We start from the raw sequence: 72,089 nt of genomic DNA on the forward strand, positions 1-72,089 counted from the left end.
TATCTTTATATGACTGGTACACTGACTGGGCTAAGTTTGATGGGAAACAGATAGGAAATGGCTTTATTTTCTCCTTCCATTGTCTAAACATGATTTGTCTTTCCCTTCTCTGCTGCTCCAAGACATTTCCTGCAAATTCTATTGTTTTCCTGTCACTTGATTATAAAAATAAATCACACTTCGGTCATTGTGATCCACTTCCAAGCATTTGTCTCTCCCCTGTAGTGGGGAAAAGGAGAGAAGAGGGGGGCCTCCTCCTCTTCTCACTGTTTCTGGTTTCCTTCCTTCTCCAGGATGCTGGGGAGGAAGGGAGGGGGCCAGACTTTTTACAGTACTAGTGCTGCTGTGATCCCCCCATGGGCACGCTCTGGATGCAGTATTCACAGGTGTGCTCTCTTTCTCAGCGTATATTCGTTGGTTGTTTGGAAGTCCTTTAAGGATGTCTATACTGCACAGTTCTCTGACATAGGTGACCGATTTAGCTTTTGCTTAGCACACTATCTTGCATTTTCTTTATGCTGCGGTCCCCAGTTGTCTCTTGTAGCATCTGTTGGGCCCAGAGGAAATTCACAATCGAAAATAATGCCTTCACTGTCACCCTTTTCTCTTGCTCATTCATCATGGGCTTCTCTAGCCAGTCTCCTGCTTTCCAGATTCTCAAGGTGGGAATAAGCCTCAGTCTCTGTCTTCACATGCATCCCTAAACATCAAGGGACACATTTTAGACTTACCGAAGAGCTCTTACCTTTCTACCGCCCCTACTCTGATGCACAGCCTGAGTTTCCGCAGCTCCATATGTCTTTAGCAGGGGAGTAACACACCAGTGTCTCCTTGGAAGTCACACCCAATCTCTGTGACCAGTTTTCTTGGAGCACCTCTCACTTGGCTTTGGGACAGAGTTGTCCCCTCATCAGGAGGAAGGGAAACATCGCTACTATGTTTGAAAATTCATAACTTCGGGGCCCCTGGGCGGCTCAGTCATTAAGCCTCTGCCTTCGGCTCAGGTCATGATCCCAGGGTCCTGGGATCGAGCCTCACATCGGGCTCCCTGCTCAGTGGGAAGCCTGCTTCTCCCTCTCCCACTCCCCCTACTTGTGTTCCTTCTCTCGCTGTGTCTCTCTCTGTCAAACAAATAAAATATTAAAAAAAAAAGAAAATTCATAACTTCCCTCCCTCCCAAAAATCTTTCTTTCTTTTATGTAGACTGGGTGGGGTGAAGGTCAGAAGACTACTCTGGCCTTTGGAAACTTTTGAGTTTAGATGGCATCTGTGTGGTCTTTTGCCATACTCTTTAGAACTTAGAGGTGTTTATTGCCTATTGTCCTCAATTTTGAGGCTTAATCAAAAATTCTGAGACTGCAGGAAAAGACATCATCCACTTCTTGATACACCTACAACAACCCAGTGAGAGAGTGGCATTATCTCTTTATTTGTCCAAGATAGAAAGTAATGGACTTTGAAATCAAACCTAGGTCTAGCTGACTCCAAAGCCTGTGCTCTTTTTTTCTTTCTTAAAGATTTTATTTATTTTATCAGAGAGACAGAGACAGAGCACAAGCAGGGGGAGCTGCAGGCAGAGGGGGAAGCAGGCTCCCCATGAGCAAGGAGCCCGATGATGCAGGACTCGATCCCAGGACCCTGGGATCATGACCTGAGCTGAAGGCAGATGCTTAACTGACTGAGCCACCCAGGCGTCCCAGCCTGTGCTCTTAACTGGTATACCAAACTGTCTCCTGATTGCATTCGGCTTCCAGGCATGTGAACGAGTGCTGAATTGGCTAAATGTTCTTTTTTTTTTTTTTTTTTTTTTGCTCAATATGAAGTCCTTTTGGTCTTCAGATAACTTCAAATACCTTATACTTCAGATGAAGAGAATGTCAAAGGCAGGGTTGTTGATTGATTATTTTAAAGCATGAGCCAATTACAGTTCTTCTTGCTTTACACTAGAAATTCCTAGCTAAGAATTTCCATGGCAAAAAAGTAAATTACATAAACAGAACTGAATACAGTGGTATGCTTCTGTTTTCCAGTGAAACGTGGGAAGAATGTGCTCAAAGGGAAACCTGGGAAGAAGCAGCTCTTCACCTGAAAAATGTTCGCTTTGCCTCAGTTGTGAATTCCTTTGTTGAGAAAGAAAATTACCATTATGTGACCATACTAATGAAAGGCGAAGTGGATATGACTCATGACCCAGAACCCAAGAACACAGAGCCTGAAAAAAATGAAAGTAAGAGAATTATAATATACTCATGCATCTTCTGAGAGAAGCATATCATCTGAGTATTACAGTATGTTGCCATGGGAAGAGACTTAGAGTCTCTTCGTACAGAAATGTAAATATACTTAAATCCTGAGACCATAAGGACACAGCAGGAAAGAGAACTGGCTCCCGAGCTATTTGACTTGCATCCCGGTTTTTCCACTTAGAGGTTTGCAGCCTTGGGCAAGTTATTTAAAGTCTCTGGGCCTCTTTTTTCCTCTATGATAAGAGTAACCACCTCAGATGGGTTGTAAGGATAAAATGAGTTAATACGCATAAAGAACCAAGTGAACACCCTAAGTACTCAGTAAATCTTAGTTTTATTGTTAGTGTTTTATTTTACTTCAGACTGATTTTAAGGAAAACATTTAAGGTGCCATGCTCAGTGTTCTCACCTGTAGAAAGGTATAAATTTCCTTGTATAGAGAGGGACTAACCAGACAAAACAGTTATCCTCTGTGTCGTGTCGGGTGCTCTGAAAGCTGTAACAACAATTGATATTATTTACTGTGTGCTAAGCGTTGTTTTAAGGGCTTTGCATGTATCACCTCTCTTCAAGTTTCATAAAAGTCCATGACAAAGAGTAAAATATTGAATTATCAAATATATTATTTGCCATATGAAACCTGATCCAAGTGGTCTTGTGTCCTGAACCTCCCCTGTAAACATTTAATTTATTCTCTAATATGGAAGAATCTTTTCATTCAATAAATAGTTCCTGAGTACTGTGTGCCCGTTACTGTTCTGGGCACTAAAGAAGCGGCGGTGGGCAGAACAAAGTCCCTGCCCTCTCAGACGTGACATTTCACTGGGGGGTGGGGGGGAAGGCAACAAATTGGCAGGTATTTTACAGTGTAATTATAAGGAATAAGAAGGATAGGGACACATGGGTGCTGCATCAGATAGGGTGGTCAGGGAGGGCTCTGAGAAGGGGACATATATGCAGAGGCCTGGAGGAAGTGATATTTCCAGAATGAATAAATCATCACTGAAGTGTTTTGCAGATTGAATTGATTGAATGAACAGAAGGGCATGTCCCACCCAAAGGCCTGTTGAGTCATATATGATTTTTTTTTTTTTAATGAAACAGATAACTACTGGAAATCATCTCAAGTGAATTAGCAAAGTCTGAGCCATTTTTACTCACTATACCCTAACACCAAATGTGTGGCTTTTCTCCTCACACCAAATAATTCTCCAGACATCAGTTGGGTGTCTTACAATTCCGTTGAAATTCTTACACTGTCTGGAGTTAGTATCAGATCCCAAAAGTTAAGGAGCTCAGTTCCACAAGACTGTCCCCAGTCACTTCAAATGCCAGTCGCAAGTCCTGGCCTCCTGTATTTCTGACTGCCTGGCTACATTGGGCTTCCCACAACCTCCTCCTCGGGTTCAGTAATTTGCTAGAATGGCCTGCAGAACTCAGGAAAACACTTTCCTTACATTACCAGTTTATGACAAAGGAAACAACTCAGAACAGCCAAATGGAAGAGAGGCACTGGGCCAGGTAGGTGGGGAGAGGGAGGCTGAGCTTCCATACTCTCAAGGAGCATGACACCCTCCTGGCACCTTGATGTGTTCACCAACTGGGAAGCTCTCTGAATTCTGTTGTGTAGGGTTTTCATGGAGGTTTCTATGTAATGGGACTATTGCATATTATTATTGCTACAACTGATTAAATCATTGTCTGCTGGTGATTAACTCAAACTCCAGCTCCTCTCCCCTCACCTTAGGTGGGATGTGGGTGGTGGGAAGTCTTTCTGGTCACCAGCCCCCATCCTGAAGCTATCTAGGGACCTCCAGTGACCCATCAGCTTATTAGCATAAACTCAGATATGGTTGAAAGGGGTTTATTATGGATAACAAAAGTTGTTCCTCTCATCCCTATCACTTAGGAAATGACAAAGGTTTCAGGAACTCTGTGCCAGGAAACAGGGAGGAAGGCCAGATATGTATTTCTTATATCACAGTAACACACACAAAAACACCCAAAAAGTATCCAAAGGCCTCCGGTTGGCCTAGGGCACAACTAAAATCATTCATGCCTTAAGAAGGGAAAGCAGGACAGGTAGGTGAGAAATGTACCAGGTTCCCTGGGGGAGCTCTCTACAAGTTCTGCTCTCTCTCCCATCCTAATTATCCTGGATAAATTGAGGACTAGGAGAGAGGACAGTCCAGGACAGTAACAGTGGGAACAAAACTCAATAGTCTAGATATCCTGAAGCTGTGGGGAGGAGCAGTTGATTACTTGGCTTTTTAACATCAAATTGAAGTGTAAATATGGATATTTCCACGTTAACACTTTTTGTAGGACTCCATTTCCTACAAAGCAGGATGTATTTCATATACCTGAAGCAAAATATACTTCATATAACTGAATTTTTAAAAATGAGTTTGAGGCATCATTGATTCAGGTAATAAATAAGCACAGATCATTGTTATCTAAAAACAGAAACTTCAACTTGGAAGAAATGACCATTTCCTTATTTTTATCTCTGTTACAGGCAAAAAAAAAAACAACCCTGAGACAAAACGATGAAATAGTTTGGTTTTGCATACTTAGTGTCCTTCATAAGAAGCAGACATAGAAAGTATTCATTTGTAGATAAGGGCCGAGGAGAAAACACCGGAGTGACTGACTGTCCAACTGGCTCTGACCAGTCGGCAGTCAGCTGCCTGTGTCTCTCAGGCCCCCACCCTGCCCGGCCACCCTGCCCGGCCACCCTGCCTGGTCCCTGCAGGGATTGATCGGGAGCAGCTGAGCCCCCTGGTGCAGAGTGCTGGCTGCCTCTATTTCTAGTTACCTTCCCCTGACATTCAGAAGGTATCTCAGGTTCAGTTCAAGTGTTCAGCTTCAGATCGTACTTAATGTTTTTCCTTTATTGAACTGTGCATACATAAAGGGCAGAATTTGGGCTCATTCACCTTTGCCTGGCTCCTATTCAGAGTACGTTGTTCAGAATATGTTGAAGGAAGAAGGGAACGAGGGAATGAGGTTCCCAATTACAGTACCTAGACTGGCCTACTTTTTAACAACTTCTAAAAGACTATTCTACTTTATGAAGTTCGTTATTAGGGTTTTTGTTACTCTACTATTGTATGTATTGTTTTTCTCCTCCTAGAATATGGTAGTTTTGAGTCCTTTTTACATGCTTTGTGATTTTTTAAAATTCATTTATATAACTTTTTTTTGAGTTTGTCTCCCTTCATTTGGTTGACCCTCTCACATGCTAGTAATCTGAAATCAAACAGCATGATTTTATAAGGCCCAAGGTTACTAGCACCAAGTCAGATTTGACCAGAAACACTCATTCCACTCTATCCCTTAGTAACAATATAGCGGGCATTATTTTCACTTTTTTCCCAGTTGAGAGCCCTTGCTGAGGACCAGCTGCAGCACAGCCAAGATGCAGTGGCTCGGTGGTGGTGGTGGTGGTGGTGGTGGTTTTATTTATAGTATAAACATGCGGTCTCTCTCCCATGTTCATCAGATCCTGGATCTGGATCGCCCGCTTCAGGTTACAAGTTAGAGCATCTTTCCTCCAGCCAGCCAGTTATAATTAGGAGCATCAGCCAGATGCTTCATTTTCTCCAAGACAAGAGAAACTTTACAGACAGCTCTCTTGAGACTGTTAATTCGGCATCTTGCAGACCATTGCTGGGTGACACCTCTCTGTCTCTCTCTCTCTCCCTCCCTCCCTCTCTCCCTTTCCTTCCTTCCTTTCCTCTTTCTTTTAGTCTGTGGTCATAGCGGCTGATCACTCCTTCCTGAACTTGTTCTAACTTTATGGATTCTCTGTCCCCTGCTTTCTCAGAGTGAAAGTACATACCTGTATTCCATAGGCAGAGAAATACTTAGTGGAAGTAACTGCACTTAAACATAAGTATACACATGTGATCATGAGGAAATGTAGTTTGAACATGGAGTGTATATCTTAATAATATAATATTTATATATTCATCTGTTAGGAGCATCTGTGCTTTCATGTTATTTACATCTAAAGATTTAATTAATTAATTTATTTGGGAGAGAGAGCACTTGTGTGTGATAGTGGGAGGAAGAGGGAGGGAAAGAATCTCAAGGAGTCTCTACACTGGGCTCATGGAGCCCATTCTGGGGGCTTGATCTCACAACCCTGAGATCATAACCTGAGCCAAAACCAAAAGTAGGTTGTTCAGCCCAGCCACCCAGGCGCCCCTCATGTTATTGACATTTAAATCATCAAAGAAGGGGTGCCTGGGTGGTGCAGTCTGTTGAGCAGCCAACTCTTGGTTTGGGCTCGGGTCGTGATCCCCCGTCCTGAGATGGAGACCCTGTCGGGCTCTGCGCTCAGCATTGGAATCCGCTTCAGATCCTCTGTCTCTCTCCCTCTCTCCCCTCTCTCTCTCTCTGCCCCTCCCGCTCATGCTCTCTCTCTCAAATAAAATAAATAAATAAATAAAAATAAAAAATAACTCATCAAGGAAAACACTGTTCCCTAGAATGTTCCTCTAGAATTTTATGGATTTCACAACTAATAGACACTGTTAAATCTTTCTTCTTTCAATGGATTTTTTTAAAATTGGTCCCATCCCTACTGTCTTTCTACCTAAAGTGTACCGCAACACAGAGAATACTTCTTATTCTCTGCACAGCTTCCATTACCTTTTAAAAAGATGGAGGATAGGGGCGCCTGGGTGGCTCAGTCGTTAAGCGTCTGCCTTCGGCTCAGGTCATGATCCCAGGGTCCTGGGATCGAGCCCCGCGTCGGGCTCCCTGCTCAGCGGGAAGCCTGCCTCTCCCTCTCCCACTCCCTCTGCTTGTGTTCTCTCTCTCGCTGTGTCTCTCTCTGTCAAATAAATAAAATCTTTAAAAAAAAAAAAAGATGGAGGATAGCTTAGAAATGCAATTTACCGGGGCGCCTGGGTGGCTCAGTCGGTTAAGCGGCTGCCTTCGGCTCAGGTCATGATCCCAGGGTCCTGGGATCGAGTCCCACATCGGGTTCCCTGCTCAGCGGGAAGCCTGCTTCTCCCTCTCCCACTCCCCCAGCTTGTGTTCCCTCTCTCTCGCTGTCTCTCTCTCTCTGTCAAATAAATAAATAAAAATCTTTAAAATAAAAAAAAAAAAGAAATGTAATTTACCTTATTCTATAGGTGAGGTAACTAGTTTATTTTAACGTAGTATTGTAACCTGTCATATATAAAGTTCTGTGCGTTTCATTTAAGCCAAATATTTAAGCAAAAATTGAATGGTCCTAAATCTGGGTTTTACCATAATGGGGCTCTTATAAACTTGGCTTCATGTTGAAATAACAGCATGTTTTAAATGATCACCATTCTGTTACGCTCATTCTAAATGCAAATTATGTTGGTACAGCAGAGCTAATGCATAGCATCACTGTGATTAGTAGCATACTGTTATTAGTGGTGAGTCATTTTTGAATTTAATCAATTTTTTCTCAGGATAGGTTACCAAACTTGCCAAAATAAATATTCTTTGTTTGCTTCTAGCTAAATTAATTGATTTGGTATCTTTCTTTTCTAGGTTGGGAGTGGGTTCCCTGGGAAGAATTTCCTCCACTGAACCAGCTTTTCTGGGCACTGCGTTGTTTAAAGGAACAAGGCTACAATCCATTTAAAGAAGATTTGGCTCATCTGGTAGAATACAAAGGACATCATCCTTGGGGGTACAAGAAGAAAACCTGATTTATTTTAAAAAGACAAAAGAAGGTCCTGTTAGAAAATGAAAAATATCTACATTTCAGAACAACTCCATTTTATTTAGAAAGTTCCATATGATTGTCAATTTATTTGATCTCTCTTAATATACCCAACACCCTTTCAGCCAGTACTTGTGAATATTTTTCGGGCATTATGTCATGAATTGCACTTCAGACTCAGTGTGACAAATGGTGATATTGTGGCACTTCTGCTCTCTGTATTTCTTTGTGATTTTTACTGTGCAGTTTGTCATGACCAGCTTGCAGGGGGTGGAGGGCAGTAGGATTTGCCTTAGTGTTTCCGTTCAAATAGAGATCCTAGTTCAGACGCTAACACAGTGTGCCTGTTGCAGACTTTATCCTGTCTGTTGATTTTCCTCTTCTGTTTTATTTAGAGCAAAATTTTTAGTACTGAATTATGACAGTCCTTGCACCTGGAGCAACAGGACAGGTCATTAGGGTGTATGTCCCAGAGTTCTGATTCAGAACCTACCTCAAGAGAAGTGAGACAAACCGCCTGAGATATTACCCTGTCATTAACAGGCCATGTAATTTTGGATTTCTCACCTAATCTCTGTGAGATCCAGCTTCCTTATATCTAAAAGAAGATTAGACTAGGGCACTGGTTCTCAAGGTGTGGTCTGGGGAGGTCTGTGAGACCCTTTCAAGGGCACTCAAGGTGAAAGCTGCTTTCATAATACCAGGACATTATTTGCCTTTTCCACTGTCATTCTTTAATGAGTGTACAGAGGAGCTGTCCAGAGGCTAAGGAACATGTGATATTGTAACAGACTGAATGCAAGAAGAAACCAGGCAAGCCTCATGGATGATACTCTTCATAGGTTTATCTCAAATATAGTTGATTGGGAATTCATTGATTCTTTTTTTTTTAATTTAAATTCAATTAACATATAATGTATTATTGGTTTCAGAGGTAGAGGTCAGTGATTCATCAGTTATATATAACACCCAGTGCTCATTACATCATGTGCCCTCCTTAATGCCCATCACCCAGTTACCCCATCCCCCCACCCCACTCCCCTCCAGCAACTCAATTTGTTTCCTATGACTAAGAGTCTCTTATGGTTTGTCTCCCTCTCTGATTTTATCTTGTTTTATTTTTTTTCCTCTCTTCCCCTATGATCCTGTTTTGTTTCTTAAATTCCACATATCAGCGAGATCATATCATAATTGTCTTTCTATGATTGGCTTATTTCACTTAGCATAATACCCTCTAGTTCCATCCACATCATTGCAAATGGCAAGGTTTCATTTTTTTGATGGCTGAGTAGTATTCCATCGTATATATATACATCTTCTATGTCCATTCATCTGTCAATGGACATCTGGGCTCCTTCCATAGTCTGGCTATTGTGGGGAATTCACTGATTCTTTAGGCTAGTACTTATCACCAAGCAGATGTGTTACAGCTTCAGAGACTTACCACAAACCTGTAGAGTTTTTCCACATCAGCTACTTTAAATTTTTGATAGACTCATTAGGAGCTTGTGAGATTGTTTGTTTTAAATTCACCCAATTAGACATGAAGGTTTATTGCAATGGAAATTAAAAACTAACCTGGGCTCTTATTTATAGGGAAAGGTGAAAGGATAAGTTTCATATTAGAAGGGGATTGCATTTATCCCAGTACCTAATATGCTCAGTTGGCATCCCATAATCACTCAGTAAATACTTCTCTAAATAAGCAGATGAACGGAGGAGGATTTAGAACTCTTATGTAAGCAGTTAATTCTTAGGTGGTTTGAGAATTGCCTTTAATGGAAAAAAACGAATGTTGACTACTAGCAATATTCTCTTAAGATTAAATGTCGGCTAGAGTTCCTGAGGTATACCTCACCCTGCCAGGACGCTGGGGAACCTGAAATATCTCTTCATCTGTTTGCTAGATCAAGCCCGGAGGTGTCCTGTATCCCCAGATAAGCAAGTGCAGTATCCTAGCAAAAGCATTCCCAGGAGAGCATGATGTGAATTCAGCCTCCCTTACCTCCACTTGGAAGAGACAGTTCCCTGATAGCTTAACTGCTAGCTTTCCAAATAAGGCAAATGCTTTCAGATGAAACATTCTCTTTGGGGCAGCAAGGATCATATTAACTGGGAACTGTGGAGAAGGAAAGCTCAGGGAGTCACCTCTGTGGGAGAACACAAAGTCTTGTTCCAACATAAAATCAATCACATGTCAATGCTGCCTTTTAAAAAAAATAATAATTATTTATGTTGTACTGAATTTGAACCCATCACACTTAATCCCAAATTCCCATTCTAGACTTCCTCCCATTTTTATGTTTAAAATGTTTAAGTATTTGGCTTTTTGCATAATAATATTGCTCAGTGTTCAGTATAAATATCATTAAACACCTATCACAGTACTTGGCACACCCCTCTGGTTGGCTAACTAACTGAGGTAAAATACACATGACAAAATTTGCCCTCTGACTTATTTTTGACAGTATACCTAGAATGACTTTTCATTTGGCTTCTTTTCAATTGAGGCTGTTACAAATAAAGCTGCTGTGAGCACTTGAACATGCTTTCTTTGGGGTTCACATGTGTATTTATTTCTGTTGGATGTAAACAGATGAGTGGAAAGGCTGGGTGACGGAGTACATATCTTTCTAAAGAAATCTTTTTTTTTTTTTTTTTAAAGATTTTATTTATTTATTTGACAGAGAAAGACACAGCAAGAGAGGGAACACAAACAGGGGGAGTAGGAGAGGGAGGAGCAGGCTTCCTGCAGATCAGGGAGCCGGATGAGGGGCTCGATCCCAGGACCCTGGGACCATGACCTGAGCCGCAGGCAGACGCTTAGCGACTGAGCCGCCCAGGGGCCCCTTGCTAAAGAAATCTTAATGTGCTTAATTTATAAGTTGCCTCTTCAGAACTTGCTGGGGGTATTATATAATATATGAGAGAGAGAGATCCTGGATATATATATAGTTACCAGGATATATATATATCCTATTAACTTTCTAGAATATTTTAAGAAATCTAAATTCTGAAATACATTTAGACACCAGGGTTTTGGATGAGAGATTGTAGAGCTGTATATATAAATGCAAAGTGAGTGTGTACATCGCATTTTGATTTCTTTGAGGTACACGTGAAATTCCCTTTTCTTTTTTAATCCCCTGCCCCATCAACCCTCATAAGGAATCTACATCCCTTCATCCTCTCTCTTTTTCTGTTTGGGTTTATTTGTTGTCATGTGCTTTGTCCATGTTGATTTGTGAGTGAAACCACAAGCTTCCCTGAGGGAAGAGGTGCTAAGACCCTTGAATTATGAATGCCATGCCTGAGAAGGGTCCTGAAGGGCTTTAGGGCCTGATGCTCAAACTTGGATGGAAGGCCTCACACAGATTTCCAGTCAGCAGGTAATGAGCAGATTCCCCGATCTGCCTTCTAACAGCCATCCCGTGACTCTGAAACACTTGGGATATGGCCACACTTTGAGAAAAATAACCACTTTCCAGATAGTTTTCAGTGTAACCAATATGGCCATTGTGCTTTGCACAAACCTAACATCCTTAATATGGGAAAGGCAGCTGTAGAATAATAATTTTAAACCTTGGACACTTTGAATGGAATCTTATTGTAATAAATCTGACCAAATACCAACATTACTGTTTACACTTAATCAAAATGAAACCCTATTGTTACACAATAGAGACTAGTACAGGATGTTCTTTGTGTGCAGTTTAGAAAAAAAATTGAGCAGAGGGAATTTTGAAAAAGCCCATTCTTAGAGCACTAAGCAGTGATTCTGGAGGATGTTTTCATACCAAACCTGTAGCAAATTGTGTTTTCAATGACAGAGAAATGAGTGATGTTGGGTGAATGGGAATATGCTACCCCTTAATATGCCATTTTGGCATGATTAACTTTAATTAAAGTTACTTAAGAAAGAGCCAGTGCAGGGACATTCTGACCCTCCTTTGTCTGCCTGAAAGCAGGAAATAAATCTCCCATGTGAAAGGTACCCTTCTTATATACCAGGAGTTAGAGAGACATGCTTATCACCAGAGATAGGGAATTTAGCAATGAGAAGACTGTATAAACAAATACTGTTACTTCTTCACTAATTTATTACCCCAAGCCCAAAACCCTTTGTCTTGTCAGTTCTGCACAAACTTATTGTTTGTCTAAAAGGTATAAAAGATGCCTGCATTGGGCACTTCTTTGATTTTCATATTTTTATGGGCTCCATATATACAAAATTAAATGTTTTTCTCCGGTTAATCTATGTCAATTTAGTTGTTAGATCAGCCAAAGAACCTAGAAGAAGGGAAAAATTTTCTGCCCCGACATGGGGCATGCTCATTTTAATAAAGGTACAATGTACGTGAGTCTCAGACTTACAACAGGATCAAAGAGTTAAATTTTCAGTGTGGGAAAAACAGCAATCCAAAAAGCATGACATTTCTTGTTTTTTGTTTAAAAATTAATGCTAACTTTTGGGGCACCTGGGTGGCACAGTTGGTTGAGCATCTGACTCTTGGTTTCCACTCAGGTCGTGATCTCAGGCTCGTGAGATTGAGCCCCGTGTTGAGCTCTGTATGTCGGGCTCTGTGCTCAGCATGGAGTCCGCTTGAGACTCTCTGTCCCTCTCCTTCTGCCCTGCCCCCTTGCTTTCAAATAAATGAATCTTAAAAAAAATTAGTGTAAGTAAATAATAAAAATTTAGGCAAACTTTGATGAGACCCAAGTGTTTGAATATAACATTTTTGGTCATAGTATCTTTAACTGATCATAATATCTTTAAATAACACCCATATATGTATTTATTGATTTTTGAAGACCATTCTGGTCTGTGCTACAACTCTTGGGAGTTTCTTTTACCTTCCTTTGAGAAGTCAGGGTGTTGCAATAAGTGTTGAATTTTGAACTGTGTCCTTATGTTTTATTGTACTTGCCACTATTCGGATTTATCTTACTGATTTGTTTATGGGTGTATTAACTGTCCCCTCCCTTGCCCCTCAGCTTCGTCAAGTGCAGGAAGGCAGGCTCTCACTGTCTTATTCATTGCTGTACACTCAGCACTTGGAAGATGCTCAAACACATGAGGAAGGAAAGGAAAGCAAAGGACAGGATGCAGGGGAGGGGGAGTTAGCCATGGGGGCTCTAGACTACATTGCGAATAGCAAATATTCCTTCACACTGACCCCATGTCAGTCTAGGAGGCTTTTCAACACAGCCAGAAGCACCAGTCAATGGGAGACGAACATGGTTGAAAACTATTCCATATGATCACTAATGCTAATATTCTTTGACTTTATATATCAGAAGGTAAAGTAGCTAAGACATTTAAAATGGAAGTTTCAGCAAAAGATTTAAAAGACAGTATGCCTCATTTAAGGAATGTAAGTACCCACTATGTGGCAACAGATTTCATTCAAATGGCCATAAAATCTGTTGTTACAAAGAAAATCATTTTCCCATACAAACATTGTAATTAGGGAGATACATCCTGGCCAAAGATTTGGTCTCATAAAAACTGCTGAAAAAACTATTTGTTAAAATGATGATACAACAAAATTGTTAATTGAAAATATTGATTAACCAAATACAGTAAAATGGTCTTAAGTGTATAGGTGGCCTAAATAAATATCACGGCCTAAGGAACTGTAACAGAACCCACAAATGTTTGCTAATGTGGGTTCCCACACTTTCTGTGCCTGCCATCCTTGAATCAGACCTTCAGCTGCATCAAAGCCATCTTGCAGAACAGAGTCCAAACTTTTCCATTCCTTGGCATTTTAAAATGGTGTAAAGTTAACTTCTGATGCAGAAAACAAAAGAATGTTAACATACTTAAGCATACTTTAAAAAAACATACTAAAGCAGAAACAGTACAATGAACTTCCATATACCCTACACTCAGATTCCATTAAGTACCAAGACTTTGCCTTATTTGCTTTAGCTCTCTACTTTCCACTCCCTTTTCCTTGGCTGTGTATCATCTATCTATATATTTTTTTTAAATTAGGCAACCAATATTTTACTATACCACGTAATAGACACTGTTATGACTAATTTATGCATATTGGCATACGTTGAATTCACATTAATACAAAATAAACTGAACTGTCAGATAATTTATACTTTATTAGAATTCCAAACTAGGCTACTCATTTCATTCCTTGTATTATTCAAGATACCAATCTAAAAACATAATTTTGTTCCCAGCAAACTGCTGAAATTGGAAGACAAATGTTTTTCTACAGAGGCCATTTTATTAAATACTAAATACTAAATTTTATTAAATACTAAAAAGGAAAAGAAGTTGGAAAAATTGAATTCTCAGTTCATTGCAAGGATGTAGATTACTAAAAACTATATAGCATCTCAGGAAATACATTGTTTTAAAAAATGTATACATGTGGATCTTTAAAAAAGACCAAGAACCTATCCGAAAATATTAATATGATCTCTTGGTAGAAGTTTTATTTTCTCCTTTGTAATTTACTGTATTTGCTAAATGCTCCACTATGAATATTGTATTACTTTTGCAATCTGAAAAAAAATGTAAAAAGTACACAAAGACAAATTGTAGTTGTATAAGCGTATTATTTAAACATGGAGGTTAACCATTAAGTTAAAAGTGGTTAAAAGTGATTCCTTCTGGAAAATGCAGGAAGAGGGAAGGTGAAGGCAAGAGATAGCTTTCCTTCTAAACATTTCAGACAATCCAATCTATTATTCTTAAGATCAGACATTATTATGGTAAGCTTTTTCAGTTACTTAAAAAAAAAACTAGTGGGAAGACTAATGGGAAAAAAAAACACAAAAAGCAACTTCAATTTATTTCTTCTAAGAATGTCAGTATGGGCCTTTGTGAAACCTACTAGTTGTGATTACTAGTTTAGCTGTATGCAGTACATCATGTTCATTCACACTCCAGAGTTCTATTTATGTATAAAATGCAACTGGATTTACAAAAATAATTTCTTACCTACAGTGAAGGCATATTTCAATTAAAAAAAAAAAGCATACAGAGTACAAACAAAAGTGAGTTTATTTACAAAAATTACAATAATTACAGATAGTACAAATTGAAACAATCTCCCCTGTTACTGTAACAGAAGCTACCAGCCTTCACTTTCAAATGAGGGCTTTGTTATTTCAAGGTATGATACACATTCAGTGATCCACTGCCCTTATTCTAAATAATTCCAGGGGCTGATTAGTGGTATGTACATGGGTCATTTCTCTCAACTTTTATTTCCAGAACTACTATGTACAAGTTCAACATAACTACACTATAACAGGGTAGAGCGGCACTGAGTAATTTTTTTTTTCCCCAACAGTAAATTTTGATTATTCTTTAAATATTCACTTAGTGATTTAGAATTGAAACCATGATTTTTGGCTTTAAAAAGAAAGTCCAGTGATTTTTGATGGGTTGCACAATTCCACTATAGCCAGTATTACCTGGCTATTTTTTTACAGGCTTGCAATTGTTTAAGAAACAGAATTCCACAGTATTCTATTCTGTTTTGTTTGTTTTTTAGAGAGGAAGAGTGGTGGGGGAAGGGGCAGAGGGAGAGAGGGAATCTTAAGCAGACTCCACACCCAGCACAGAGCCTGATGCGGGGCTTGATCTCACAACCCTGAAATCGTGACCTGAGCCAAAATCAAGAGTCCAACGCTCAATCGAGCCACCCAAGTGCCCACCCCATATAGTATTCAATTCTGTATGTATTTTGTCTTTTATGTTTTTAATCAGAGTCACTACTGCTGCTAGACGAGTCTGTTGACATAACTTCTACATCATCTTCATTTTCTTTATTATGCCCCGGAGGTTCCAACAAAAAGTCATTACTGTGATTTGGTGGTAACATATTCATTGACATGTCATTTGACTGCCATGGATATTGTGGAGCAAGGACATCTGGAGAAAAGAAAGAAGCATATGTAACAATACTTCTACCAGTAATCAATTTACTTCTTAATTACTCTTCCCTCATGCACAGAATCTGAAGTAAATATTTTTTTTAAGGCCAGGAATCAAAATGTACATTTGGCTAAATTAACAAAGATCAAAGTTATCAAGGAAAAGCATGATGTTTTAATAACTAGAACCTGTGTGTTTTTTTTTAAATCATGCTTCCATCTAAGTAACTTCAGTCAGTTGACCTAATTTTTCTTTTGTAAGACACTGACAATGACAAATCAAATGTTTCTTATATGTATCTATGTAAACTATATGCAGATATATAGTAGGTCATGTATATTATTCTCTCTCTATATTTTAAATAGCTAACATCTACTACACTAAGTATTACAAGTCTAAACTGCCTCTTCAGCTTTAAAACCACTCTTCTCCCTGGACCCTGAAAATGTTTCTCCTTTGCCAGCAGCCACAATGTTAATCTTCGTCAGTAGAGGGCACTGGAGGGACTCTGTAAAGGGAACAGGACTGAGGGATCCGATGCTTCCCTTCTCTCTCCCGTGGTGCCTGGCTGGCAGGGGGACATCAAGCGGTGAGCTCAGACCCTAGCAAGTTACAGTGGCGTGTAAGTCTCACCATCACCCTAAAGGTGGCTTCCCAGCAAGGCTCCCTGGAACCCTAGTGGATAATTTCCTGCTTGCCGGCTCCAGCCTGTGAATAACCTCATCTAACTTCTCTGCCATCCCGTGAGCCACAGCTACACCCTCCTGAGGGTGCCACGGTATGAACTGAGGATAGGGGTGGGAGAAGCCTCTTCTCAGTGGGTCCCTTCCTTGGGTACTCTGCCTGGTCCTAGTAGTAGCTGCTCCCCACTTCTCTTATTACTGTATTTTTTAAAAACAGTTCTCTTTACCCTTTAGTAGTTAGTATCTTGTTACTAATTAATACTTTTTAAAATTTTCCTTGTTCATATTGCCTCCTGACTGGACTGTTGACTGGCATGTAATATGGAATAATCAAAATGAGAAAAATGCAAAGATATCAAGGGAAACTAAGGCACAGTGAGTTCTCAAGTTTGTACTTTCGTTAAAATGATGTTTACAAAGCATTCTTAACACAGGAACATCTTTACAATAAAATGTGAAGCAGAAAAGCATTATCTAGAGCATGTTTTTAACTGTAAAAAATAAGAGAAAAAATGAAATAGGTGAAATACTAAAAGTGATTGCTCAAAAAAACCAGTTTATACTTTTTAAATGTTCTACCAAATCAAAACAAGTCACCTACAAAAGATAAAAGATGGGGAGCATAAGAATAACACAAAACTATACATAAAACTTAAGGAAGGCTGAAATTCAGAATGAACCAAGTCTCACAAAAGTGCTATTTTATTTAGTTATTGAAAAGCCCATAAAAAGCTATTATTCATTTTGTTATTCAATTTGGGAGTTTTTCAGGAGTAGGTTCACTTTGTATTCTTTCTTATTCAGAATATTTCTTATTCTGTTTACACAGTATATTTCACAATTTTAAAAAGCTGTTTAGATTTTAATAAAAGAGAGGCCTAATGCCCGAGGAAAATAACCTATTAACAAATGAGAGAAAAGTCAATTTATTCTAATTTCATGAACTCCAGCTAGAACACTTTTTAAACTAGAGAGCAGGATAATTGGCAGAAAACCCAGCTATTAAAACAAGCTGGGTCTAGAACCCAAACTTGTTCAACAGCCAGATATTCCATCATCATGTCTGCAACACCTTGGTCTGTCTGAGGGCACCATTCTGATTGACATTACCTGGCAATCTGCCTGCCGCAAGTGCATCCCCTGGTAAATGACCGTTAACACCATTAGTGGAAGGATTGTTCATCTGACCCAATAATCCACTTCTCATCTCTAAATCAGTTGGGTATGGTCTCCGTGGGTCCCCTAAAAAAAGACTGCTTTTAACTCAGTCATATGCAAAATAAGCATTAATACGTCTCTGAAGTACTGATTTTCCTTGACTTGCTTTGAAAAACTCAAGACACCCATTTTCAATTTTGGAACAGGAAGGTCATCTTATCAATTGTTATTAAGAGCACAAAATATTAAATTTAAAAATACATGCATTTCTTCTTTGAATCTGTACAGTAATATACTATTATCTCTACAAAAAAAAAAAAGAGGGGCACCTGGGTAGCTCAGTTGTTAAGCGTCTGCCTTCAGCTCAGGTTGTGATCCCAGGGTCCTGGGATCAAACCCCACATCAGGCTCCCTGTTCAGCAGGAAGCCTACTTCTCCCTCTCCTATTCCCCCTGCTTGTGTTCCCGCTCTCACTGTCTCTCTGTCAAATAAATAAAATCTTTAAAAAAAACAAAAAAAGTCTGCCATTTTAGCAATTGCAGATGACAAATTAAGAAAATTATAATGATCTTCATTCTTCTAACTTACCTGCATTTCCTAATAAGAAAATAACGATACATACTCTGAGAGAATAAATAGATCATGACACTTTTTTTTTTTTTTTACAATGCAGAAAGGACTGGAATGCTTATTTGAAGGACTGTCTAAATTAAAACTTTTCCTAACCAACCTCTTTGATCTTATCATTTAAAGACTAATTCCTAGATCTTTCCAGTGGAGGAGTATCAGGAGCCAATGTTCATTTCTAATCATGAAAGCATACTATTTAGTTTTGGGATGATGAAAACTTGGCAGATTTGGACCAACTTTTTGGTAATATTTCTTACTCACTCCAGATCACTTACCCCCAAAACTGTAAGTTAACCTTAGTGTTTTTAATATAGTAGAATACCACCATCATGAATTGCTGATGTTGAGATACTATCTCCCACTCCTCCCAGAAGACTGCTGCTCAACCTTAGGTCCCTGTCTTATAAATGTTTTATGTACTGTCAATATGTATCGTAGTTTGTTAGTCTTTTTTACTGTTTCTAATTACTCCAGCTATATCCAGTCCCATGTGTTTGCTGTTGGGTGCTCAGTGCTTCACCTTTATCACTGAAGAGTTGGGATTGTCTTGATTCCAAGGCCAGAACCCTTGACAAAACCCCAATGGTTCTAAAAAGTGGGCTTCTGGCCAGCCTGGGTGTTACAGGCATATAAATCTATAACTTTAGAATCATCACATATCATCTTATACTTTTAAACATTAATTTATGATTTTTCTTTAAAAAGGACAGAAACAGGGATGCCTGGGTGGCTCAGCTTAGGTTAAGCAGCTGCCTTCGGCTCAGGTCATGATCTCAGGGTCCTGGGATTGAGCCCCACATGGGGCTTCTCCCTCTCCTCTCCACTTGTGCTCTCTCTCACTCTCTCTCTAATAAATAATAGCTTAAAAAAAAAAAAAAAAGGAAACACAGTCCGTGTGGCAAAAGCTTTGTAGAAAACCAAACTAATAAAACCCATGGCCCACATTATTACTTATAAGATATTAAAGACATGAAAATATATAGCAGATGTTCCTAAGGATAAATACATTCTATATTTAAAGCATTTTCCTATTTTTTAAAAGTACAGTCACCTAAGAATTTTCAAAACCATATACGTCTAATAAAAAGAGAAGTATTTTTACCTGGAACCCAGGTCAGTGGGGCACATACAGCATTACTTGCACTAATCCTATGTGCATACTTAATTATTTCTTCAGAGGAGATGGCACCTCAGAGAGTCAAGAGGAGAGATAACATGTTAGTCTAGTAACTTACAAGTGTATAAACGCATGCCTCATAGTCACGCCTATTTAATTTTAAATTACCTGAAAATAGGATAATCTGAGTTGCCTACCTTCCCTAATACCTAATAATATGTATATTGTTAAACTTAAATCATATAGATTTCCCAACTAAAGAACAAGACATCTAGAAAAAAACAGCTAACAAAGTATCAAATTTGGGACATTAGCATGACTAAGTTCACTAATCTCAATTATTAACTACCATTAAATATTCTTACTGTTCTTAAAGCAACAATGAATACAAAGTAGAGGAAGGAGTGTTTTGTTTTCCAATGACATCTAAACTATTAAATGAGAGCAGCAGTTCACACTATACCACTCAATTGTTGGCTTGATGTGACCCTATGATTATAAGTAGACCTAAGTAGAAACACGTCCACAATATATTCATTAGATTAAAAAAAGTAAGCTGCTAAATAATATGTATAGCATGACCTGATTTTTGTTTTAGAATATACGTACACATATGTATTTGTACTGTTATTATATTTGTATTAAACATCTAAAAAAATGAACACACACCAAACATTAACAGTAGTTATCTGAAACAGGAAAAGAAGAAGAAAGACAACTTTGAGGTGATTAAGGTAAATCATCTACAAATCATTAAAAGCAAGTAACCAAAGTTTTAATTCTAACTTTTAGTACCTAAACTAAAAAATCCAAAATGGAAGTTTTTTAAAGAGAGAAGCGGGACAGGAAAAGAAGGCATGTTGGGCATCTGCACCATTAAATGTGCACATATCCCAAAGCCACATCTAGTTTGGACTTCAGGACACTCTAGTCCCACTCCAGTTGCCCACTGTACATTCTCTTTCACTCTCTGTCCTGTCTTTTAAGATCCAACTCACATCCCACTTGCTTCCAGCTCACAGTTCTCTTCCCTTCTTATAAACTCATTGTCTTTACTGCATATTCAGATACACAGCCATAACTTGCCTTATATTATTGCTTCTTAGAACCTGAAAAAGGTGTGATACCTCCCCAATGATACACAGCACAGTGCTAGCACCTGGCAGACACTTTACGATAAAAATTTAATGGAATCACTTCAACAGCAGCAAATGATTACCAATAACACTCTCATCCATTTCTTGAACCCAAAACTTGGGATTTTTCAGAAAGTCATTCAGTATTTCCACAATACTTACCTTTTCTTGCTTTTTCTATTGATTTGAGTTTTTCTTTTGCTTGGTAAACAGCTGTTGCCTAATTTGAATATTAAAAAAAGAAATATGGTTTATTCTTAACTATATCAAGCAGAATTTTTGGCTTAATTCACAAAATCATTAATCCTATAGGAACAATATGCAAAAGCTGGAAATCCCCACAATTTATTTGTAATGTTCTGAAACACCATTTGGGAATCATTTATTTCAGTTGGTTAAGGAAAGTAATAATATATATTCATGAATCAGTCTTCATTTACAAATTAATTGTTAGAAACAAAGTATAAATTGGATTGTTTACTTTTTTTTAAAGATTTTATTTATTTTTGAGAGAGAGAGAGAGAGAGAGAGAGAGCCCATGAGTGGGGGGAGGGGCAGAGGGAGAAGCAGACTCCCCGCCGAGCAGGGAGCCCGATGCGGGACTCAATCCCAGGACCCTGGGATCATGACCTGAGCTGAAGGCAGACACTTAACCAACTGAGCCACCCAGGAGCCCCTAACATTTTTTTCTTTATGCCTTCTATCGGAAATGCATAAGAGATCCACACCACATACCACTCCCAAAGCATCCTATTCTTGCATTTAGTTCAAGGATAAAATACCAAAATATTTTTTTTCTAGTTTACAAGACACATTCCCGGATTGATAGTCTTACTCATTTATACATTACCATTACCTCCATACTTAAAGACTCCTATAATGAAAACACCCACAACCCCCCAAAACCCCCTGAAAGGTACATTAAAGGGTAAAATGAAGTTAAGCTAAGTATATGCATCCTCAACTATAACACAGTGGTTAAGAGTATGGAGTCAGAGAGAACTAGGTTTAAGTTCCATCTCTCTACTTTTCACTCTTCCTGGGCAAGGTAGTTATTAATTTAAAATTTCGGTTTCTTCATCTGTAAAATGCAATAATGGTACTAACCTAGCATAATTGTTATGAAGACTGAGATAATACATGTAAGCTGCAAACAAGCACAAGGCCTGATGCATAAGTGTTCAATAAATGTTAGTTGCTATTACCTAAATCATAAAATTCAGTCTTTTTACGGTCCTTGTGTTAACTGTCTTTAACTCAATAATTACATTTTTGGAAATCAAATCTAAAGAATGTAATCTGAAATGCAGAAGATAAAAAAGACCTTTCTGCAATGATATTCATCAAAGCATTATTTATAACAGAAAGTTGCAAAGCTAGGCAAAGAGGATACAATATATGAAAAATGCTTAAATTTTAATAAATAATAATAGAAAGCCAGTTAGTAACTAAGCCTACTAATTATGAGATAAAAAATGAAAACCTCTGAAAAAAATAAAATCACTTGTTGTACACCTGAAACTAACGTAACATTATGTGTCAACTAGACTTCAATTTATTTTTTTTTTAATTTTTTTTTAAAGGTTTTATTTATTTATCTGAGAGAGAGAATGGGAGACAGAGAGCATGAGAGGGGGAGGGTCAGAGGGAGAAGCAGACTCCCTGCTGAGCAGGGAGCCTGATGTGGGACCCGATCCCGGGACTCCAGAATCATGACCTGAGCCGAAGGCAGTTGCTTAACCAACTGAGCCACCCAGGTGCCCCAAATAGACTTCAATTTAAAAATCAATTATAAGCCTACTGGAAAATTAAAAAAAAAAAAAAAATACATCTAAGACTGAAATGAAATGCACAAAACTATGAATAAGGGCAATCTGAACAGAGGTACTAACACAATCTTTTCCTCTTCTTTCTACTTTTCTGTATTTTCTGAATATCTTTGGTAAGTATTACTTTCTTAATGGAAAATAGATTTCTTTACATATTTTTTTTTAAAAAAGCATTTACTTGGGGTCATTTCTTCAGCAGGAGTGGTTAATTTACCCTGAACAACTCAGGTTTCTATTTATTGGAGCCCATTTTGACACATTTTGAAGATTCAACAGGGATAAAGTTTCCAGCAATGTCTGGTCCATATGAGAATCAAACTCAGCTGTTTCTGTAATACCACCATATAACAATTACATTAGTTAGTATTTAGTGAAATAACTGGGCAAATAATAGCAAAGAAATTGCTTTTTTGAAACAGTAGCCAAGAACAAGAAGAACAAAAAACTAGAGTCCTTGACATATGCCCAAATCCCACCTAGTTTAGAATGGAAGACTAAATAAGTTAATGTAAATTTTAATCAATTTTTAAAATTGATACATACTTCCACTGATTTCAAAATATTTTTAAAAGCTGAGGTAAAGATTTAGACTACTAATAACTGAAAACTTCTAACAGGACAGGATAAAAGTATGACTTCCCAGTTCTATTAATGCAATCCTGTGAAATCTTTAAATAATGAAAATATGGTTCAAAAATAATGCAGACTATCTAAAAACATTAAGTAAAATAGGGAATGACAATGGCCTTTCATTTAACCAAACTGACAAGTTGTCGCTTTTAGACTTGGAAAGTCAAGTTTTCTGCCACTTCAAAATACTTTCAGATTTCTTTTTCAGAAATAGATTAATATCCTTTTTTACCTTATCTTCTATCAACTTACCAGTATTTGTTCTGCTTCCTTTAGCTGTTTTTGTAGTTGCTGAATATCACTGTCTCTCTTCTCCACTTCCTTTTCTAAAACTTGCATTTCATGATGGATTTTTCCCTGATTCAGTGCCAATTTCATCAGTTCTTGAAATTCCCCATCTCTGTGAATTAACAACTCCAGGACCTGTCAGATAACAGTTGATTAAAGCAGACAGCAGAATAATGAAAAGTGACATTCCAACGAATCCACATGTGAATTCGCTAGGCTGTAAAATTTTAATACCTTCAAAGTATTATTCTAATCAATGTTAAGAATAAAAATAACCTACCTATGATTATTTTGGAAAACAGATTAATATCAAGACTTTCTACTTTTTCTAATTATATGCTATTCTTTCATACAAACAAGTCTTCAGAACTACCAATATGCCAAAATGAGGTTTATTCATTTCCCAGGTAAGATAAAATTTTAAAGTTTTTCCTTAAAAATATAATGTAATGGAGGTTCCCCCAAAATCTTGTATTTGAGATGATTTTAGTTAACACCAACAACTTTAAAAAATTTCTACAAAATAAAGTCTGATTAAAAAATGGGCAAAGAAACTGAACAGACATTTTTCCAAAGACATACAAATGACCAAAGGTACATGAAAAGGTGCTCAACATCACTAAGCATCAAAACCACAATTGGATATCACTTCACACCAGTTACTAAGGCTATAATCAAAAAAAACAAGACATAAGAAGAGGGCAAAGATGTGGAGAAAAGAGAACCCTTGTGCACTGATGGTGGGAATGGTAACTGGTGCAACCACTATGGAAAAACAGTATTGAAATTACTTAGAAAGTTAAAAACAGAACTACCATATGATCCAGCAATTCCACTTCTGGGTACTTATCAGAAGGAAATGAAATTATTATCTCAGAAAGATATAGGCACCCACACATTCACTGCATTATTTACAATAGCCAGGACATGAAAAAAAACTAACCGTCCATCAATATATGAATGGATAAAGAAAATGTGCTATGTATTTTTTTTCAGTTTTTATTTACATTCCAGTTAGTAATAATACAGTGTAATATTAGTTTCAGGGGTACAATATAGTGTACAATATACACTTCCACATACTACCCAGTGCTCATCAGAGTGCATTCCTTAATCCCCATCACCTATTTCACCTATCCCCCCTTCCCACTTCCCATCTGGTAACCATCACTTTGTTCTCTACAGTTAAGAGTCTGTTTCTTGGTTTCCCTCTCCTTTTTCCCCGCTACGATCATTTGTTTTGTTTTTTAAATTCCACATATGAGGGACGCCTGGGTGGCTCCTCAGTCGGTTAAGTGTCTGCCTTCGGCTCAGGTCATGATTCCAGGATCCTGGGATCCAGTCCCGCATTGGGCTCCTTACTCAGCGGGGGAGCCTACTTCTCTGCCTGCTGCTCCCCCTGCTTGCACGCTCACTGACAAATAAATAATATCTTTTAAAAAAATTCCACATATGAGCAAAATCATATGGTATTTGTCTTTCTCTGACTGCCTTATTTCACTCAGCATAATACTCTCTAGCTCCATCCAAGTTGCTGCAAATGGCAAGATTTCATTCTTTTTTATGGCTGAGTAATATTCCATTGTGTGCGCACGTGCGTGTGTGTATGTATGTGTAAATACCACCTCTTTATCCATTCATCAGTTGACGAACATTTGGGCTTTTTCCATAATTTGGCTATCGCTGATAATGCTGCTATAAATACTGGGTACCTATATCTCTTCGAATTAGTAGAAAATGTGGAATGTATATACACACAGAGAGAAATATTATTCAGCCATAAAAAAGAAGGAAATCTTGCCATTTGTGATAACATGGATGGACCCTGAGGACATTATATTAAGTGAAATAAATCAGACGAAAACAAATACTGCATGATCTCACTTGCACGTGGAATCTAAAAAAGCCAAATTCATAGAAAAAGAAATCAGACTGGTGGTTGCCAGGGAGGGGGGTGGGCAAAATGGGTGAAGATGATCAAAAGGTACAAACTTCCAGTTATAAGATCAGTAGGTTCTGGGGATATAATGTACAGAAACCGTGACAACAGTTAACAATACTGCATTGTATACTTGAAAGCCGCTAAGCTTAGCAACTTTAAAAAAGTTCTTAAAAATGTACAGAGAAAAAATGGAATAGAAGTTTTCCAAAGACACCCAAATCACCAATAGGTACATAAAAAGGTGCCATGGTTTCCTGTCATCTTCTTAAAAGTTCTTATCACAAGAAAAAAAAAAAACTATAACTATGTGAGGTGATGTATGTTAACTAAACTTATTGTTGAATCATTTCACAATACATATATATATCAAATCATCATGTTGTATGTCTTAAACTAATGCAATGTTATATTTCTACTATATCTCAATTAAACTGGAAAATTAAAATAAAAAACCCCAAAGCGCTAAACAGGATACAAAGACATTATGACAAAATGCACAATTTTTTTAAAGTTACAAAATTGTATATAATCAACTATGATAGCAAATAAATGAGCAAAGTATTAAACTATAATGTAAGGAAACTTGACAATATAATTATAGTAAATGCTTCATAATGGCTATCTCAGAGTTGAACTGATCTCAGAAATACTTTTATGGTAAATGTATGATGCTTAAAAAACTTTTACAGTTACACATCTGTGCTATTATGTTCAAGAAAATATATGACTCATATTAAACCTGTGACGTCATGCACAGTATTGCTTTATGATGAAGATGGTTTAAAAAAGAGCAATTTCCAGAAATAGTAAATAAATTTTCAAATGGGCACATCCCACTAATATTTAATAGTTTCAATGAAAATTATACAGGAATTCACAGTACTAAGTATAAGGTTTAATTCTGTCCTGCGGTGGTGATGATAAGAACTATCTATTAATAAGCTCTTCCTATGTGTACTTAACATGCACTATCATAAATCCTCATAACAACCTTATGTGATAAGGCACTGTTATTTTTTAAGCAGGAGAACTGCTACTCCTTACAAAGTGTAAGAAAGGTTAGTGCTGATTGGGCAGGTCTTAGTTATGACCTACTGAATAATCTGTACCTCTGGCAAGCTTATAATAAGTGCCTAGGAAGTAAAGTCAAAACTTGTATTTCATTTTGCTCATTTTGTAATAAATCCTTATTTAATTTCACAGGTATTCATCAATAAAGTATCTGAGACTGGCATTCCTCTATTAACATATTTCTCTATAAGCTTTTTCTAAAAACTAAACAACATAGAAAAAATAACTTTAATATCCCCAAAATTACCAACTTTTACTACTTGTAGCTTTATCTAATCCCTCCTCTCCACCTGAGGGGATTAATCTTTGAAGAAAAAAGTTTTATGATACTTCTCTATTGACAGTCAATCAAATTTCTCTGCCCTTAAAACATATCATAAGATAAAATTAAGATAATGATGGGGCACAGAGCTATCTCATATCATTAAAAAGGTTAATCCTTCCCAGCTGTTTTAATTTTTTTAAAAATTATGGTAAAAAAACACGTAAAATGACATTTACCCTCTTAATAAGTTTTTGGATCAGAAAAAAAATTTGCGCACTGTAGAAAATTACAAAGCACAGAAAGGAATAAAGAAAATAAAAACTTGTAAACTTAACATCCACAAAATAACTTCTATTAACAGTTGCATGCTCTTTTATTTCTGTTCATTTTCAAGTTGCATTAGGGGAACCAAGCCTATAATAAAAGGTTACCTTATGAGAGCATTAATTTTTTTTCTTTCAAGTATTGTTTTAATCTCCATTTAACAAGCTTTGTTGGTTAATTCAAAAGACAAAAATGAATAAACTAGAACTATAAGAGAAAATAATACTGCTAAACCCTTAAGCAGCTATTTTCTTTTTAAGCAGTGTTACCTAACGTAAGTTATTCAAAGAAAATACCAATTTAAAAGCTGTCATTAATTTAACAGAATCCAATCTTCCTGTTCTCATACAAAGTAAGTGTAAATAGGGAAATTGCAGAAATTATGGGGATTTCTTGTTTGTAATTTAAAAAGAAGCCACTTACCTGGTTTTCCTCATCAGGTGGCAACAACTTTTGGTTTCTTGAAATTGCCAACATTTCTATAAGTTCTCTAAAAAAGAAAAACCAAAAACCAAAACATCTTTGCAAAATAAATACAATAGAAACTATCAACAGATCTCTACCTAACTGAATTGCTGGATTCATGGTACCCACAGCATGCTGAGTATTCACAGCCCCTGCCCCACAGTGACTGTGCACTTGGGCTCTCACCAGCAAGACTCAGTTGTGTTTGTTACCAGACCCATTTATGCAAGATTTACTTACTACTATAATTACATAAATATCCAGTACATAAATACCAATGAAATATGACTGTCAACAGAAAAGAGTTGTTTCCATAAAACACCCACTTACACTGGGTGGAGTCAGGGAAGGCTTCTCTAAGAAAAGCCAGCCATGAATAACAATGTTTGTAACTACATAGCTAGTTCAGGGGCCCAAAGATGGGTTTGAGGAAGTGTGGCCAGAATACAGTAGTAGGTACTGGGGAGCAGGATACAAAATGAGGACATGGGTAGTTAGGGAAGGGGCCAGATCATGTTAGGGCCTTGCAGGTCACGGGAAAGGACCAGTATTTCATTCCAGGTACAATGAGAAGTGACTGGATCTTTTTAAACAGGGAGATGACATGAACTGATTTATGTTTTTAAGCAACCTGCTAAGCTATCTGGGGAACGGATTTTAAGAGGGCTAGAATGGAAATCAAGTTAAGTGGCTTCTGTAGTGTTCCAGGCAAAAGATGATATTGGCTTTGACTAGATCCTAGCCACTAGGATTTAGTAATGGAAACAGGTGAAACATGTACAGACTCAAATATATTTTGGAGGTAGAGCTGACAGGACTTGCTGATGGATTAAACAGACATTTTACGAAAACAGCGTGTTATATTAACCTTTTTCTTTACCCCATAGATGAGATATAAACAGTTGAGAACCTCTGGTCTACATAAAGGCTAGTTTCAGGGGTGGGGGTGGTGGGGATGGGAGGTACAGTGGGAGATGTGGAATGAGCCTTTTTCTGCCTTTCTTGCAAATCTGGGACTAGAAATCCACAGAAAACCTTAAAAGAGCTTGCCTTAGACACAAGAGTACAGTGGGAAGGAAAAAGCTGTAAGACTTAGTGCTGTTCAGTAGCAGTCTAGAGCAAAGTGAAAACTTCTGTCCTCCCCAATGGTAAAAAGAGGCTGAAGGAACCCCTGAGCCCACTCACTGGTTACAGGTGTGGGAGAGAGAGCCCTGTCCCGCTACAGAAGCAGCTGTACTCCTGGCATATCAAATTAGAATCCATCCACAATTCCCCACAGAAATATAATTTACATGGGGGTTAAATCGCATATTATTAATGGTACTACACTTCAGGTAAATTATAGATAAACAGATTAATAGGCTGGTGTGGAAACCTCAAGACTCCTATCAACATGGTTTCTGGAAGACAATTGAGTTCTGAGTCACAAACATGTTAAGAAAAACTTGTAGACTATAATTTGTGTTTCTATTTTTAAAATTCCTCCAAAGACTACCTTATTCTTTCACATTTTACAAAGTAACAAATATACCGATATTCCCTCTCCTTCTGCCCCTCCCCTGCTCATGCTCTTGCACTCTCAAATAAAAAAATATAATAAAATAAGTTCCTCCAAAGACTACCTCATTCTATCACGTTTTACAAAGTAATAAATATACTGAAAAGCTATATAACCAGGTAACAGTAGAAAATATATCCTAAATTTCAAACCCACTATTTTCTAAAGTCAAGAGGTTACATTAGTTTTTCTTTCCAATTTTTCATAAAAAATGCAAACAAGAGAAAAATTTCATTAAGAGGATAATGACGAATTTCACAGATCACAGAAGCAGTAAATGCAGCTATATCTGATTGCTAACATAATGGGATTTTTTCTGAAAGCCAATCACACTGGCATAGCCTCATTCTGTGAAGTCTCAGTAAGTCTTAGGTGGCCAAGCACAAAGTGACATCTCTTCCACTACCACCACCAACCATCTCCAGGGTCACAAAAGAGGTAAATTTTCACTCACTTACTGTCACCCAGTCTTTCTTTAGAGATGAACAATAACATGACGGATTAAGTCAGGAGAAAATCAGAGGAAAAGAAAAACAAACTTTTAAAGTAACGCTTATTACCAGGCCGCAAGGACCCCCAAGAAAGAAGAAGCTTATCTCCAATTTGTCAACAGATTAGTAAGGACTGCAAATCAATGAGAAATCAAAAGTGTAAAGCATTCCTGGGGAAAGGGCAATAGAACTACAGCTTCTTTTAGAGAAAGCAAAAGAGAACTCAGCACAACTAATCATGCACAACTACAAAGCTCAAGTGGGGAAGTTTCAGAAACAGATTCTTGATACATTTCATCAAACAGAAAATGCTATACTCAGGAATTAAGGAAACAATCAAAGAGGGAGAAAGATAAACTGGTCAATTTACAAGACAATTTCAATTTGGTCTCAAATTAACACAACTGATAAATTATTTAATCATGCTATCTCAAGCGAAGAGTACATGACTATCCCGTATATGCACTCGGGCAGGTACCAACAGCAGCAGGAAAACACACCTCAGATACACAGAGCTATAGCCAAATAATCCAGAGCCAAGATCTTAAGGTTGACTACCGAGTTGTCCAATGTCAGAAGAAATTTTCAAAGACCATTACCCTGTATGCATAGGTTCAAAAAACAGTCTCCGAACTTGATGAGTATGAAATACATACCAGGGTCACAAAACAGACAAATTATGTTACAGCAAGTAAACTCAGAGAAGAAACGAATTTACTGGGCTCCAGAGTAAAAGGGTGAGAAGTAATAGTTCATTAAATATACTAAGGCAAAGATCTGACATTCAAAGACCAAGATTCACCCAGAACAAAAAGCAGCAGACATTACTTCCCAAAGGGGGTGTCACTTCTTCAGAAATAAACATATTTACAGAAAAGTGGCACACTAAGCTAGACATTTGGACTTTATCTCACTGGGCAACGGGAACCTACCAAATATTTTAAAGCAGAAAAGTGATACGAGAAGTCTTTTAAAAAGATAGCCCTGCTGTTGGGCAATATAGAAAGTGCAGAAGCATAAAGACAAGTCGGGAGGCTGCATCAAAAGATAGGACGGTGGGGATGGGAACAAGAGGTCAAATCTGAGCAACATTTTAGGAGGAAGAAGCAAAACAATTTCAACATCCAAGTGAATGTGAGAGAGTTAAAGAAGGCTTCAACTTGACAAACTACCATGAACGATGGCAGAGTTAAGAGGAATGACATCCCATTTCTTCTACCTCTTCCATACTCGCTGCACTCCAGCCATCCCAAACTTGGAACTGCACCAAGTCGCGCGTGCTCATGCCTCCAGGCGTTTGCACCTGCTCTTCCAGCTACCTGCCGCCTACAGAGTGCGGTGAACTCATTCTTCCCATGCAGTCCTTTCTCCAGGAAGCCTGCCCTGACTACAACTGAGACAGGCACCTATAGTCCTCAAGTTCCAGTAACCCGGGGCGCACGCCTCTGATTAAAAACGCACCAGAGTGTCTGTTTACGTCTGTCTCTGCCCCTTGACACTGGGCTGCTCTATGTCCGCATCTAGTCTCCCCCTCACTACTGTCTCCCAGCGTCTGGGACCCGGGGGGGGGGGGTTCCTTAAACATCTGTCGAGAGTTCGTGGACAAAGGTACTCACACCTGGCGACCTCTAAGGTCCGCTACGATTCTGACAGTGTCGGGGTTCCAGGGTCACTGTCATTACTAAAATGTCCTCTAAGGGGGGGAAATGCCATCTCGGAGTCCCGGAAGGTTGCGGACGTCAAGTCCACCATACTCGTGCACCGTCTTTGGGGGCGCGGCCTCCCCCGCGGAGCCCCAGGAACGAGCCCCAGGCAGGCGCGGCCGATCCACAGTCAGTCCTGCCGGCCCAGCCCAGTCAGGTCCTCAGACCGACGGCATTACCTCGACAAAACTTCCAGATCTTCCAGCGCAGACAGCAGCCGCTCTCGCGTGCTGTTACCGCCGGCCGCTCCAGAGCCGCCTCCCGGCCGCTCCTTCTCCTTCTCTCCACTCGAAGACGCCGCCATCTTCCCCACAGGCCCGCAGCCGGAGACTGCGCAGCTGAGCACCGGCGAGGAGAGGCGGGCTCCGGAGGCGGAAGCAAGGGTCACCGAGGCGGGGGAGGGAAAGAGGCCAAGGCCACAGCGCCCCCTATGCGCCTGGAGATGCACTGCGGGCGGCGGCGCCATCTGATGGGCCAGCGAGGGGTTCTCAGGTCCAACCCAGGGAGGAGAGCCAGAGAACAGGCAGGCACAACGCGTTCGGGTTGCCCTGCGCCTTATGGTTTTCAAGTAGGAATGGGAGGCTCAACGGATTTTAAGCATTTGAGGAAATTGCGTAATGACCTACGTCTTGTATCAGTTTCTTTGTGAAATGGGCTGGTGTCAGCATTAACCTAGCTTTAGTCTGCATCCCTATAATGCTAAACCCACCTTCCTGTTTGGCCTCTCTTAGCGGTTGTAAGCACCTTGGGACAGGGACCATAATCTGTCTTTTTTTCTTTATTGTAGTAAAATATACCTGCCATAAAATTGACCCTGCTAATCATATTTAAGTGTACAATTCAGTGGCATTAAGCACATTCATGTGATTATGCTATCTCCACCACCCATAACCTCACCATCCATAACCTCTTTCCCTCTTGCAAAACTGTAACTCTGTGCCCATTAAATAACAACTCCCCATTTCTTCCCACCCCAACCCCTGACAGCCACCGTTCTACTTTCTCTCTCTATGAGTTTGACTACTCTAGGGACCCCAAATAAAAGAAATGATACAGTAATTGTCTTTTGGGGATTGCCTTATTTCACTTAGCATAATGTCTTCCACTTTCATCCCTGTTTTAACATGTGTCAGAATTTTCTTCTTTTTCAAGGCTGAATAATATTCCATTATATATAGATATCACATTTTGCTTATCCATTCATCCGTTCAGACACTTGGGTTACTTCCATATTTTCATAATCCATCTTTATAATCGTCTATCTCCCAACAAAGTGTTTTGCTCATTGATCAAGATGAACGTTGAAGTGAATGAATCAATATAGCACATAAGTGGTGGTTTATGAAAACAGTTTAAATAATCGATATAACACAGATCCTAAAGTAAAGCCAAAACTCCACCTTAACCCACTTTTCCTGGAGAGAACAATGTAGTCGGGGACTTTCCCTGCCAGGAAAACCCAAAGTTGCAACAGTATGGGGAATGTGGGTTCTGTATCAGGCCAGGTTGTAATTTTAAAAGATGAGATGGAGAGATGTCACCTACAGAACAGCTAGGAGTGAGGCAGGAGTACCTTTCTCCATCATTCCATCATCCTGTCCTCTGGCCGTTCTTTTGGAGGTGCTGAGCCTGCTTCCTGCTGGGTACCCAGACTTGAGGATTTTCTCGAGGACTCATGCTATAAAAAAAAGCCATTCATAGCAACTGCCATATAATCCAGAATGCTGATTCATTCACTTACAAGGAAAAGTAATAATGCCAACGACAATTTTACTTACAGACAAACTTATATAGGAAGAAAAATTATCACCAGAATGTTGCTTGGTAAACTTGGATTCGAACAAATGAAGATAGATAAAAAATTAACTAATGTAACCATCAGGATTTGTATTGCCATAGCATAGGGACGTTTGTATCAAAGGATTGGAGTATGTGTGTTCATAGGTCAGGATACTTCTTCCCCAGACAGTGCAAGAGAAGTGAGGACACCTTTTCTTTTCCAACCATCCCCCACTTCAGCTCTTTGCTAACCCCTTCTCTGAATAGAGTCAATTGTCAGACAACGGACTATATTAGATTTAAGCTTCCTAATGACACTTGTATTCTAAACATGCCTCCCAGTAGCTCTGGTCAATAATTTCTTATGTTAAGTTTCAGAGGGACTAAACTCCTGCAGTCTGTGTTGATTTTGTTTACTCAGTTCTCACAGGTTCGTCTTGGACCATGATTATATTGGGGGGAGGGGAGAGATCCTATTAGTGTAGCTTCCACATAAAAATTCTGGGAAGACTCTCATCAGTTAAAAAGGACCAATTATAGGTCCTACTTTACAGGCATGGAGGGTCAGTAGATGGACAGTATATGTGTGTTGTGAACTCCAGACCTCCTCAGATTTACTACAAAATCATATCCACATTGAACCTTGTCCACAGACTGAAAAGTAATAGCATTTTCTACAGGTATACTCTTTTGCAAACTGCAGATTCTGGTGTGATAAAGAAAATATGAATTATTTTTTATATATTATAATTAATATGAGTATCATATATTTTAATAATATTTAGATAACTAATTCATGGTAATTCTGAAGGTAGTTTCTCAATCTATAGATTCAAAGGGTAAATACTACCTTCTTGTGAAATGTTACGTATTTAACATGGCAGGCATTGGTCTGAGCACTTAAAAAAATGAACTCAATTAATTTTCACAACACCTCCTGGAGGTAAATACTGTCATTATCCCTACATTACAGATATTGAAGCTGAGGAGGCAGAGAAATTCAGAGACTTGCCCCAAATCATACAGCTAATAAGTGGCAAAGGTGGGATCTGAACACAGAGTCTGGGTCCAAGGTCTATGCTCTCAGCGCTGGTTATCCTGTCTCTCTTTTAATTGTTTTTTTTACAAACTTTATTTAACACTTCATGAAGTGGACAGCCTTCTTTTGGAGAATTGCCTGTCTCTCTTTTTAAAGAAAGAGGTGTCTTTATGCATTGAAAAAGAATTGGGAACCTCTGGTCTAAAATGCAAGCCCTTGCGAATGCACAGTTTGGGATTTTTGAGTAAAAAGCAGCTACAAACTTTTGGTGTGGAGGTTTGGGTATGAAGCAGGAAATTCAACTGACCTGTCCCTAAGAGTCAGCAAAATACAGTGGCTACATATATTATGTGTATTTTTTAAAATATTTTTTAATTTTTATCAAGCAATATATATAAAGGTCAAAAAGTCAAATACTGCTCAGAAGCTACCAAAACCCAAAAACCTCTGAGTCATACCTCCTCAGCCCCCATATCCTGTGACATCCTGTTCTCCCTAGTGGCAACTACTCTGGACATTCTTTTTTTTTTTTTTTTTTTTTAAAGATTTTATTTATTTATTTGACAGAGACAGCGAGAGCAGGAACACAAGCAGGGGGAGTGGGAGAGGGAGAAGCAGGCTTCCCACCGAGGGGGGAGCCCGATGTGGGACTCGATCCCAGGACTCTGGGATCATAATCTGAGCTGAAGGCAGACGCTTAACGACTGAGCCACCCAGGCGCCCTACTCTGGACATTCTTAACTGTTTCTTCTATGCTTTGTTTCCCTATTTTAAAGTAATTTGCATATATTCTATATCTTTATTCAGCTCTTTTAGAAATTTCTTTCCTGTTATGTTGAATAAGGATTTCATATCTCTTTCATGCCCCTTTCCCCCCTTCTTCTGTCCTCTCAATAGATAGAATCCAATTTTTTGTTAAATCAATAGTCAGTTCTTTCCTTGCTACACTATTATTTACATATAATTATGTAATTATTATTTATTTGAGATGCCTAACAGATATTCCTGTAGAGATTTTGAAAAATAAAATGGAAAAGAACAGAAAATGTCTTGGACATCAAAGCACATTGCACTGCTTTGTGCAAACTTTTCAGTTACATATTTATGTATGTGTGTACTGGGTCAGATATAAAGTATATATTTTTACTGTGGATTGAAAAAGTTTGCAAGCACTGGGGACTAAGGAGGACACCAACCCTACCTCTTAGAAAAACAGCTCCTTCCACCTGAAGGGCCCCAAAGGGAGAATCTGTGTAACTTTTGTATTCTGGGGGCAGAAAGGTGAAGCAAACGTGCATTGCATAGATGGACAGTGTTATAGGCTAAATTGTGTGCCCTCAAAATTCATATAATGAAGACTTCACACCCCAGTATCTCAGAATATAACTATATTTGGAGATAGGGCCTTCAAGGTGATTAAGTTAAAATGAGGCTGTTAGGGTGGCCCTTAGTCTAATTTGATTGGTATTTTTACAGAAATATGTGAAGACAGCCAGAAGGTGACCTTCTGTAAGCCAATGAGACAAACCTCAGAAGAAACCAAACCAAACCTTGATCTTGGACTTCTCGCCTCCAGAACTGTGAGAAAATACATGTCTGTTGTTTAAGTCAGTCTGTGGTATGTTGTTATAAGAACCTTGGCAAACTAACACAGAGAGGTTGCAAGTCAATGGACACCTGGAGATGTCCAAATACTGCCTTGCTTATGCCTTTGACTTCCCTGAACTTATCTTGATTTGTCCTCCTCCCCTGGCAAGACCGCACATTGGGCCAAACGAGCTGCAAATGGCTATACATGAGACTGGGCATCCTTGTTCAGACCCTCTCCGCTGTCCTTGACACAGTTTCCCACCATTTCCTCTTTCTCCAAACCTCCAACACCTCCTTCCCCTGATTCCCACTCTCAACTTAGGACCTTGCTTTCTAACTCACTGAGAAAGAGGAGAAACCTGAACGTCCACACACCGTGGCCACCCCGAGTGCCTGGCCACCAGCATTGTGCACCTGTGCCCTGCAGCTGGGCCGGCTACCACCCGTGCCCTTTCCCTGCTCCAAGCCAGAGAACATTCTCTCCTTGTAGCTCTATCTCTCTGAAGGCATTGCACCAGTGGTCCACCCACCTTCCAACTGTCAGTGTTTCATCCTGTACTTATCATTCCCAATCACCATATCTGCTGCTATTTTCCTACTTTTAGAACATGCTTATCCCACTTTCCTCACCAGCAACCGCTTCACTTCTTTGCTCTCCTCTGCAGCAAAACACCTACAAAGAGTTATCTAAATATTTTGTTTCCAATTCCATTCCTTCCTTATACCCATTTCAGTTAGTTTTCATCCTCACTTCCCCACCAAAACTCAGATTGCAAAGGTCATTGAAAACCACCGTGTTGCTCAATGTGATGGTTGGCATGCATTGTGCTCAATGGCTCTGCAGCTCTGCACCTGTCAATCACTCCCTTATCCTGGAGAACACTGTCTCCACTTGGATTTCTAGCATGCCAGGCTCTCTTCTTTTTTCCTCCTTCCTCCCTAGTCTCTCCTCTCAATCTCTCTGGCTGGTTCCTCCTCTCAACCCTGACCTCTACACAGAGGAGCGTTTGGGGGACTCTTCTTAGTCTTCATTTCTACCAACTCACTTTTGGTCGTCTCACCCATTCCAGGGGCTTTATTTTTTAAGATTTTATTTATTTATTTGAGAGAGAGAGAGAGAACACGAACAGGGGGAGGGGCAGAGGGAGAAGCAGACGCCCAGCCGAGCAGGAGGCCTGATGTGGGACTCAATCCCAGGACCCTGAGATCATGACCTGAACTGAAAGCAGATGCTTAATCAAGTGAGCCACCCAGGTGCCCCGAGGGGCTTTAAATGCTATCCATAGGCTGACTCCCAAATGTATATTTCCACCTAGACCTGACCTCTGAATTCAGGCTTGTATATCCAGCTCCTACTACATACTTCTGTTATCGCACAGAGAACTGGTTCTGAACTCAGGTGGGGCTACACCCTGCTGGAAAAGCAATACTCGAGACACTAGTGCTGCGAGGAAAGGAACGGTTGCTCTATTCAGGAAGCGGGGGGCGACCTGGGAAGATGGTAGACTAATGTTCCAAAGACCATCCTCCCCATCCAGGTGAAGCTGGAGGGTTCTAAAGGAGAAGGCACGGGAAATGGAGGGGGCTGCTCCGTGCTTGAGAAGCAGGTGCCCTGGTGGTTAGTCCAAGGTGGACATGACCCTGAACAGACTTGCTGGCATCAGCTGCGGCTGTTTTCCAATGCAGTCAGGCCTTATCTTCTGGGAAAGTCTGGTCCTTCACTCCTCAAGGCCAGTGGTCTGCAAGTCTCAAGGGAAGTAGGTTAGCTCTCCTGCACACCGAGGGACTTCGGTCAGCCAGCAAGGAGTGCATAAGCTTGAGGCAAGTTAGCCCTTGAGACCAGTTGGAGGGCTGTTACACTTCCACTTGGGTGTCTCAAATATATAGGCAAAACCGAATTCCTGATCTACACCCCTCACCCCCAACACACACAACACTACCTGCAGCCCCCCTCAACCCAGTTGATGGCAGCTTCTTCATTTTCATTGTCCAGGCAAAAAACATAGGGTTCTTCTTGACTCTTCTCCTTGTTTCTCACATACCATATCCACCCAGAAATCAAGATAGTTCTACCTTCAGGACATGTGCAGGACTGGTCCATGTCTCATTTTTCCACTTCTAATCGCAGGTCCACATCTCCATCATCCCTCAGCTGCGTTTACCTTCCCACTGTTCTCTCTGCTTCTCCCCTCACATCTGCGGGCTATTCCCGACACAGCAGTCACAGGGATCTCTTTAAAACTCAAGTTAGAGCATGTTATTCCTCTGCTCAAAGTTCTGCAGTGGCTCTCCTTCCACTCAGAGTAAAAACTAAACACATTGACCTGTGAGGCCTGGCACCATTTGACCTGGCATTGACCTTCTGACCCTTCCTTCTTTGCTTCCCTCTGCTCACTCTGCTCCATCCATTCCAGTCCTCAAGCACACCAGAACAGTCCTGCCTGAGGGTCCCCTCACTGGCTAGTCTCCATGCCTTCATCCATTGGTCCCCCAATAGTCAAATGGCTAACTTCTCACTTCCTGCAGGAATCTCCCTTTCACAAGGAGGTCCACCTGGTTGTCCCTTTTCCTACTTCAATCTACCCCCACATTCCATTCTCTTTACCCTGCTCTGCTTTTTTCCATAGCATTTTTCATCTTCTAACATTCTGTAAGTTAGTTGATGTGTATTTTGCTAATTGTCGCTTCCACTGGAATATGAGCTACGTGAGGCCAGAATTTCTTGTCTTTTGCTCACTGATATGGCCCCAGTGCCAAAATGCTGCCTGACACAGGGCGGGCACCAATGACTATTACTGGGTTTGTTGTTGACAGAGGTGCTAAAATCACCAAACAAACTGTCGATATCTGTAGTTTTGCTTCTAAATGGTAACACTTTATTTTCAGTCTTTTCTGTCCATATTCTCCTTGGGAATTCTCAAAAGCAACTCCAAATATTTATAAAATCCTCAACCAGAAATGGAATATTCCATTGACAGTGGTCATGGTTACTCTGCAACCCAACAAACACTAGTCCTAAAGCTTGTTTCCCCAGCCAGTTACCAAAGTAAGTTTGAAGGCTCATGTTCAAGGTCAAACCCACTAAAAGTGATGTAGAGAGTCAGATTCAGGCAATTCTCTCCCAGTAGTTAGGCCGTGAGAAAAGGAAAACAGGCTCAATACATTCATTAACTCTCTTCAAGAAGCAAAAACCTTGAAACTCTACTTCAGAGCATGGGCCTCAGAGCCTCTAATCCCAGGTGAAAATAACACTCAATTCAGGATCAAGCTTCCATCTCAAAAACACCATTTATGGTTTTTGAAACCATGAATTACCTCTCAAAAAGCTACTGGGGGAAGAGGTGGTTTCCCAGCAACTAGCTGGCTTTTAGGACAGCAACTTCAGTTTTTCAATCAATTGCAAAGCCTCAAATGTGCCATTTAAACTGCCCTTTTTTTTTAGAGAGAGGGGGGAGGGGCCGAAGGAGAGGGAGAGAGAGAATTTTCTAGAATGAACAGACCTTCTATAAATAAAGTCTTGTCTTCCTGAAATTCCCCAGGCATCATTGAAAACTAAATACTTCTTAGTAACTCAAAGGAAAGGTGGGTAACATTATTGGCCTCCTTTCATAGATTCATTTATTTTTTTCAACAAATATTTATTAAGCCCTGTTTACATGCCAGGGACCACACTAAATGCTGGGCCTGTAAAGGTGAACAAGACAATAGTGGTCAAGGAAGTCTTCCTGGAGGAAGTGAAAGCAGAAACTCCTAAGAAAGCAGATGGGGCAGAAAGACTGGCAGGGATAGAGGAAGGAAGAACTAGAGTAAGGAGTTAATGTCAGAGAATGGTTAAAATATCCCACCAACTTTTTTAAAATTTAATTTAATTTATTTCTTTATTTGAGAGAGAGAGAGAGCAAGAGAGCAAGACGTGGGGGGTGGGGAGAGGAGTAGAGGGAGAGGAACAAGTAGATTCTGTGCTGAGTGTAGAGCCTGGCGCAGGGCTTGATCTCAAGACTCTGAGATCACAACCTGCGCTGAAACCAAGAGTTGGTCGCTGAACCGACTGGGCCACCCAGGTGCCCCCGGTTTGTGCCAATTTATGACAGTAGTCCTAGGGAACTCATACAAGCTGGTTTGAATGAGTAGAAGTTTTCAATTCGATTCTAAGGAGATAGGGGTTCATTTCTTCTCATACAGAAAGCCACTTGCTAAGTGTTTCTTGGGCACCTGAAGATTCATAAACTGAGTGCATTCATGTTAGCAGCATTGATTTGTGCATCATGAGCTGAAATAATTAAAAACATGTTGTGCTCATTAGTAGAAGCTGAAAGAGACCTCAGAGGCCATCTGCTCTAGTCTGACCCCAGCCTGGGATGAAACATTTTCTGGTGGAGGAACGCTAGCCTCCTCACCCATCAGCCATTTTCATTTATTTTGAACCCAAAGGTACATCAAGATAATTTTCACACATTGGGCTTAACCTGTCTTCAGACTAATAAGTAATACATAAGTATTACATTTAATCTGTCTTTCACAGAACAGACTGTCAAGGTTTTTTTTTTCTTTCTTTCTTTCTTCTCAGTGTGAACTGTATTTATAGAATTAACAAGGGGAAAAACAGTTATGTTTTCAAATATGCATTTCGAAATTCTCAGTTTTAGATTTCAAAATAAAACCTGAATAATTCATTTTTTTTAAAAAGGGGCTAAATATTGTGCTGGATATTTATATATAACTATTATTTTGTTCTAGTTTTATTGAGATACAAAGGACATATAATATTCTATAACTTAAGGTATACAACATAATGATTTTTGTATATATTATGAAATGATTACCAGAGTAAGTTTAGTTAACTTCCATCACTCAAGTTTCTCTCTTTTTTTTTTTTTAAGATTTTATTTATTTAATCATAAGAGACAGAGAGAGAGAGAGGCAGAGGGAGAAGCAGGCTCCCTGCTGAGCAGAGAGCCCGATACGGGACTCGATCCCAGGACTCTGGGATCGTGACCTGCGCCAAAGGCAGACGCTTAACCATCTGAGCCACCCAGGTGCCCTCAACTTTCTCTCTTAACCATGATGTCTTAAAGTGTTTTTTCTTTTATTATAAAAGTATAAAAAATAAAGGCAAACCAAAAGAAAAACATGTTCATCTTTAAAAATCTGGAAAACATAAAGAAAAAATAAAATTACTTGTTAACCCACCATTAACAGACACATATTGTTACCATTTTACTATATTTCCTTCCCACCATTTGTTTTCCATACCAATCATCCCTAGTTCCTTCAGTAGCTCCTCATTTAAAAGGGTTTCTAGATGTTTCAGCACTCTGATTACTGTCTCTTTCGCACATTCCAGTTGGCCCTTCATAAAATGTAGCAATTCAAAGTGAAGATGATGCTCCAGCTAGTTTGCCTACAGCTGAATAAAATGGGACTTCTCTTATGCTCTGGAGAATCACTGCAGTAAAGTTAAGAGATCAGAGCCTTTGCAACATTGTAGGACTTAGTTCAAATCCTGATTCCATTGATTTATGGCCTCTGCATTTCAGGTTCCCCATCTATAAATGTTGATAATCGTACCCCTTTGAAAGCTTGTTGGAAGGCATAAAATAATATATATAAAGTGCTTGTTCCGTGATATGTGGAAACATTGTAAGTTATAATAATAGCTAACGTTTATCAAGCCAAGTACTGTTTAATACTCTATAGGTACAATTATTCTCCCTGTTTACAGACAAGGACGCTGAGGCCCAGAACGTTTAGGTAACCTAGCCCAGCTCACACATCTTGGGAGGTCACAGTCCAAATTCAGAGCCTGTGTTCTTCACCACTACGCCATATTGTACAGCAACTAACATTATAACTGCTTTGCCTCTCTCAGTGCATACTAGAATTACAGTAACTTTTTTGGAAGTCATAAATTTTTGCTGATTCATTTTAAGTTTATAATTTATTAAAACAATTTTTTTTAATTTTATTTATTTGTCAGGGAGAGAGAGAGAGAGAGCACAAGCAGGGGAGTGGCAGGCAGAGGGAGAAGCAGGCTCCCCACTGAGCAAGGAGCCTGATGTAGGACTCAATCCCAGGACCCTGGGATCATGACCTGAGCAGAAGGCAGACTCTTAACTGACTGAGCCACCCAGGTGTTCCTAAAACAATTCTTAAGTGGAAACAACCATTATAATATGTCTTTCAATATGTTGAATAAGCAATAGAATAAACAAACATTGGTATATCCATATAATATATTACTATTTATCAATAAAAAAGAATGAGCTATCAAGCCGAGCAATGACATGAAAGAATCTTAAATGCATATTGCTAAGTGAAAGAAACCAGTCCAAAAAGGCTACATTCTGTATGATTCCTTTTATATTACATTCTAAAAGAGGCTTAACTATTGAGATGGTAAACAGACCAGTGGTTGCCAAGGGCTCAGGAAGTGGGGAGGGTTGAAAAGGTGAAGCACCGAGGATTTTTTAGGGTTACAAAACTATTCCATATGATGTTGCAGTGGTGGATACATGACACTATGCTATTGTAAAAACTCATAGAACTTTAAAACATGAAGAGTGAATCTTAATGTATACAAATTTAAAAAGTTGTTTAGGACGTTGGAAGACCCTAGGAGGGAATGCAGAATGTGGTAAAATCATCTAACTATATTATCAATGTATGAAACAACCTCACTGAAGGGGGTGAGTATAAAATGTGCTGATCTAAGTAACTTTCATCTGTAAGACTAAAGGCAAAATAAATGATATATAAGCACTGTAGTCTAGTTAATAAAGGCTTTTTTTTTGTCAAGCGAGTATAGGTTAACAATTCTGAAACCACTATACACGTATATTGGAATTGAACAGGTAAGTAAATAGAAGGCAGATGTGGGAGCCAAATTTCTCACATGGGGGTAGGATGTTATAAACAAGCAAGGTGACAAGGCTAGAATAATCCATATGGTAGTGGATTAGAGTTGGACACATCAGTGTGAACTCATGTTTACTTAACAGAGATACAGATGGTTAAAAAGAGCAATATTTATGTGTGTGTGTGTGTGTATGTTTGTGTGTGTACTCTGATTAGTACATACACCTATATTTCTTTGATCCGTCAGCTGGAGAGGGCCTGGAAGCGATGATCCCTTTCCCCTGGTAACAACAAGCACCCTTAGGGTCTAGATCTTGGTTCTTGGTTTACAATACCATTCTTCATTTCCTTGGAGAAATGGCTGATTCTAGCACTGGGACAAGAAATATACAACATGAACCTGGGCATCTATTTAGTGCCAGAAAGTAAGGAATTGTTGAAAAGAAAAGAGAAGATCTACAATGATGAGGTATGTCAAAGGGTCATAAGAGCCAACTGAAAGAGTTCCCAATGATGGAAGGTGGAACAATTTGAGTAACAAAATAAGTAACACAGTATTGAGTTATAACCTAAAATATAAAATAAGTATCCATGAGTCCATGCTGATGTAAATAAATGATTGGATAAATAAATAAATTGGGGAGGATCGACAAATCTCTCATGTAGAATTCTAAGTGATTTATGTAGCTACTCTACCCTCAAGGAGTTGGTGCATAAACTCCCTGCTCCCTCAGTGTATGCTATTCATGGAAACTTCCTTCCAAACAGTACAGTCTGGAAAGGTTGGGGGGGGGGGGAGAAATCTCACAGTTGAGAAATCTGACAAATACTACCTCAGCCAGGTGATCAAAATTAATATCAGCAGTAATAAGTCAAGTAGGTAGTAAGTACCCTTGATATAATGTGATGAGAATGGCATTTTACTGTTGTGAACTTCCTCCAAACTCATAACCTCATCAAACAAATCCATCTACAAAGCAGCTGACTTCTCCAAAATGTCAAGGTCATTGGAACCAAGGAAAGTTTAAGAAACTGGCACAATCAAGAGGAGCCCTAGGAGACATGACAACTAAATGTAAGGTAGTATCCTGGATGGATTCTGGAACAGAGAAAGAACACAAGGTAAAAACTAAGGAAATCTGAATAAAGCATGGGCTTTAGTTAATAATAATGTATCAGAATTGCTTCATTAATTGTGACAAATGTACCAATATAAGATATTAATGGTAGGGGAAACTAGTGTGGCATATATTGGAATCTCTCTACTTCTGATTCATAATATTTTCTGTTAGTCTAAAATTATTCTAAAATAAAATTTTATTTTTAAAAATTCTGGTAGCGCCTGGGTAGCTCCGTCAGTTAAGTGTTCGACTCTTGATTTCAGCTCAGGTCATGATCTCAGGGTCCTGAGTTGGGCTCTGGCTGAGTATGGAACCTGCTTAAGATTCTCTCTCTCCTGCTCCCTATGCCCTTCCCCGCCCCTCACCCCCCCCAGGGATGCTACTCTCTCTCTCTCTCAAAAAAAAATATTTTTTTCTGATGTTTTTCAGGTAAACTACCATTAAACCATGTTTAAGTGCTCAACAATGTTTACAATATCATAATTTATATAATTGTCATTCAGAGCAGAACAAAGCAGGATATTAATGTCATAATCTCTTCCTATACAGTTTTAGTTTTTCCAGTAATTTCTATTTCTTTTTCTTCTTGTAATCTCTTACAATAATTCTCCATTTATTTTTACAAAAGTTCCAACATATCAGATAGTTTTCATACCCCTTTTTTTTTGTGGAAGCCTTGCCTCCCAGAGCCCTCTGGGGCCAACAAAGACAATTTTGTGAGAGGCTAACTTAATATAGTCTTCTGGTGGTATAACCTGATTTAAGGATAGAATTTAAGGTAGCTGGAGGAACGAATGAATTAAATACACTTTAAATGTTCTTTCTTGCTTTTCTCAGCTAGTGTTTGCTGAATAAAGTCAATATAATTCCAATCCAAAGCAAAGATATGTGATATTTCAGTTAGCGCTAATAAGCTTAATGCATTCAAGAATCTTCTGGGATGGGGTGCCTGGGTGGCTCAGTTGGTTAAGCGTCCAACTCTTGGTTTCAACGCAGGTCATGATCTCAGGGTTGTGAGATTGAGCCCTGCATCGGGCTCTGGGCTCAGTAGGGAGTCTGTTTGAGATTCTCTCTCCCTCTGCCCCTCCCCCCCATAAATAAATAAGTAAGTAAATAAATAAATAAATCTAAAAAAAGAAGAATCTTCAGGGATGCAGCAGCCATCGTTCAACAAACCAATGCTGCTGGGGTATGACCAATTAACCAGATACAAATCCACCTAATTATACCATTACTCACATGGCTTCAGTTGGTACACAAGGAATTCATAATAGATTTTGCCAAATTCATGAACTTCAAGTACAATATTTTAAAAAAATTCTTCTATATCTAACATCCCTAAACAACAACCAAAAAAAAAAAAAATGTTTGAGGACAAAGGAACATTTTTTTGCATGGAATAATATATGTTTAAATTTATTATTTATTTTGTTGGCCATGTCTTTTTAACTTCATAGAACCAGTACCTACCACATAGTAAAGGTTCAGTATTTTTATTGAAGTTGGTTGACTTTCCTAGTATCTTAATGTGAAGATCAGTTTTACATTCATTTTAACTTTTATTTTGTCCAAGATCTAAATATTTGTTTTGGCTAGATTAAGGGAGATTTCACAGAAAATTTCCTTTTTGGCTGTTACAAAGTTAGTTCTCTTCCTGTCTCTAACTGTGGAGACAATTCAGAAAAGATTAACTGTAATCTCCATGTTGCCGGTTTGTTTTTCATTTCCTTGCATTTCAAATCCTGTTCATTTTTGTGTGTTAGCCCCTCGTATGATAGGCAGATGCTTGATAAATGTTTACTGATTTGATTTAATTTAGGAAAAAACCTTATGAGCTAAACCCTATAGTTCAATTGGCAAAATTGGCCTCAGATCACCTTAACCTTGTCTCTCTTAATGTTTATCACAATCCAGAGAGTACTGTATGACCCTGTGTGCAAATGAGTCACTGTATCCCCTGCAAAAGGCAGAGATAAATATCAAAGTGCCAGGAAATGAAGAATTGAATCTACCTCAAAACCACCAAATTTCCAGCCCGTTGAGCCTTCTTAAGAGAACTACATCATCATTCTTTCCCATTTTTCCATTTACTTTCAAATACGTTTATCCTTATGTTATCTGATTTCAACTCTGGCCAGAAGATTTTTACCATTAAAGGCATATGGATGAGTTTTCTGCTAAATGTTTGAATAAAAGCAATGAGGTTAAAGGAGGTTTCTTGGCACTCATCAGGGCGGAACAGTAGCTTCTTTGTCTTTTCAGATTTTCTGGTGCTTGGCCCTTGCCTCTTCTTGGATAACTTGTTGCTCTTGGACATGCTGGGCCTCAGCCAGGTCTGGTCCTCAAACCAACCCACAAGTTATTCCCTTCAGGCAGCCCAAAGCGGGCCGTGAGCACAGTGACCCTCTGTCCTCAGCAGTCAGGCTTCCAGAGTGGCCGGCCCATTTTGTGAATCTAACACCTGATATAAAATTTCTAATTACAGACACCAAATTCTCTCGCCTAGGAGATCTGAAAATGCAAGCTCCGCTCTTTGTTAGGACCTTTTATTTTCATTGGAAAGCCCCTGCCAAATGTTGGCCACATTTCACTCTGTCTGATCCATGCTTTTTATCTCTTCTCAACCAGACAAACGCATAATGCTTCATTTGCTGGATGACCAGGCAATCCATCCATTTCCAAGATCGACTTGTACACAATGCTCCTGCTGGGCCACTGTGCTGTGCAAAGTGCTCCAAAGGTATTTCTCAGGTTCTGGCAGGACTACCACTCCTCAACAAAGGCCTTACAATTTCAAGGGGAATTGAGATCATTCAGTTTCAGCTGCACCAGTGGTTCTTCCCTGAATCTTTAGACACCAATGTCGGATTTAGAGATAAAATGGTGAAATGGGTCTGATGCCGGATTTAGAGATAAAATGGTGGAATGGTGGTACATAAACATTTGACAAGTGGCCATTCTGACACATGCATATTTAAATCTTTTTGCAAAATTGTACCTTTTTGGATGGTTTACATCCTAAGATATTGGTCAGTCGACTTTCCATCCACGGTACTAATGGAGAGCCTGGCCCATGTCTGTGCATCAGGGACAGTGAGACAGGAAGAAGTCCAAGGGTTATAAAGCTCTGACTAACCCTCTTTCTTATTCCAAGTAATGCTTGGTATTCATGCAGCTTCTGTTGCATGTGCACCCCAGGAACCTGGGTAGTACTCAGAATGGTCCCAGCCAACAGGGAAAAAGAGACTGCTGAGGTCTGACACTGCCCTGGGCTGTCAGGACAGAGGGTCAAGGTCAGAAGTGGGTCAGGGAGAGATAAGGGATCCTGGAGGAGTCTGCAGGGAAGAGCAGATAGTGTCCAGGCCTCTGTCTGGAATAGTTGGCATACATTTGGCGAGACTGTCTCCTTCTTGTGTTTCTTTTGGGAAACAGTACAGTAATGGAAAGCTGAAGACGGTTCAGATAAAAAAAAGTCCTGCATCAACTCTGGGCCCAAGCCTTCCCATTCATCCATTCATTCGTTTGTTCATTCAGTGATTTATTGAGCAACTATGGTCATAAGTACTGCTCTAGATTCTTACAATATGGCAGAGAATGAGCCAAATAAGTCCCCTGCTCTTTTAGAGCTTACCTTCTAAATGGGGATGGCAGAGAATTAACAAGCAAACATACCGGGTAATTTTAGTTTATGATAAGTATTATGAAGGAGTGGGGGCCATTTTACAGGGAAGGCCTCTCTGAAGAAGGTGATGTTTTCGGTAAGAACCAAAGGATATAAAGGGGGACCTCACTGTGCAGTGATCTAGGGAAGAGAGTTCTAAGCAGCATGAACAGCAAGTGCAAAGGCCCTGAGATAGGAAACATCTGGGGTTATTTGAGGGATTGAAGAGGCTGGAGCAAGCATAGTGAGTGAAACTGTGGATGGGATGAGCTGAGAGTGTCACACAGAGGCCTCATCATGTGAGCGCTTGCAGGCCATGGCAAGGAGTTGGTATTTTAGTTTTGTTACAACGGGAGGGCAGAGGGCAGTCACTAAGTTGCTTTGGGTTGAGCTTCCCAGGATTCCCACAACCTAGTAGTCATTTAATCTTCTGGGTCACAAAGATAAATCGGATTTTTGGTAAGTGTGTTAAATGTTTCAGTCATGTTGTCTAACAGGACCACAGCCCCTACTAAAGGAAGCTCCCCTTCTCACATACCTGCTTAAGACACATTAGTTGAATAAAGGTACATCCATATGTCATGAACTGACCCTGTTCCCAATAACTGATAGTATCAGTTACCTGTGGTAGGCCCTACACTCATTTATCGAATATTTATTAAGTGACTGTTATATACCAGGAATACAATGGTGAGCAAAACAGACACATTCCTTGCTATCATGTGTCTTACACTCTACCTAGAAAGCCTGACAATTAAATAGGCAGACATCAATTGTTCTGCTATGATAGGGAAAGTTATGGGAGCATCTAGCAGCATAGTCAAGTAACCTGATCAAGGAAGACTTCCTGGAAGAAGTGATGTTTAAGCTGAAGGCTGAAGACTAAGTAAGAGAAGGCCAGTTGTAGAAGAGGAAGAGTTTTCCAGATGGAAGGAAGAGCATATAACCAGAAGTAAGAGAAAACACAGCCTATTTTAAGCAACTTAAATAATTTCAGTATGATGTGAGGGAGAGTACAAGATTGAGAGTAAGTAAGACATGAGGCTGGTGAGGTACCTAGGGACCAAGTCATGAAGCTAGAACATCAGGTGTCTTATAAGAATGTTAAAGTAGCTCTACTTTATCATGTAGGCAACGGGAAATCTCTGAAGGATACGGAAAATGGATTGGGATTGGAGGAAGATACTGGCAGGAAAATCATTGTACTGATTCAGGTGAGAAATGATAGTCATTTGACCAAAAATAGTAGTCATAGAGATGGAGCAAAGTTGACTAATTACAGATACATTTATCCACAGCTTAAAAAGATAACCTGGCACCAACTCTCTTTCTGAAAAATTAGGGGGAAGTGAGGGGAGAAAGAAAGTGAGAGAGAATGAAACTAACACAGAGAAAAGCTGAAGAGGCCATGATAGATTGTGTAAGCCAAATTTATAATGCAGTAAGAATATGTAGATGCTATGAAGAAAAGCAAAGATATGCAGAGTGTAGGGAAAGAAAAGGGTAATGGGAAAGAAAAGTACGTGTGACCCACAAGAGAGGGAGGGAGGGCCGGCCCAATTCCTGACAGTTTCCTGGTTCAGTTCCCAAAAGGTTCAGCTTTCTCATAAGCTCTGTTCCATGAATTCCCATGGTCTTCAGCTCCCTTAATGTTGCATCTAAAGGATCCTCCCCCTGCCCCCCACACAAGCTAGTTTGATTGAGTTATAGTTCTTGCAACTTAAGGAATCTGAATAAATCAGAAATGGTTTTACATACTAATTCTTCAAGGGGCGCTTGGGGGGCTCAGTCAGTTGAGCCTCAGACTTGTGGTTTCAGCTTAGGTCATGATCTTGGGGTCCTGGGATCGGGCCCTGCACCAGGTTCCACGCTCCATGCAGATTCTGCTTGTCCCTCTCCCTCTGCTCCTCCCCACGCACTCTCTCTCTCATAAATAAATAAAAAGTCTTTAAAAAAATCTAATTATTCAAGAAGCTAATTAATTAATACAGAATACAAATTAATGCAATTATAATGAAAAATATAACTTCTGAGTGATCATAGATGTTCTTGTTTATGGATCAACTACTTTTCAATATAGTAAATCCAACAACAATCAAAAAGTGGCTTGAAGAGCATAGATTCAGAACAAAAAGTATTGAATGGCCATGATGTCTGATGGGTCCGGCTCTCTGCCACTCAGTCTCTAGGGCGTGATGCTGAATCACAAGAAATCACTTCTGAGGCAAGAGAACACAAACCCCTGAGGTGGTTACTCACAGAAGATGAGGCAAAAGAACCTGGATGCGAAGCTACCTCTTGGTTAAGAAGCACTCCGGTTTGTACTGGAGAAGTCAGGTCAAACATCCAGGGGGAAGTGAAGGGATGATGGAAACCCAACATGATCGATCATGTTGGACATCAGGAGGATGGGTTAGAATGGGACAAGACTCCAAGTGCGGTGACCATTGGGAGTCCAATTTGGTTGGGTACAGTACAAGAAAATTAAGTAAACTACCATGTTTCAGGCCTTGTGTGGGAGCAAAAAAAAAAATATGAAAATCTGGCCCATGTTCTTTTTTTTGTTAAAGATTTTATTTATTTATTTGACAGAGAGAGACACAGCGAGAGAGGGAATACAAGCAGGGGGAGAGGGAGAGGGAGAAGCAGGCTTCCCTTGGAGCAGGGAGCCCGATGCGGGGCTCGATCCCAGGACCCTGGGATCATGACCTGAGCCGAAGGCAGACGCTTAACCGACTAAGCCACCTAGGCGCCCCGTGGCCCATGTTCTTAAAGGACTTACAGTCTAGTGAGAAACACAGACATGTACACAGATAACATAAGGTGGGAAGTGAGAAGACAGGTAAGTACAGTTGGTAGGGATTTACAATGAGGTTCAAGGTATAACAGCTGAGCTCAGATACGAAGGTTGAGTCATAGTTATGTAGGAATGTCAGGAAGGGCAAAATTTTAAGTATATTTGGAAGGAGCTGAAGCACCAGAAGCAGGGTATTAGTGGTATGTAAAAAGAAAAGTAGGGACTAGCAGAAAAAAAGCCTGGAGAGTTAAAGGGAAGTCATATCATGAAAGACATTTTTATTTCCAAGACTTTTTTTTAAAAAATAAACAATGGTAAAAATTTTTTCAACAAAGAAGTTTGCTCAGTTGCAAAAATGAATGCTTAAAATACATCTTAAAAAACCCAAAAAACAAAAACAAACCGACAAACTAGAACTATAAGGAAATTGACAAAACACCATTATAACATAGCCATTGGTAAGTAGATTTTTGAATTCCAAATATCAAATAAACACAAAATAACAAACATTCTATTGAAAAATATAAAAAAATATATATAATCGAACTCAATTTAGTAGAAACATTACAATATGGACACTACAACTAGGGAATATAAACTTTTCTCTTTGTGAACTGGAGACAAAAAACATACATTCTCTCCTATTTTGATGTAGCATCTATTAATATTGGTCATGTGTTTAGCTACAAAGAAAATCTTAGCAAAGTATCTTACATAGAGATTTTATAGATTTTTTTTCTGATTAGATTCAATTAAGCTAGATATCATAATAAAATTGGACTTGGTTTTATAAGAAGTCACTGAAAGATTTTTAAGCAAGAGAGTGACACAACCATGTAGCAAATGGGTTGGAGGGGAGTTAGGAGAGACTGGAGGACGGAAATCAGGTAAGGAAATATTGCAACAGTCCTGGAAAGAAATAATGTGGGTCTGAGGCAAGATAGAAGTAGTGGGGAATGGAAAGAGTAGACAATTTAAAATATATTCAGTAGATAAAGAACAAGGACTGGCTGGCTGATTGAATTTAGGAGAGAGAGAAGTGGGGGTGCGAGGATGGAGAAGAGTTAAATGATTAAATTAGGTGGTGACCTGGTAGAAGTAGTGTCATTAATTTAGATGAGGAAGACACATGAAGGAACAGGTCTGGGGAAATGGGGAGTTCATATTTGGGCTTGTTGGATTTGAGGAACACAGCCCATAGTCCAGTTTAAGGAGACAAAGAAAACTGTAAATTGACATTACCAGGAAGATTATCCTTTTTCGTAGAAGAAATTCAGAACTAAGGCCATGATAGATGGGAAAGTGTCAGGGTTCCTCTTTTATTTGGTGCCCAGTAGGGGATGAGGGTGGCTTATCAATAGTATTTAATAAGACTTAACACCGCCTACCTCTTACACCCAGGAACAGTTAAGACATGTTTAGGAGTATCTTAAGATGGGACAAAAAAATGTCCAATCCAGTTGGGAAGACAAGACTAGGGACTCTACAGCCAGTGCCACAAATGTCCACTAAAGCGAATATCCACTATTGGAAAAGGGGGCAGGACTGTAAGTGAAATGAGAAAAGGCCTTGCTTTTATTTTTTATTTATTTATTTATTTTTAAGATTTTATTTATTTATTTGACAGAGAGAGAGATAGCGAGAGCAGGAACACAAGCAGGGGGAGTGGGAGAGGGAGAAGCAGGCTTCCTGCCTAACAGAGAGCCCGATGTGGGACTCGATCCCAGGACCCTGGGATCATGACCTGAGCTGAAGGCAGACGCTTAACGACTGAGCCACCCAGGCGCCCAAAAGGCCTTGCTTTTAATAAGTAATGGGGAGACACAGACCGCTGCGCGCGCGCGCGCGCGCACACACACACACACACACACACACACACACACACACGAGTCATGGGGAGACACAGAAGTCTTTCCGGTGTGGGACGGATCATAAACAATGGCCCACAGATAACAATACACTGAGGGGGAGCAGTGGAAGGCTCAGGACACAGAGGGGCATGCTGGGGAGCAGGAGGGAGGGAGGAGGGACCTGAAGCCTGGAAAGGAGTTGGAGCTCAACAGGGCAGACAAAGGGCGATGTGGCAAAGATTGTGTCAAGAAGCTAGAGTTACTTCATGGCTCTTACGTAAATTAAAGCCATTAAAACTAATTTTGCCCTGTAAATTTTCCTGAGAATTTTTCTACACTTCTTTGGATAATTGATATCCAAGACCAATGAGGTTCAGGAGAGACTTTTATCTAACACAGACACAAAGATAAAGCCTTGCTTTTTGCTTTCACATTTGAGGATTAAAGGATTTTGATTACTTGAGGGGACTTAGTAAGTGTTGATTACAATGATTTAGAAAATCCTTAGGGCGTCAGATGGTGATGCAACATAAGCCTTCTCAGAGAGTATATTTAAAGACTTACTGGTCTAAAGCATGTGCTACAGAGCACCCGGACAGGGAAGAGGCAGACCTGCTTGGCCATTAAGTGGTCTCGAAACGACATGACCTCTTTCATCTGTGGTTTTCTGACTGTCTTGGTGTCTGTTTTCTGACTTTCTTACTGTCTTTTTCTGACTGTATCTTTCTAGACTGTAAGATAGGAATTGTAATTTCTTCATTCATTCAACAAGTGTTCTATGAGTGTCCACTGTGTACCAGGCACTGTTCTACTTACCTTATAATATTATTTTGAGAATTAAATGAAATAACGTACGTGAAAATACTTAGCATAGTGTCTATAATCTATCAGGTGCTAATTGTATTCATTCTTCTATACAAGAGGATTTTTTTTGGTATTTGAGCCATTATTGGGTCAGGCCAACAATGGGCCAAGACACTTGGGGTGTTTATTACAAATACCAGGGTGTTTTGCAGAGCAAAAGAATTGACTAAATCAGGGATCCAAGAATGAAAAGACCTTTAACTTAATACATTTTCAAAGCGGTAGGATGAAGAGCAAAATGTTGCCCTTGGGAAAGTGAAGCAGGTCTAAGTCAAGGCTATTCTGGGAAACGTGTAGAGGGTGCAATGAAGCAGCAGGGGTGCTCCAAGTTAAGATCCATTGGAAATATGAATGCCCTACTAGGTCTAGAACATTTAGAAAGAACTGCAAGGTAGTTTGCTTCATCAACATGTTCAGAGTTAAGGTGCATGACAAAATAATTGAGACATCTTTAACTGTAAACACTGCAATGCACCCACCGAAGCCTGGAAAGTGAATTTGCAATTCAGGATAAATATTTTGAATTGACTGGGTCAGGGCCTTGATAACTCAGATATTAGCATTTTCCAGTGCTCCAAATAAGTCATTTGAAAAAAGAAAGGAAGACAAGCTGACTCAAGCTGCAAAACATGTTTTCTCTCAGTATTACTTTTGCTTCTCAAGTGAGCTGGTTTCATTATCAAAGAGTGTGGCATTTTCCACTTCCCTTTTATAAATTGAACTTTAGCCCTGACCTTGAAGAGTCTAATGAGGTTGGTCAGAAGTCACAATGAGATGGAATATGCCTTATTCCCAAAGAGAAAATGGGAAGATTAAGGTTATTTACATGTTCCCCCTTAGTGCTCAGAAAGGCAATAACATTACTTATTACAATATGTGATAACTGTCACTGTCTATTTTTCAATCTTTTCCAATAGACTAGAAGCTCCTTAAGGGCAGGACCTGTGTATTATTAATCACTGTAACCCCAAATGCTTGAAAATCTCCTTAGAGGAGAGGCTCTGTAAATGCTTTATAGCAAGCAAGTGGATCAATGAATGGAGAGAAGGAGGGAAGGAGGAATGAATGAATGGATGGATGGATGGATGGATGGATAGAAGGATTCCTGGCTGTAAAGAAAAATGCCATAAAAATACAGGAAATGGTGCTGAAGTAAAGGGAAGACAAGATAGCCTGATTGACTTAGACCCGTAAGAATCACTGATGAGGGATCTCATCCTAGAGTCATTGGGAAGAAGAAAACTTGGATTCGTTTTTCCCGTAGTTTCTCCTAATCCATCATCCCAAAATTCTGCTCTGTTCCTCCAGCAGAGCAAGATTCTATTGGATAAATAAGGCTACGTTGTGAGGCCCAAGAACACGTAAGAGCATCAGGACTCTCTGAGAAGGGCAGAAAGCCTATCTATCTCATTCCTGTCCATGGAGTAGCTATCCTGAGAGGCAAGGGCTCCATCTGCCGGAACTAGACTGGATGATGGGTGTCTGGGGCCACTGAGATGGATAGACTCATAATGGATAGACTGTGGGGGAGTGAGGGGTGGGGGAGTGAGGGGTGGAGGAGCTTTAGGAATGGAGTCAGTGTGGCCTTGCTTGCAGACTTCAGAGTGGCAGTGGTGAGTTCCAGGGACCATATTTGCTATTGAGGGATTTGGTCAGGTCAGCACCATAGGGCACCCACAGCAAAATCCATCTCCTGCCAGGGCAACTCAGACTGAGACTGACAATATTATTCCACCTTGGAATAATAAGAGAACAGTTAATTCATTGACCCCCTCCAAAAGATGGAGAAATGGCTCCCTGGCAAAGGCCCCTGCAGACGTCTGAGCAGCCAGGAGGAGACAGCACGTCCAGGAACTGAAAGAGCTGGGGGGATGGAGGGGCCTGCAGTTCCCCTCCCTGAGCAATGCTGACCTTTGGGAGGAGGTTGTAGCACAAGAATGGTCATCAGACAACGTAGTCTTTGCCATTCTACTGGCCTGTGCAATTTGGGAACTCTCAACTAACTGCATGGAAAACAGCCCTGGGACTCACTTGCACAAGGGTGCCACCTGGGACACGATTCACACAAATTCCAAGCTTATAATTCATGCATTCATCAAGGTGGATATGTTGGGAGGGAGGGCCAAACATACGGTACAAAGGGAAAGCTTGATTCGTAGAAGATTATTCTGCAGCAATTGCCTCCGACTGTTAAGGAGGTAGCAGAGCAGGGTGTTAGGAGCATGGACTTGGGAGCCAAATACTAGGGCTCAATCTTCTCTTGATTTCTTTTACTCCAAGACTTTGAGTGAGTTTCCTCATCCCCTAGGTCTCTGCTTCTTCATCTGTTGAAGGGGATAATAAGAGCACTTACATCACAGAGTGGGTAAGAAGACTAACGTAAATAATCCAAGTCAAAGCTGTCATATAATAAGTACTTGATAAATATTAACATACATGTAAAGTATGACCTGACTTATAAAATGTGAATCATATCTTATGTGTCCAAACAAGGTAAGATTCCTACGTAATTGCCTGTAGAGCAATAGTTGGTTATGGAGTGGTGACTGAGGAAGATGAACCAGGACATGAATCAAAAGCATACTTTGTGATACACTCTTTTTTTCTAACATACGCAAAAATCCCTTGTAGACCTAAAGTATTTAAGGAACATAGTTTGGAAACCATTGCATTATTGGAACAAAAATAAAAGCTATATGTCCTAGGGGCGCCTGGGTGGCTTCGTCGGTCAAGTGTGTGACTCTTGATCTCGGGGTTATGGGTTGAAGCCCCATGCAGGGTGTAGAGATTGTTTAAAAAATAGAATATTAAGAGAAAAAAAAGCAATATATCCTAAACCGTTTATAGTGAGGTCAGGTGTACTGCCCATTCTTGCTGGAATAACCAAAGGCAACGTTTAAAACTGGGCCCACTGAAGACATTCCTTCTGACATTTGGTGCCTATGCCAACAGGTGTGATCTTGATTTTATTTAAGGGGTTTATGATTGACAATGCCAAGGAAAACATTTAACAGGAGACCAGCTTAGAGGAAATAAAAATCTGTTATTTGGGGTTACTGTGAATACATACAGAAGCTTCTAAAACATGTATAACAGGACGTTGGTGAGATAGTGAGTAAAAAATCTAAATCTAAATGCCTGTGAATTTCATATACTAATACAAATAATAAAGTTTTAAACAAAGGACACAAAAAGATTAATGAGCAAGTTAGGAAACATTGACTAAGAAATTAACAATCACCTCAAATTGCCCAGCACCGTAAGAAGAAGTGGCCAGGGTTTTTGTTAAGTTATTTAGGTCATTTAAAACTGCCACATGAACTGTAATTTCTACTTCTGTTTAAAAAAAAAAGGCTTTGAAAGGTAAATTGTCATTCGAAGATGACTGGAGCTTAAATCTGAGAATCATTAATGTTTATGGCTTGTGGTTTTAAAATATTACCCCTGGGTGGTGACGTTGAGGGAAAGGCCTGGTGGAAAATTACCTCTGGCCTCTGGGAATTCTTTGTCTCATCTACCCTCCCCTGGTCCTTTCTCCTCTCCATTCCTTACCTTTATCTCCCCCAGGTAGCAAAGGGTTAGGAGTTGAGTTTCATGTATTTAATTACACATGCCTGGCAGGAAAAATGCCGTGGACAAGGCTGTGATCAAATGATAAGGCTACAGTCAGCGACTAATTAAGAATGCCAAGCATGGGGCGCCTGGGTGTTCAGTTGGTTAAGCAACTGCCTTTGGCTCAGATCATGATCCAGGATCCAGTCCCGCATCGGGCTTCCTGCTCAGCAGGGAGTCTTTCTCCCTCTGCCGCCTCCCCCTCTCATGTGCTCTCTCTCTCTCTTATATAAATAAATAAATAAATCTGAAAAAAAAAAAAAGAATATCAAGCATATGAGAATAGTTTCGTTATTTCCGAATAGTCTAATAAAGTCAATGTTTTATATATTTAATAATATAAACTCTATATGATTATGCTGATAGAGAACCAGGCATAACTGGTATATGCAAATTATACTTTCATAGTTTAAATCTTCTCACTTTTGGTCTGCACAACAGTGTCATCAAGGCAAAGCAGGGTTGGGGCGAAGAGAACCAAGGCCAGAAATGGCTGATGGAGCAGAAGACACATGAGAAAAGGCCCTGCGTTCCTGGTAATTAAAGGTCTTGGTCTAGAGTAGGAGGAAAGAAGGATAAAACACTAAGGATGAGTAAAGGAAAAGTTGTTCGTGTTGAGATGAGAAGGAACAGAATAGGGATGGAGAGGGATTTTAAAAGAAGGAAGGGGTTCTGGTCAAGTAGGTAGACCTGTTCTTAAGCAGAAGATGAACTTTGTAAATACTTAAGCAGGTTCCTTCAGATATTTTTGAGGCTAACTGAGATTTTTCCTGTTCTCATCTCCCACCTTCCCCTACTCCCTCAAAACATTTATGGTAACCCAACTTCTTTGAACTGAGAATCAATTTTCCATTCCACAATTAGAGACAATGCTTGATAAGCAAACTAGCTGGCCCAGGTAACATGAAACTCTTTCTCACTAAAATGTTAATCGCTGACACTGGATCCTTTGCTGTTTTGATAGGAAGAGGAAGTAAGAGAATGAGAAGGCCCTGGCATGAAAAGGCTTCCCAAAGAAGGAGAGGAAGAACAAGAGAAACAACTCATGTTTATGACATACTTATGTGTCAGGTGTTCTAAGTGCTTTGCATGAATTAACTTGCTCAATCCCCACAGCAACATATCTGAGGGACATACTATTACTAATCGCCATTTTACAGATGAGGAAACTGAGTCATGGAGAGGTTAGGAAACTTGCCTAGGGTCATACTGGTAGGACCAAGGTTTGAATTCTGGCATTTCTAGTCTTAGTATCCATACTCTTGGCCATGGCTGAAAAAAAATTGGCTCAGAGAGAAGATGGCCCAGGAAACAAAACTTTCCTATGTGAATGATGTTCCCTAAAGTCAGCTTGTTTACTCCTAAGTGTCAGGGGTAAGGAGGAGTCCAGTGCAGAGGTGGTTTATGTTGCCACAGCATTGTGAATCTGATACCTACAGGAACACCAGCAGAGGTTACTACATTCAGTCCTATGGAACATTGTGACACCCTCTCGGTCCCATGTGTGTACTGGTTTGCTGCCTGAATTAGTGATCCTGTTGCAGTTATTAAAGCTTCCTGTGCCTCTGAGTCCACATTTGGAAACTGGGTTATTTCTAGTTGTCAGCTCTCTGACTCAGGGGAATGCAGAGGGCTAATGGGCTGATACATGCAAAGTGCTTTGAGCCATAAACCAGGACTAACTGAACTTCTAGAGAACAGTATGACTTGGAAGTGGTATTTAAATTGACATAAATGTAGAATATTCTCCTAGTAGCTCCTTTGGATGTTCTTGGTCGGGCTGCCTGAGTTCTTCCCTAGACTTTCACACTGAACAGCGCTAATGGAAAACTGTCTGGTGGACCTGGGCAATGCCCCTATAGTCTGGGATTGTTCAAATTATGTGGAGATAAGGATTCCTAATTCAAAATAACAATCTTCCAGCCAGGACCTTGAAAGCCATTGCTTATCAAAAAAGATAAAAAGAACTGGATCCACTCCAAGGAAACATTTAACTTAATTGCAAACACCATACCTTAGCATTTAATTCAAATGAGAGTGATCTAACTGATATCACCAAGGGCAGAACCAATTGCAAAATTAAAAAAAAAAAATAATGATTTACAAAGAGATGTGGGTAAGGAGATACCTGAGACTAAACAAATGGGGAGAGAAGGAGTCTCAGCTGTAGCTATGATTAAGGACCAACAGGCACAAAAAGAAATATAAAGCTAGGGTTTTTTAAAAGAAAAATGTGTCTGATTAATCCACACCTTCTAATGGAATGTCCCTCCCGTTTTTCACAAGCATAGAAATATTAGTTGTCAACCTATGTTTTCAAATAAAACAAATGACAACAGAAGGATGATCAAAATATTTTTAATAGATGCAGTCACCAACTCAATGATATTTATGCCTTGTATTCATGTTTTTTTAAGGGTCAGAGTCATACCTGAGCACAGTTATGCCCTTCCAGACCTGAGAAAGGAAGTAATCACTGTGAGCTAATAAATAAACACGACCAGCGGAAACAAGGGGGAAATTCAGGAGCAGAAATGGGGCAGCTTAAAATAGTTTACAAAAGAGTTTGAGAGCAAAGGGAGGACATTGAACAACGAAAGGAAGGTGGTAGATGGTCAAGAGCATATAGTATTTAAGAAACTACAAATCCAAAACAAGGAAAATAAAAGACCATTTTCCAGAGCGCGGTTGTGATTCAAGCCATTTCAGATAAAAGCTATGACAAATTTCCAAAAAAATTTAGGAGCAAGAAATTTGATTTTAAGATGCTAAGCCTTCCTTTTTGGCAACATTTTCTCATATCTGCAGACACTTCATTTTAAGCACTCAAGGCCCTACCTATTACTCACCAAAGGGAATATTGATGTGGATTCGTTAATGTGAGAATTAAGACAGGCATAATATTCCCAGGAGAATTTACAGATTAAAGCTCATCTCTAAATGAGAAGGAATTTTTAGATGGAAAGCTTGTGGAAGAGGCATGAGAACCTTCCTCACGTCCCTTCTCCCAAATCTCACTGAAGGTACGTTTTGTGTTTGCCTCTGTCTTCCTTGGTCCCATTTATGACAGTGGTTGTTATCCCGTTCATAAACACATCTTCACGTTGTCTTTGCCCGGATGGAAAGGGTTTCCTTTCAACAAAGAACAATGGGATTTGTGTAAGGAAAAGGTCATTTAGGTAAAACTTGTGCTGTGATATTTTGCTATGTCCAATCTATGATAAGGTCACTGAAAACCCACTAATGAGCCATAAAGTGTAAGGGAGACCAGTAGTCATTTAACAGTCCCATTTCACGAACAAATGTTCATTGCTTTTGCTGAGAACTGGGGCGTAGGGGCTGATGCTCCAAGCCTCTGTGAGGAGAAGGATAGCTTCCTTGGCCACACTCTGCGAGCCGCCCTACTCTGCACTGGACTCGATAGGAGGAAGGGTGAAGTTAGGCACACAGGGTTTGGACAATGCTCCAGTTCTTTGCATCCCAAATATTTACTGAGACAGTCAGGTCATTGTTTGGAGATGCCAGGCCTAACCTACAAAAGGTGGCAGAGGGACAGGAGGAGAAAGAAGGGCTCCCTCTGTTCGGTAAAGATGTGCTCACCGGGTCTGCAGTGATTGCCAAAGCAGCAGTATAGAAATACAAGAGTTGTCCAACACACCCTCTTCAAACCGAGCACCCATTTAAAAACTCAGCTTCAGGGCCACTCACCTATGCACGTCCCACCCAGGCATTTCAGAGTGTCCAGGCAGCTGTTCCTGCTACCTGGAAAAGTCATCTCCTCATCTTGAGTCTACCTTTTCTTCTGGATTACCTATTCTCCACATCCCACTTCCTGTTTCAAGCCTCTCCCGGTATCCCAGCCCACAGTAATCACTTTGTGCTTCAGCTTCCTACACCACTCGCCTAGCCCTGGTAATTCTGTGGCCGTTATCTGTTTATCCCTTCAGCTCCCCATCCCCAGCACCAGACCTGGCACGTAATAGTCAACCTCCACTCTGTGCCTAGAAACGGTGATACATTCTTATTTAGACTGGTGTAAGCATCCCTGTCTTGAGTTCATGCTTATGTAAATTTTATGTAATTTTTAAACGGCGATGAAAGGTTTTCCCATGGTTAACATGTTTGAAATGTAGTACATTCTTAATATGTAGTCATTTTCAGACATCATGGGTTTTATTAGGATGCATAAGAAACAACACTCGGCCGATCTGGGGAAAAAGGAAGAACAATCACCTATAGAGAGTGAGAGGAGCAAAGAAAGGATTCATACAGTCCTAAACCCACGCTGGTATGACCAACTAGTCCAGTTTACCTGGGACTTTGCCAGGTTTAACACCGGAAGTCCTACGTCCTGGACAACCCCTCAATTCCAGGCAAACCGGCACAGTTGGTCACCTACCGGGTGGCCAATGAGCATTTTGACAAGAAACAAATGCAAGTTTTAAATGCTGGGCTGAGTCCCCTTTCTCCTCTCTTACCTCAAATCCTGGTACCACAAGCTTCTCCAAAGACATTCTACTCTTCGATGACACGTACCCAGTTCCCAGGAAGGAAGCCCGGGTTTATTCAATTCTCTCGACTTCAGAAGCAGTCTCAGGCCTGGGAGGACAAATGGTCAAGGGAAAAAGCTTTATACAGAGTTCTCACAAAACAGAAACTAAAAGGAATATTTGGAACAGGAAACAGTGACCTTTATGGCATGAGTCCCAAAGGGAAAGTCAAAGGCAGAGACTCAGGAAGGCAAATGTCCAGAGTCCACGGGAACTCCGACTCACACCGAACATTCCATACCAGGCCTGCTAATTGGAGAGCCAGAGCAGCTGGTGTGATAATGTTCCTGTGCAATCAACCCAACTGTGACAATTCCAGTGACTACATTAACAAGAAAACTGGAACCTATGGTTACTAACACATCTGAATGTTGTCACATGTGGCAGAAAGTAGTGACATATTCTGAGCGACAAAAACCTATACTACACAATAGACACATTCTGAAAACAAAAAAGGACCTCAAAGAAGCGTAACAATAACAACACCATAAATAATGGTGTATTCAAAAATCAACTCCAGCTCTGTAGTTTGCAGAATGACAGGAATTTTTTCCCATAATAGAATGATAGCACATTTAATAATTTCAATCTGCATAATGTTTAACACAGTAACTCAAACCAATAAAACATAAAAACGTAATTGGGAAATGGAAATTTTATTGTTTGTATCTCTATGCTATCACTCAAGATAAAGGTGGAGTTGATTTAAGTATAGATCTCTAGGGGCACCTGGCTGGCTCAGTAGAGTCCGTAGAGCATGCGACTCTTGATCTCAGCGTTGTGAGTTTGAGCCCCATGTGGGGTGTAGAGATTAGATCAAATAAATAAATAAATAAATAAATAAATAAATAAATAAACTTCCTGTGTACTGAGGTACCAGTGAAGGTAAGCCAACTTGGCCTAGAGCTGAAATTTAGGGTACATGGTGCAGGATATAATCTTACCACCAGAGGGTATTGTTTCCTCTTCCGGATGGTTGGCAAGTTTATGTAACCACAAACTAACCCTAAACCAGCCCCCACTAAAAATGGGCCAGGCCAGATCACGGCAAAGTGGATTAATCTGTAATATTCCCACAAATTCCCTCTTGTCTTCTCATTTTAGAGAGAGTTCAGTTTTCTTTCGGTTGAGAGAATCAGGCTGGCAGCAAGCCAACCTACACACACTGTATGTAGAAAACAGATCACACCCCTTCTGCTGGTCAAAACAAGAGAATGGCCACTTAGGAAATTAGCCCAGGTGGCTATTTCTGATTATCCCGCAAGGCAGGAGTTTCAAGGGAGTGAGAACTCAGAGGCTAGAATGAGTGAGCAGAAGGGATTTCAGGGGCAGCATGGCCTCCTGCTTGAATTTTGATGTAAGCTGATTTACAACTGAAAAAGGTCCATGTCTTGTTAGAGACCAAAAAGCCTAGGAAAGTTACCAGAGAGATTTTGACAACTTCCAAAGTCAGCCAGGGAATCTGTCCCAGCCCATTAGTATACCGAATTTAGAAAGCAAGGCCCTGGAAAGGTGCCCCAGGAAGATGCCCAAGGGAGTCAGTTTGAATCCGACTAAATGCTTACTCTTGAAAAAGGAAGGCTTTGTCCCCTCCAGCTCCCTCAGTGCCAGAGGGTCTGTCAGGGAGACAGATTTGAAATGCAGAAATATGGGATATTAGGTCATCTGCCTGGCGAAGGCAAGTTCAACAAATCCAAACTTCGAGTCAATAAATAATTTCCGTTTTTTTAATGACCAAAAATAATACTTGTTCATCGCTAAAACTTCAAACAATACAGAGGTAAGAGTAACAAGTGCGGGGACTTTCTTCTCACAGGCAGCCCACTCCCCTCAGCCCCACGCGCCAGGAATATTCACTGTTGATGATTTGCTCATATTTTTCAGGGCCTCCAATTTCTTTTTCTTTTCTTTCTTTTTTTTTTTTTTTTAAAGATTTTATTTATTTATTTGTCAGAGAGAGAGACAGAGCACAAGCAGGGGGAGCGGCAGGCAGAGGGAGAAGCAGGCTTCCCGCTGAGCAAGGAGCCCGATGTGGGACTCGATCCCAGGACCCTGGGATCATGACCTGAGCTGAAGGCAGCCGCTTAACGAGAGAGAGAGAGAGAGAGAGAGCACAAGGAGGGGGAGGGACAGAGGGAGAGGGAGAAGCAGGCTCCCCACTGAGCAGGGAGCCTGACATGGGGCTCCATCCCAGGACCTTGAGATCATGACCTGAGCCGAGGGCAGACGCTCAATGGACTGAGCCACCCAGGTGTCCCCAGGGCCTCCAATTTCTGTGAATAATAAAAAATCGATCAATCTATCTGTCTAGCTCTCCATCTATCTATTCATCCCATGCATCTCTCAATTGCCCGTTTGGTTTGGTCTTATTTTTGCGAAAAGGAGATGCTAAAATACATGTTCTTATACGTGAGTTGTTCATTCTGTAGATCATGGAATTTTTTTAAGTCTATCTCATTCTTTTTAATAGTGACACAGTATCCCATTGTACAGATGTCCCATAACTTTATTTAGCCCTTGCTCTATTGATGGACATTTATGCTGTTTCCAACTTCTTTTTCTATTACAAAACTGCTATAATAAAAGTCTTAATTAAAAGAAATAGTTATTGGGGCACCTGGGTGGCTCAGTGGTTAAGCGTCTGCCTTCGGCTCAGGTCATGATCCTGGAGTCCCAGGATGGAGCTCCAGGTTGGTCTCCCTGCTCAGCCGGGAGTCTGCTTCTCCCTCTCCCTCTCCCCCTGCTTGTGTTCCCTCTCTCGCTGTGTCTCTCTGTCAAATAAATAAATAAAATCTTTAAAAAAGAAAAAAAAAGTTATTAATGGTATGTTGTGTTAAGGATCATACACTGTGCTAAGCCCTCTATAGGATATTAAGATGAATAAAATATATTTTTGCCTACTTGGAGTTTACTCTCTAGTGCAGAAGAACTATACATATCTCACATATGAAAAAAAGACTCAAATAATAAGTCATTATACAAATAATATTTTCAAACAAATAAAATTCCATGCCCGGGGAGCTGAGAAAAGGGAGGCGTCTAATTCTAATAGCTGGATTAGGAAAGGCTTCATGAATTGACTTCATCTATGTAGACATTTGCTTTAGTGTGTTTGATGTAGGGAAGTTGAGGTGGAAGCTTGTAGAACTCTTAACAAAGTCATCCTCTTCACCATGCACTGAGATACGATTTTTACTATCTGAATTTCCCTTAGCAGATATAATTTCAGAAAGGTCTGGGAATGCTTTGCTGGGTTTAGTCTGAAACTGAAAACTCACCACCAATATCCAACACGGTACTGCTTTTTGCTCTAACTGCAACATTTTCTGGGTAAAAGTATGCTTTCCAAATCAAGCATGTCAGAGACTGTTGAATTATTCTTGTTACATGTGGTGTGACTGTCCGGAGGAGGATTTTATCGTACACTAAATCCAACAATGTGTTTTAAAAAGAAAAACGTGGAATAACTCACTTGTGATAACAAATCTCTTTAAGTCAGAATCCTCCCTGCAATCTGTAAACATGCTGAAAGGAGAGTTTTTATTTTTGAGCAATCTTAATTAGCAGGTCTTTTTCTTATTAACATCTTCAAAGTGCTTTGAGCTCCTCCCCAGATGAAAGCTTCTGTGTGCATACAAATTATTATTATGCTCACAAAATACACACACTAAATGCAGGAAAGTGCAAACAGTTTAACTCGGCAGCCTGCAATGCCCTTGAGACACTTTGATCTGCCGATATAGCCATCAATTATTCTGTATCCTTTACTGTCTAAATGCATGCATCAAAGCATTCTCATGCACACCCTTGTAAATCCAGCTGTTTATTCCAAAATAGTTCCTCTTAATTAACCCTTGTTTCCTTCCCCTTTGTTGGCAGCTGCTGATTCAGCTTTTCTTCTTTTGAGGAGAAGGTATACGTAACCTTGGCTTTGGAATGGAAAATAATTCACGTTTTCTCTCTACAAAGATGGTCATGACATAAAAGATGTGTATTAATAAAGATTCTTTGATGCCCTGGGAAAATGCATGTGATATAGTAAGTGAAAAAAAGCATGGTGCAAAAATGGATAGAGTATTTTCTTAGCTGTACTACCAATAATTGCTAATATGAATTGAACACAATCATTTAGCTCACCGACCTGAATGCTTTCCCTATGCAATATACTTTAATTTTCACCATGAGGTGAATTCTATCATCTCCCGGGTAGCCATAAAGACACTGAAGCTCGGAATGGTTAAATGATGGGGTTCTGTCCAGCACTGTCCGGTTCCAAAGCTCGTTCCCTTAGTGATGGTCATGCTGCCTTTTAACAGTGACTGTCCCTGGGTAGAGAGATTTGGGATGATTTTTTTCCTCCCAACTTTTTTATACTTACACATTTTAAAAAGAATCCAAACTCGCATACTAGCCACATGAATTAATCAAATAAAAATAAAGAAAGCATCATTTATGGGCATGCTGATTTGGGATAAACATAAGAAACATGTCATTAACCTCAGAGTTCTCTGGGTCTTTACCTCTTCATCTTTAAAATGAGGGGATTGAACCAAGAGATTTCACAGGCACCTTTCAGTTCTAATGTTACTTTAGTCTTTTAGTTCCTGATTATGCCACAGAAATGGCACTTTCCTTCAAAAATAAGTAGCTTCTAGTTCCCTAAATTTGCTCAAAGAGCTCTGTTAAGCACTGAGGGAAGAACCACAGAACTGAATGTTAAATGAATCCAGGTCATGATTCATCTTTGAACACCAAAGAAGAATAAAGACTACTTTTGTTAATGATGAATATTGAATAAGTAATGTAAAGTTATTACATAATTAATAAATTATAATCACAAGTGAAGAATACGTACATTTTTCTGATCTAATTCCAGAGTAAAAGACAACAAGTTGCACTGAAACTCAGGGCCAGGTCTTTTTCTGACCCGGCTTTAGTTTGGACATGTCTGGCATGCAGGAGTGAGAAACCCTTTGAAACAACATGGAGAGTGGGTGTTTCCAGCTGAGAGGAGCATTTGATCTTTTCTTGGAAAATAACTACCTGCACTACAAAGGAAGGCTGCTCGTCCCCACAGAGGGACACAGGAAGCCTGTGGCACCAAGCATGAAGAAAGGACAGAACCATTTATAATACTATAAATGTTAAGATGTCTGGGAAGCATGAAGAATGTTTATTTCTGGCCACAGAGCATTATATTTATTTATTATTCCTATTTCTGAAAGTAGATGAGTCTTTACTTTCTTTACATGGAACTCTTTCATGCCCGGAGTCGCGTTTTTCAATGAGAGAAATGTAAAGATTTAGCATATAATGGGTGTTCAATAAATACCAACTCATTGAAGGAAGCATATTAATAATTAAACTTCAGTAAGAAGTAGAGTTTGTTTTTTTTTAAGGGGAGACTTAGGAACAGTACTCTTTCCTTGATGAATGTCTGGAATTCCATCTTCTACAGTTGCTAGAATCTTCATATAAACCATCAATTAAAAAAAAAAAAACTTTCCATACTATGTGGATCGAAGATTCAAATATAAAAAATGAAATCATGATAAAGTTAACAATATAATAATATAAAATTTCAGTGTGGCAATAAGAGCAACAAAAACATACACACATAAGAAGAAAAAAATGGATGAAAGGGGTCAAAGTTTACAAACTTCCAGTTATAAAATAAAGAAGTCTTGGGGATGTCATGTACAGCATGGTGACTAGAGTTAATAATACTGTATTGTATATTTGAAAGTTGCTAAGAGAGTAGATCTCAAAAGTCCTCATCACAAGGGAAAAACAATTTTTGTCACTATGTATGGTGACAGATATTAACTAAACTAGTTGTAGTGATCACTTTGCAAATGTATACAAATATCAAATCATTATGTTGTAAACTTGAAACTAAAGTAATGTTAGAGGTCAATTATACCTCAACAAAAAATAATACTAAAGAGTCTAAGAGATAATAAATAAATAAATAACAAAAAAACAGATAAAAAAAATTTGCAATTCATATCAAGATAAAAATGCCTCTACCAATGTATAAAGAGTTCCTAGCAATCAATAAGAAAAGGACCAACAACCCAATAGAAACAAGAGGGGAAAAAAATGAACTGAGAGTTTACAGAAAAAGAAACACATATGGCTCTTAAGCCTAAGAAAAAATGCTCAGTTTAACTCATAATTTGAGAAATGCAAGATACAACTGTTCTAAGTTGTTTTGCCCTCTCCAACAGATTGGCAAAAATCTACAGATTTGATAACACACTCTGCATTCAAGACCTTGGGAAAGGAAGCCTTTGCATTATGGGTAGAACAGTAACTTGGTATAACCTCTACGAAGGGCAATTTGGCAGATTTACTGTGGACTAATGAAGCATAAAATTCGGGACTCCTCACTTGCACAGACCCCTTTTGAGGCCCTGAGAAAAGTCCCACCAATTTTTCAAAATGTTATTTTTGAGAACTTTGCAAACTAAGATATTTTAATCACAATTGGTTAAGCCCACTCTTCTCTTTCCACTCAGACCTCCTCTCCATCATGCTTTCCTTTGTGAAGTGTAGCACTGGAATGCCATCAGGAACTCCTGAAATCAGGTAAAGGGAAGCAAACTTGGAGTTACATTCAGCTTGGATGTAGTAGGATATATTTATGCGGTATGCAGTCACTTCCATGAGAGCCAGCTTATTGCTAGGCGTCCTGGGATTGGACTGGTTTCCACAAATACTCCTACCACTCACTCTGCCAACCACCTGCTAGTCTGACTATGAGCTACAAGGCCAGAGATCATACTGAAATATGAATATGTTTTATGGTACCTGATATTAGAATTATGTAGGTAGTGGAAAGGAAATGAGGCTTGAAATAAATGGAGCCAGAAACTAATCTGTGGGCAATTATTTTAATCATTAGATATGTAAAATTATAAGCAGAACTCTTTTTGCTTACTTTTTACAGATATTTGATCAAAATGGATATTTTTGCCTGCTAGGATATACTTGATAACATAACAATTATAAATGCACCATATAGGGGTGCCTGGGTGGCTCAGTCGCTAAGTGTCTGCCTTCGGCTCAGGTCATGATCTCAGGGTCCTGGGATCGAGCCCCGCATCGGGCTCCCTGCTCGGCCGGGAGCCTGCTTCTCCCTCTCCCACTCCCCCTGCTCGTGTTCCCTCTCTTGCTGTCTCTCTCTCTGTCAAATAAATAAATAAAATCTTTAAAAAAAAATAAATTTACCATATATTTATAATCTTTTTTTAAATGGGAATCATGTGAAATAGAATTTATCAGAATTTCTGAGTTGTAGGACACAAACCTGTAACAGCACTACACATTGTAAGCATGTTTGTGTGAAATTGGATGCTTTATGCATCCCAACCGTCAAAAATTTTAAAAAAGGAATTTCAACCAACCATGCTAAAGATTGAATTATCTTTCTGCTTTCTGTCTTTAAAATGATATTACAGGGGTGCCTAGGTGGCTCAGTCGTTAAGCGTCTGCCTTCGGCTCAGGTCATGATCCCAGGGTCCTGGGATCGAGCCCCGCATTGGGGGCTCCCTGTTCAGCGGGAAGCCTGTTTCTCCCTCTCCCACTCCCCTGCTTGTGTTCCCTCTCTCGCTGTGTATCTCTCTCTGTCAAATAAATAAATAAAATCTTAAAAAAAAATTAAAAAAATAAAATAAAATGATATTACAAAATTCTGGCCATAGAAGAGGTAATCAGTGTATATAGCCAAAAAAAAGGGGGGGGGGAGGGAGAGTGAGAAAAGCAATATAGAGATATGTCGGGTAGTTCATTAGTAAAGATATTATCTTATTTTTCAAGAATCTGTGATATTCATGGCATTTTTCAGCTTTTTAACATTTAAAAAGCTATTGTGATTTCCTTTCATATTCTACATAAATATTCATTTCCTTTCATATTCAAAAAATATTCGTTTTGTATCTACATTGAATTAGATAATTTTGTATCCTTTTTCTTAGTGAAGGCCCACAAAATTATAATCTTCAGGCTCCATACAACCGGAATCCATCTTTGTAATTATCCAAGCCCTAGAAAACCTTATATGTGGGAATTTATCTTACAGTTGTTCTTCACATGTGTGAAGAGATGTGCATATGATTATTCAGAACCAAATCATTTGTAATAAAAGAAGGTTGAACTCAAGTAGGTTGAACAGATCATGGGGTACAGGCACATAATGTAATACTACACAGCTCTAAAAAATGAGGACACACTGCATTTTGATGTGGAAAGGGCTACGTGTGATGTTCAATGAATAAACCATAGGGTAGGACAGTGTGTATAGTATGTTACTTTTTATTTTAAAAATAAGCAGGAAGAATGGGATCATATGTTAATATTTGTTTATCTTTGCATAAGTATGTTCTGAAAATTAAAAGAAGTGATTGCAGGGAGGGAGCATTGAGTGGAATGGACATAGAAGAGGGAATGAAATTTGCTCACCATTTGCCTCTATAAGAGAGATGTATAATAACTATTCAGAAGTTAAAATTTAAAATACTGGATTCCACGCTGGTCACATTCATGGGGGTGGGGGATGGGCAAGGGGCATCCTTTTGACACCTCTTTGAAACACTAATTGTTGCTCATTAGCCATCAGCTTTAAATTCATACCTATTCATTTTAGCATTATTTATATAGTCAGCCTTCAACCAAAAGAATTGTGAAAATAACCTGGCTGAATTTACTGTAAGCATCCAAAAAATTGCATAACACCAATGAAAATATGTAATTACATGAAAAATTTAAAATTAGCATACTTTGAAAGAAATAAAGGCAAAAAAGGGATTTATTGTCTTTAATATCCCATTCATATAAAGCAAAAGAAGCTCTCAAAACTACCAAATAAATATGAGCAATGGACAGGAATACACTAGTCAGAAAAGGAGAAAAAAAAACATAAAAAGATTGAACTAGGAAGTCATCATTCGTTTCACCCTCTGCTACAACCCCATATCCAATATATAGCAAGGTGGTGTCAATTTTACTTGCCAAGTGTCTTCACCATCGTCACTGTCCTCACCCTAGTTGGTTAAGACTAGTACAGTACCCCTTAAGTGGCCTCCCTAATTATATCTCGACTCCACACACAATTAAGACCCTTCCCTGACCTCCCATTACTTATAAGGCTAAGATCAAGATCCTTTAAGGATCCTTCTCATTTTAGGGTCTTTAAACACTGAAGTACCCTTCCCCCCCACCCTAACCCATCCATTCACTCCCGGGGTTGCTCACCCTTCAGATCTCACCTGAAAGCTCACTTTCTCAAGCAGAACTCCCAGACGAGGCCAGGGGCGCGTTACAAATCTGAGAAACACCCATGCGGCTCCTTCCTGGTGCTTAACACAGGTATAATTCCAATTCACGGTGTGAGAAGTGAGAGTGGGTAGGGACTGCCCCTACCAGTGACTCCACCGGGACAGCGGCTGTCCTGTGTGACCTCATAACCCGAGCAGCAAGCGCGTTGTCTGGTGGCTGGGATGACACTTAAGCATTTGATGAACAAATGAATGAACATTACTGATAATAAAAGATATGGACCTCAGAACAACTAGATACTGATTTAGCCTGTAAAACTGGTAGAAATTAAAAAGGAAAGCCAGTGTCTACTTTTCATTAGCAGGTGTTCAACACCCTTCTACTTTTTTTTAAAAAACAGTGGTAAAAAACACAACGTAAAATTTACCATCTTAACTATTTTGAAGTGTACAGTTCGGTAGTGTTAAGTATATTCACACTGTTGTGCAACAGATCTCAAAGTTTTTCATCTTGCAACACTGAAACTCTGTACCCATTAAACAATTACTCCTCATTTCTCTCACCCCCCAGCCCCAACCATTTTACTTTCTGCTTCTATGAATTCAACTACTTTAGATACCTCATATAAGTGGAATCATACAGTACTTGTCTTTTTGTGACTGCCTTATTTCACTTAGTATAACGTCCTCAAGTTTCATCCATGTTGTAGCATATGATAGGAACTCCTTCCTTTTTAAGGCTGAACAATTTTCCATTACATGTGTAGGTTAGTTTTCCTTTCTCCATTCCTCCATCAGTGGACATTTGGGTTGCTTCTACTTCTTGGTATTGTGAATAATGTTGCTATGAGCATGGTGTGCAAATATCTCTTTGAGACCTTGGTTTCAATTCTTATGCATATATATACCCAGAGAAGGATTGCTGGATATCTTTTTTGGGGGGTGAAATTCACATACCATCAAATTAACCATCGTAAAGCAAACAATTCAGTGGCATTTAGTACATTTACAGTGTTGTACAACCACCACTGCTGTCTAGTTCCAAATCATTTTCATCATTCCAAAAAGAAATCCCATCCCCATTAAGCCATTGCTCCCCATTCCCCCAGCCCCTGGCAACCAACAATCTACTTTCTGTCTCTATGGATTTACCTATTCCAGATATTTCATGTAAATGGAATCATATAATATGTGGTCCTCTGTGTCTGGCTTCTTTCACTTAGAATAATGTTTCCAAGGCTCATCCACATTGTAGCTTGTATCAGTACTTCATTCCTTTTTTATGGACGAATACTACTCCACTATATGAATATGCCCCACATTTTGATTTATGCATTCATTTATTGATGGACACGGGTCTTTTCCACATTTTGGCTATTGTGAATAGTGCTGCTATGATTTCCTACCTTTTTGATGGGCGTGTAAACTGGTACTGAATAGACTGACCACCAAGCCTGCTGGGTCCTCATCTAGACATGGTACCTGGTAGGGATAATCCATCATGGCACGTTCTCTGGAACTGAATGGTCAGTGCCCTGCCACTGATGTTTAAATATTTTGAAAAATTACAAGCAAATTACCACAAGATCAATGCAGGAAAGTCATGTTCTGTTTCCTCTAACCCCACAAAGGATTGTGACAGAAATGGGCACTTAGCCAAGAATAGCCAAAGATAATCTGTCCAAGTGACCAATGATGAAGCTTGAAGTAAAAATTCAGTCTAAATAGGCATAATGACAATTGGCTGAGCCAATCAGATTAGTTCTGTGTTGAAAATGAACTGAAAATAAGATAGAGAGTTGAGCAGTTGGTGCTACAGGCAGAAGATGAAATAGACCAGTTGTTAACGGTGGATCTCTAGGGCAGAGCCTCCTGGGCTGTGACTGCTGATGGGTGACAAGGTGATAGGCTGGTCCCCAGAGCTCCCTGCATCCT

General features: G+C 39.6%; 2 protein-coding genes and 1 long non-coding RNA gene across 3 annotated transcripts in view; 1 reads left to right on the top strand and 2 right to left on the bottom strand.

Moving 5' to 3' along the window:
- Nucleotides 1–8,894, top strand: part of NUDT15 (nudix hydrolase 15) — a 10,743-nt gene extending 1,849 nt beyond the window's left edge. The window contains exons 2-3 of the mRNA XM_032402490.1: nt 2,031–2,227; nt 7,785–8,894. Of these exons, the coding sequence (XP_032258381.1) occupies nt 2,031–2,227; nt 7,785–7,945 (358 nt within the window). The 3' untranslated portion in view covers nt 7,946–8,894. The remainder of the gene's footprint in view (nt 1–2,030; nt 2,228–7,784) is intronic.
- Nucleotides 8,895–14,970: 6,076 nt separating this feature from the next.
- Nucleotides 14,971–31,516, bottom strand: MED4 (mediator complex subunit 4). The gene is made up of 7 exons (XM_032403026.1): nt 31,338–31,516; nt 27,365–27,431; nt 23,304–23,474; nt 20,755–20,812; nt 19,442–19,528; nt 17,662–17,793; nt 14,971–15,865 (listed from the first exon to the last, which is right to left on the bottom strand). Exons 1-7 carry the CDS (start codon nt 31,460–31,462, stop codon nt 15,693–15,695), a joined length of 813 nt encoding a protein of 270 aa, XP_032258917.1. The 5' UTR covers nt 31,463–31,516; the 3' UTR covers nt 14,971–15,692.
- A 27,396-nt stretch (nt 31,517–58,912) lies between these two features.
- Nucleotides 58,913–65,803, bottom strand: LOC116631330. The gene is made up of 3 exons (XR_004299164.1): nt 65,732–65,803; nt 60,805–60,925; nt 58,913–59,458 (listed from the first exon to the last, which is right to left on the bottom strand). It is a non-coding gene; the product is annotated as an uncharacterized LOC116631330 (long non-coding RNA).
- Between the last annotated feature and the right edge of the window lie 6,286 nt (nt 65,804–72,089).

The sequence above is a fragment of the Phoca vitulina genome, unplaced genomic scaffold (genome assembly GCF_004348235.1).
Source record: "Phoca vitulina isolate PV1807 unplaced genomic scaffold, GSC_HSeal_1.0 scaffold5, whole genome shotgun sequence".
Classification (NCBI taxonomy): Eukaryota; Metazoa; Chordata; class Mammalia; order Carnivora; family Phocidae; genus Phoca; species Phoca vitulina.

Excerpts from the sequence above, each read along its gene's own strand:
- MED4 (XM_032403026.1), bottom strand. The coding sequence starts at position 31,462 with ATGGCGGCGTCTTCGAGTGGAGAGAAGGAGAAGGAGCGGCCGGGAGGC. Across the intron at positions 23,475-27,364 it reads CACCTGATGAGGAAAACCAG|GTCCTGGAGTTGTTAATTCA; the intron begins GTAAGTGGCTTC and ends GTTATCTGACAG. Across the intron at positions 15,866-17,661 it reads TGCGGCAGGCAGATTGCCAG|ATGTCCTTGCTCCACAATAT; the intron begins GTAATGTCAATC and ends TCTTTTCTCCAG.